Genomic DNA, 72,089 nt, shown 5'->3' with positions numbered 1-72,089 from the left:
AGGAGGCCAACTGGAGCTTGGAAGGGCTGAGATACTGGACGAGGCATTCCCAGATGATCTGGTGTTGATCTGAGAAGTGTGGTAACCTGACTATCCTGGATGGTCTGTGAGAAGACTCAGGGTTCAGCCTAGAAAGTGTCACAGGTTCCTCATAAAGTCGGACAGAACCTCTTATCAATCAATGAGCATAGAGGATTGAGAGAACGCCCGGATGCTGCGGGATGAGGTGGAAAAATATCTGGAAGTCAGGATGAATGACCTATGTGGAGATCACTAAGCCAACTATGAGCACCCAACATAGAGGGTGATAGAAACAGGCAGTCTCAACCTCTCCAGAAGGTTTGTGGTTTCCCAACCCTGCAAATGTGAAGGCACAGTACTACTAGAGTTTAATTCATGATGCAACACCAATAGGAGTTTTGGGCAAAGCTTCATTCACCTTTTGTAAGTTGGCCTGGATATGAACATCTGCCAAATGCTTAAATGTAAATGGATAATCAGGAAGATGGTGAGGGACACCTATACTGTTGCTAGGCTCCGATGACAGGATTACACAAACAGTAGCGACCATGATAGGTGGCACACCTATTCAGGAGGTTCAGGAGGTCATGGACACAGTAGAAGAGGGATTCCCTGCCCATAACGATGAGAGAGCAGTGAAGCAGTCATACTTACACATACTTGGGAAATGTCCAGGAGTTTAAAGGAACAGAATTGAAGGTGAAAGAGTCAAACTTGAGAATCTCTAGCAGTTAAAGATGTGAACTACAACACTGGGAGGATTGTTTTAACTCTTTGGGTCCACCTCCCATTCCTGCCCATCAACCCAAAACACACCCAAAGAGCTGACACTGACCAGCAGAGTTCATTTAGAGTAGGGGTGGCGAACAGTTGTCCTGGAGGTCCAGTGTCCAGCACACTATGGTGATTTTCCTGTTCTAACATACCAGCTAAACCTGCTAATTAACCTCTGAGGTGAATCAGGTGCCTTTGAGTAGGAACATGTGGGACTCTGCTGGTCCAGGACTGAAGTTCACTGCTCCTGATTTAGAGTTCGTCAGCATTGTCATAGCTTGGTTTTCTGGCAAGGAGGTAGGCTGTTCTTTAGGAAAACTGCTTTTCTTTGATGATAAAAGTTTCTAACGATTAAAGTATGTGAAAGTATCTAGACTGTACTTGCTTTCAAGAACTTTAACAAGACCTGTTGGCAGAGGAAGGCGAGAGGTTAGGCTGGTGAGCAGAGACTGCCAGCTCACTTGTACTTCCCAAAGGCTCCACATGAATATTAATGTACCCTGTCCTGACCCTTAAGATGGAACTTGCATTAGCAGCTCACAAGAGGTGGAACCAAAACAGAAGGCATGATAGGAGGGCCAACAAACTGGCCGTATAGGTGTCTTCTGATGAATGAAGGCCCTGGAGACACAGCAGTGCTGCTGGGGTGTCCACTCACTGTCCACTCTATTAGACACTCCTACCTTGTCGGTCCACCTTGTAGATGTAAAGTCAGAGATGACAGCTCATCTGCTGCTGCACAGTTCGTGTTGGTCATCCTCTAGTCCTTTATCAGTGGACACAGGACGCTGCCCACAGGACGCTGCCCACATGATGCTGGATGTTTTTGGTTGGTGGACTATTCTCAGTCCAGCAGTGACACTGAGGTATTTAAAAATCCAGCAGCACTGCTGTGTCTGATCCACTCACACCAGCACAACACACTAACACACCACCACGTCAGTGTTACTGCAGTGCTGAGAATGACCCACCACCCAAACAGTACCTGCCCTGTGAGGGTCCATGGGGGTCCTGACCACTGAAGAACAGGGTAACAGAGTATCAGAGAAACAGATGGACTACAGTCTGTAACTGTAGAACTACAGAGTGCAGCTATACAGTAAGTGGAGCTGATAAAGTGGACAGTGAGCGCAGAAACAAGGAGATGGTCAGAATGTTACAGCTGACCGGAGTGTATACAAAACACAAAATTTAAATAGTCTATAAAAGAATTGAAGTCCCCATTACTGCTACAGTTAAAGTCACAGTTACTGTTGCAGAGTTATAATAACAGAAATCACAGATGAGGTGGTTTACAGTTCAACACTGCTGCACGGTAATGAAGTACCTGATGCAGAACTGCTGAAAACTACAGATGAATAAGAGAAGTGACCTGTGGAAGCTCCTTCCTGCAGCGAGGCTGGAGCAGACTGCTGCTCACTGTGCTCCTTATGCCTACAGTGTTTTGTGGAGAATGTGGGAGGGATTCTTCATGATGACTGACACCTCCCCCGCATCCTCCACTCCACCACCTCCGTCTCCACTGGGTCCAGTTTGGTCCCCAGGACTGAGCTGTACGTTCTAATGATCTAGTTCAGTCTGTGAGTGTTCTTCACCTCAGCACACAGCAGCACAGAAAGTGGCAATGGATACCACAAAGTTCTCAGCAGCTGGTCTCTTACACCAAAAGACCTGAGCCTCCTCAGAAGGTACAGCTGTCTATCTCCCAGATGAACGGCCAGGTACGTGTGGGTGTTAACCACCTCAGTGTTCTCACCCTGCATGGCGACAGGAGCCAGAGGAGACCTTGTTTTGTGGAAGTCCAGCACGAGGATACAGTTTCTTTCCCTGTTCAGGTTTTCTGACCAGGAGTTGTGCCAACTCTCCTGATCGTCCACTCTGGCTCTGCTTCTCTTACTTCGATATGCATAGCTGAATTATTACTCAGCGTACTGTGTACTTTTGCCTTATGTGATGGTTTGATATAAGGGTCATGGGACTGTTCAGACCTAGTCCGTCGCTAATATCACCAGTAACATGTGCAGTGTCCTCCTCAAACACCGGTAAGCATCAGCAAAACAGGCTGTAAAGGCGTTTTTATTTCTCATCCTTTGATCTTTGATTCAAAATATCAACACAAACACAGCCTTTATTTTAAGCACAATGATCAAAAGAAAAATACATTCTCATAAAATGAATGTTTCTCAAATCTGTGTGCACAATAGGTGGCACATTTACATTTAATACTTTGTGCACCTCATTTGCAAAGATAACAGCTGTGATTCTGTCCTATAACACACAATGAGGCTATAGAACACATGGCAAAGGATCTGGAACCGTTCCTCCGTACAGCCTTTATTAAAACTCATTAAAGTACATTTAATAGAGTACATTAAAGTACATTACCCTCATTTTCACTGTAGCCAAGATAAAACAAGAACTGAAAAACATAAAATACTATAAAAAGTCATAATAATAACAACAACAATGATCATAATAATTATTATAATAATAGTAATACTAGTACTACATTTAACATATACATAACAAAGACTCGGCAACAATAAAACACATTAAAAGAATTATCAAAGTGAAACAGTAGCTAAAACACACCAAAGTCATATTAGAGGTTTTAGAGCCAAGCTTTAGAGATTCCTGTAATAAATTCCAGCTGAAAGCGGATTTTCCCAGTTCAGTAAAAGCTGATCCGATCACTGGAACGAGTCTGAGCATTCCTCGTGTTGGCGTACGCTCAGTAAGAGCACTGTATTCACTGCCGTGTGAGGAGAGGAACCCGAGTACCTGACATGGACACACTGATAACTCTGGCTGGAGCTTTGGCAGACCTGATGCCAAGTTTAGTCCCACCCAGCTGAAATTTACATTCATTTGCATTTATATCAGTTTTTTGTCTGTCTATCAATCTATCTACTGTGGGGAAGGCCAGAGCTGTTTCTTCTGCTGTTTCCATTCTATTCTATTTATTTATTACTTCATCTGATGTTCACATTGAGTTCTCCTGGACCAAGAATCATGAGAATGAGGCATCATTTTTGCTTAGAAATGGTCCAGGACAAATATCCAGGACAAACTGAATGCATGGAGAGACGGGAACAGGACTTCAGAACAATGAATGCAAGAAAAGCCTTTCAGAAATAAAAAATTAACCAAAAAACAAGCACCAGCAATCAATGACCCAGTCTCCTTTGCAGAGGAGTTGAACACTGTCTCTGCACGTTTTGATATCCTCAGCTGTTCTGGAGAACATGAAGAGCCGCTTAGGGCTCTAGCAAAAACAGACCCAGCATGCACTGCCCCTCTCTTCACACAACAGGATGTTCACCTGATGCTCTGAAGGTCCAAGACATGTAAAAAAGCAATAAAGCACCAGATGGCAAGCAAGAGTGCTTAAAGTCTGTGCTGTGGAGCTCTCACCTGTCCTCCATTTACTCTTTATGGAGTCCATCAGGACTGGGTCAGTACGAACCCTGTAGGAAACATACACGGTCATTCCTGTGCCCCCCCCAAAAAAAAACACCCCTCTGAACTAAATCATGACAGGCCAACTGCACTTCAATAAGGGTGAAGCGCCTGGAGAAACTGGTGCTGAACTCTATTCTTCCAGCTGTTAGACCACAGCTGGATTCTCACCAGTTTCTCACCTATATGGTTAAACGGGGAACAGTGGACGCTGTGGCATCTGGAGATACCAGGTCACTTTGCAAGAATTCTCTTCAGTGATTTCAGCTCCACCTTCAACACATTCCAGTGACATCAGATGATGAAAAACCCCCAGTATCTGAACGTCCCTCCACTCCTTATCTGCTGGCTGCACAGCTGTTAGGACAGGTAAGGTCCTGTGCTCAACACCACTATTAACACCAGAGCTTCACAAGACTGCATTCTAAGTCCATTTCTGTTTACCCTGTAAACTAACGACTTTAGAAGCCCCTCACCAGCGACCCCCTATCTAAGGTATTCAGACGCTGCTATACTTGGACTGTAACTCGGTCTCAGCTTACCAGTACTCCCTCTCCCATCTAACACAGTGGTGCACAAATGAATATCTACAGTAGAACATCTCAAAGACAGGAGATGACCATCAGCACATCAAACTCCCACTGCACTGTTCACCGCTCGGTTACCGTTACAATCATGGGGAAGATGTGGATGTGGTAGACTGTTTTAAGTGCCGTGGACTCTGGAATCGGAACAATGAAGCCAGCGTTGACCAATGTACATGAGATGTCAGCAGAGACTTTTCTGTCATTAGAAACCTGAGGGCTTTTATCAAAGCCCCTTCACTGCTCCTGCTCCTCCGTAGGATCATGACTGAGTCTATTATCCTGTACTGTTCCACCTGTTACTTTACAATGCGTGTCAAACTTTAACAAACTTTAAAACCATCGATCTCAAAAGAACCCGATAACCCACCGCACCGTTTCTGCACTTCACTCCCATCAGGCCAGAGATACAGAACACTCGTGTGTGAAGAAGCTGCTTTGCTGGACGTTTGTACTGTCGGCCGTATCAGCCCTCAACAAGCCTCCCCTCTGAAACAGATGCTGTAAAGCTGCTTCTAAAGCTGGCTGATATTCAGGCTCCATGTGTTTAAACACGCTTATTGATGGTATTTCTGTCTGTATTTTATGTTTGTTTTGATATACATTTGAATAAACGCTGTAATTTTCTAATGTCTGGTCACGTATGTACGAACAGCACAGGCTGTGAAAACAAATGTAAAGAATCTCCTCGGATCGTATCTGTAAACACTGTATAAGGTCCCCTTTTGAGGGAGGCGCATGCAGGGGCTCATGGGAGGTAACACTTTCCAGAATGCATTTTCAGCACGTGTGAGAGCTCCACCCACTTTTTTATTCAAGAAATTTCACGTTGGGCTTTTGAAGCACAAACCCTATTAGAAGATTAGTTCCTTTCTCTCTGCTCCAGAACAAAGACTCTTCAGTAAAACGGTCCCATTTACTCACTGGTTTGAATAACTGAAGCTTCTCTTGGTAATTGGCTCCTCACAGCCCTCAACGTGAACTGTGTAATGCAAATTAAAGGCTGACACCCTTTTGTACATTGTTCCAGTGTTTGCTTTGAAACAGTGTTTCAGTGAGTTTACGGTCTCTCTGTACCGTTAAAGAGCCATAGAACTAACGTTAAACTGATAACAGAGGAGTGTGGGGCTGTGGGAGTGAGAGTTCAGGAAGGAAGGCCTGACTCTCAAACTCTACTGTAAGAAATGGATTCGAATGCATGTAACTGGTCCAATCTTTATATGAAGTCTTGACCATCATACATTAAGGTAATGCATCTGTTATCAACACATGTGGGACAACAGAAACAGCGGTTCACTATATTAATTAACCAGTAACATCTGCATTAGTTACTGTGGTTACATATTAAGTGTTGATTAGCATTAACTAATGTATTTGTTTACAGTAAAACCAACAGACGGCACTGATGCTGACTGATGTGGTCTTCAAGGGCGATGGTAAGATCTTGGCCACGCAGGCAGATTTAAAGGCCTGCACTCTTCTCACACTGTTGCTTAACATCATTTACAGTTTGATTCACTTCAAGGCCGATGTGTCACGATGAAAGGCTGATTGGAAATATGACCACATATGACCACCTCACCAGGCCGATTAGGACACTTTACCTTTGTTACGTGATGTGAAGTGCACTCGCCGTAAAGGAATTAACAACATGAACGTCAAGCAACAGCGTGAAATGATCAGTCGCCGTCCAACCAACTGTTGAAGCATCTTAAGCAAGTCATGCTTTAAAAATAAATTGTCATTGGTCTTCCACTCAGCCTAGACGGCTAGCTTACTTCATATCAGCCTGATGGCCATATAACTCCGCAATGTAAAACACCTTCTAATCAGCCTGTGAGGTTATAAACCCCCCCTCCCCCCTCACTAAAAAAGAAAACAGCAAGCAAGTGAGTAAAATGCCAAAACGCATGAGACCCCAGTTCTGCTATGACCCAGTCTGCCAGGTCATGGCAGTGAGGAGCGAGCCCTGAGCATTTCCTGAGATGGTGGCTTGGTGACCCTCTTATACAGCACTGTGTCTCTGTGTGGTCAATCACAGACCAGCACATGATACAAGATATACACAACAACAGACAAAACACAGCAGCCCAAACTATTTCACTCATACAGTGATACGGTATCCTACACCCAGCGCGATTCACATGCATCTGTATCTGACTGTTCAGTCAATGGTGTACTCTATTCTATTGATCGATTTATCTGTCTGTCTGTCTGTCTGTCTGTCTGTCTGCCTGCCTGTCTGTCTGTCTGTCTGTCTGTTGTCTGTCTGTCTGCCTGCCTTCCATATTTATCTTAATCATTGTTTACAGAAACCTCACATCCACACACCCAAACACACATACTCACAACCCATCCCTAAACCTTACTGAGCGATCAGTAAAACTACGATTACAGCGAAACGACAGTGGAGCAGATTCTGGACTTCTGGGAAGGTACATTTAAATAGATTAATGACTGGACAATCCACAGTGTTTGGATTAACATGAGCTCCTCCCAGAGTGAGGATGTATAATCTCCATCAGAAGCTGTGAGAGGACACTCTCTGAAGACTGGACCACAAGAGAAGAGTGAGTGTTCTCCTCTTTCTGTAGACTGTTAGAGAAGAGTGAGTGTTCTCCTCTTTCTATAGACTATTAGAGAAGAGTGAGTGTTCTCCTCTTTCTGTAGACTGTTAGAGAAGAGTGAGTGTTCTCCTCTTTCTGTAGACTGTTAGTGAAGATTGAGTGTTCTCCTCTTTCTGTAGACTGTTAGTGAAGAGTGAGCGTTCTCCTCTTTCTGTAGACTGTTAGTGAAGAGTGAGTGTTCTCCTCTTTCTGTAGACTGTTAGTGAAGAGTGAGTGTTCTCCTCTTTCTGTAGACTGTTAGAGAAGATTGAGTGTTCTCCTCTTTCTGTAGACTGTTAGAGAAGAGTGAGTGTTCTCCTCTTTCTGTAGACTGTTAGTGAAGAGTGAGTGTTCTCCTCTTTCTGTAGACTGTTAGAGAAGATTGAGTGTTCTCCCCTTTCTGTAGACTGTTAGTGAAGAGTGAGTGTTCTCCTCTTTCTGTAGACTGTTAGTGAAGAGTGAGCGTTCTCCTCTTTCTGTAGACTGTTAGAGAAGAGTGAGCGTTCTCCTCTTTCTGTAGACTGTTAGTGAAGAGTGAGTGTTCTCCCCTTTCTGTAGACTGTTAGTGAAGAGTGAGTGTTCTCCTCTTTCTGTAGACTGTTAGTGAAGAGTGAGTGTTCTCCTCTTTCTGTAGACTGTTATTGAAGAGTGAGCGTTCTCCCCTTTCTGTGGACTGTTAGTGAAGAGTGAGCGTTCTCCCCTTTCTGTAGACTGTTAGTGAAGAGTGAGTGTTCTCCTCTTTCTGTAGACTGTTAGTGAAGAGTGAGTGTTCTCCCCTTTCTGTAGACTGTTAGTGAAGAGTGAGTGTTCTCCTCTTTCTGTAGACTGTTAGTGAAGAGTGAGCGTTCTCCTCTTTCTGTAGACTGTTAGTGAAGAGTGAGTGTTCTCCTCTTTCTGTAGACTGTTAGTGAAGAGTGAGTGTTCTCCTCTTTCTGTAGACTGTTAGAGAAGAGTGAGTGTTCTCCCCTTTCTGTAGACTGTTAGTGAAGAGTGAGTGTTCTCCTCTTTCTGTAGACTGTTAGTGAAGAGTGAGTGTTCTCCTCTTTCTGTAGACTGTTAGAGAAGAGTGAGTGTTCTCCTCTTTCTGTAGACTGTTAGTGAAGAGTGAGTGTTCTCCCCTTTCTGTAGACTGTTAGTGAAGAGTGAGCGTTCTCCTCTTTCTGTAGACTGTTAGAGAAGAGTGAGTGTTCTCCTCTTTCTGTAGACTGTTAGTGAAGAGTGAGTATTCTCCCCTTTCTGTAGACTGTTAGTGAAGAGTGAGTGTTCTCCTCTTTCTGTAGACTGTTAGTGAATAGTGAGTGTTCTCCCCTTTCTGTAGACTGTTAGTGAAGAGTGAGCGTTCTTTCTGGATGGCAAACCACCCAGAATATTTCCTGTGTCACGTGACTATAAGCAGATTTGCCAGAAGTACAATAATAAGTATCACTATGCAACACTGTATGATACCAAACGAAAGATTCCCGTTTACTCTGCCTATGAGTTTAAAAGGACAGAGGACTGCACAGTGCCAAGACCTAGAATCCAGTTCAGGAATGACTCACAGGTAAGAACGTCAGGACGTACATCATAGTTCCTTGCACAGTAGCTTTTGAATTTCTGAAATGAAGAATTGATTGAACAACTTTATATGCTTCACCGCTCAAGTTCACAGACTGAGTATTTCACGTCAGTGGAGGATTCCTGTCAGCTCAGCATTCTTAGGCATTACCTGCTAATACTTATATGATGGCCAACAATTGCACACACTGGCTAGCATCTTGCTGAGTGATGGGAAGGACCTGCCTGCAATGTAAAATGCCCAGGTTTAACTTGTTCTGGTGTGTTTCATTGCTTTTCTTATATATTGTAGCCCTGAACAGTTAAACTACCATCAATAGTAACATCTCAGGAGTCTTAGAGACCAAAATGACTCTCCCTCTCTGGGTGGGTGGGTGGATGGGTGGGTGTGGTGGTCTTCCACGAGCTCTCACACCTTCATGGGTCTCCTTCTCTCTCTGGGCTCTTCTACCTACTGAGGGAAGAGACAACTCTATGTAGGCTGGCAGAAACAAGACACAGGTGAACATCATCAGCTACTCAGCCCGCTGGTCCAGCCAGACCGGCTTCTCCATCCTGCATTCAACGCTCGGCCATGCCACCTTCTCCACAGAGACACTGCTAGCTAATCAATTCTAAACTAGTTTACCTCAGGCCAGTTAAGTGAATGTAGAACAGATCATCGTTCTGCTGATACCATTAGAAGAGCCGTTTAGACACTTTCAGCCGTTTTGTTCTGAAACTTCAGACAGTCTTTTAGCTGTGTGACCTCGTCTGTTGTCACAGCTTGGAGAAGATCAGGCCTCGGACGCTGACTACTTAAAATCAGGCTACACTAGAGGTCACCTGTATCCTGTCTGCCACACCGACTCTGAGGATGCTGCAAAGAGCACCTTCATCCTCACCAATGTAGCACCTCAGGAGGAGAAATTTAACGGCATATTCTGGGCTAAAGTGGAGGACGAAGTGAGAGAGACCCTGCGGAAAGACTGTCTGAACAAAGGGAGACAAGCCTATGTAGTAACCAGAGTTGTGCCGAGTAATGATAAAGATCCCAAGACGCTGAAGTACGAGGGCAAGGTGAACGTGCCGACTCACTTCTGGAATGCATACGGCTGCTGTAAGACTGATGCCAATAACAATTGTGATAATAATAAATATGAATTTGGTGGTTACATTATGCACAAAGACGCTGAGGCACCTGAAAAGTACGGAGACCAAAATATATTTGAAGACGAGCTTAAAAATGTATACAAAATAGACTGTAAAGTTAAGATGTTTTCAGATGCAAACTCTCAGCCACCTGCACCCAGCAGCAGCGGACAGCAGGCATGGTGGAAGAACTGGTGTTCATTAATTTAAGTGCTTTTCTGGGGGAGGGATATTTGGTAAACAGTTGAAAGCTGAAGCTGAGCTGATTTTTATTACAGAATGATTGTTATATTTGGTGTACTGGGTGTATTTGTGTGGGTTAATGAAGTGCGATGTTTCGTTCAGACTGGAAACGGGTTATAAATGTATTTACTGCCTGTATGAAGTAAAATACTAATCATAACAATAAAACCTGCAGCAAACTCACCTGCGTGTCTTTTATCAACACTCGTTCACTTCAGTTCATCTGTTCAGATTTACTGCACAGAGAAACGTGTTCATGCCGTCTGCTGACAGACGTTTAATTTGGGGGAATCGCGAGTGAAATTTAAAATATTTCATTTTTTATTATCATACACTTTAGTGATGAAGTGTCTAATGTGATGCACTGCTGTCACTCATAATATTATGAGATCATACACCTGAAAAATGGCACATCAGATAACAGTCACTGAATTCATGTTAAATTAATGCTGAAGCATCAACATTAACTTAATTGAATCAATGTTCTGATCGATTGTGGACTCAAAGATTTTTGTAGTGTCACAAGCACAAAACTTTAATAAGAAACAGAAAATCATCTCTGCTGTTACAACCACGGTTCCAGTGAAGTTGGGACGTTGTGTAAAACATCAATAAAAACAGAATACGATGATCTGCAAATCCTTTTCAACCGATATTCAACTGAATCCACTACAAAGACGAGATATTTAATGTTCAAACAGATAAACTTTATTGTTTTTTGCAAATATTCACTCATTTTGAATTTGATGCCTGCAACACGTTCCAGAGAAGTTGGTACAGGGGCAATAAAAGACTGGGAAAGTTGAGGAATGCTCAAAAACACCTGTTTGGAACATTCCACAGGTGAACAGGTTAACTGGAAACAGGTGAGTGTCATGATTGGGTATAAAGGGAGCATCCCTGAAAGGCTCAGTCGTTCACAAGCGAGGACGGGCGAGGTTCACCACTTAGTGATCAACTGCGTGAGCAAATAGTCCAACAGTTTAAGAACAACGTTTCTCAACGTGCAACTGCAGGAATTTAGGGATTTCATCATCTACAGTCCATAATATCATCAAAAGATTCAGAGAATCTAGAGAAATCTCTGCAGGTAAGCAGCAAGGCAGAAAACCAACACTGAATGCCCGTGACCTTCGACCCCTCAGGCGGCACTGCATTAAAAACCCACATCATTCTGTAACGGATATTCCCACATGGGCTCAGGAACACTTCGGAAAACCACTGTCAGTGAACTCGTCGCTCCGTCTACAAGTGCAGGTTAAAACTCTGCCATGCAAAGCGAAGCCACATATCAACACCACCCAGAAACGCCGCCGGCTTCTCTGGGCCGAGCTCATCTGAGATGGACTGACGCAGAGTGGAAAAGTGTCCTGTGGTCTGACGCGTCCACATTTCACACTGTTTCTGGAAATCATGGACGTCGTGTCCTCCGGGCCAAAGAGGAAAAGGACTGTCCGGATTGTTTTCAGCTCAAAGTTCAAAAGCCAGCATCTCTGATGGTGGGGGGGGGGGATGTTAGTGCCCATGGCAGGGGTAACCTGCACATCTGTGAAGGCCCCATTAATGCTGAAAGGTCCATACAGGTTTAGGAGCAACATCTGCTGCCATCCAAGCAGCGTCTTTTTCAGGGACGTCCTGCTTATTTCAGCAAGACGATGCCGAGCCACATTCTGCACATGTTACAACAGCGTGGCTTCGTAGTAAAAGAGTGCGGGTACTAGACTGGCCTGCCTGCAGTCCAGACGTCTCCCATTGAAAATGTGTGGCACATTATGAAGCTCAAAATACGACAGCGGAGACCCCGGACTGCTGAGCAGCTGAAGCTGGACATCAAGCAGGAATGGGAAAGAATTCCACCTACAAAGCTTCAACAATCAGTGTCCTCAGTTCCCAAACGCTTATTGAGTATTAAAGGAAAGGTGATGTAACACAGTGGGAAACACGCCCCTGTCCCAACTTCTCTGGAACGTGTTGCAGGCATCAAATTCAAAATGAGGGAATATTTACAAAAAACAATAAAGTTTATCCATTTGAACATTAAATATCTCGTCTTTGTAGTGGATTCAATTGAATATGGGTTGAAAAGGATTTGCAGATCATTGTATTCTGTTTTTATTTATGTTCTACACAAAGTCCCAACTTCATTGGAATTGGGGTTGTATGGCTAATGATTAATTTCCTACTCAGGATGCCTTTAAGGTGGCCAATTAAGCCTTAGCATGTTCTATTTGTAGTGTTATTTGTTGTTAAGCCACAATTCAGATGGTTGCTGTGTGGATCTCACAAATCACGTACAATTAAGAAATGCCTTTACAGGACTGATCTACATGGTCACCTTACAATATCATGAAGTAGATCATTAAATAGGCTCTGATACTCCTGCAGAGCTATGGATGCAGAGAACAATAAACACAGGTAAGCAGGAGGGGTAAGAACAAGACTATAGCAAGGATGTACAAGACCTTTACGATCATGGACAGCTCAGAAATTTGCATTCTCCTATTAACACAATAGATGTGATCCATTAATGTTGAGTATTGTTCATCAGCCACTCTTACTCCATTAATCATTGGACCATAGGATCTCTGCTTTTCATATAAAATCTGGCTGGCAGACTGGGTCATGGATGACCGGCACAAGAGTGATGCTCATGTAGATATTTGGGTTAGGTGGAATAGGTCTATTAGGCTTGATGTTTGCTGCTAAAATGTTTGTAATTTTATAAATGATATGTGGACAGTTGTCCTATGTCCTATCCTACTAGATATAATAAAAATATGGTCTAACACTCACATAGCCTTTCTGCAGTCACAGCTGGGATCAGTCTATTATAACCCTCTTCTGATGTGTTGTATTTCTTCAGATTCAGCTCATCCAGAACCTCCTCTGAGGTCAGGAGCATATAGGCTAGTGCTGAACACTGTCCAGGAGGGAGCCTCTTTTCTGAGTGTTTCTCTGAGTTTATAAACTCCTGAAGCTCTCTGGAGAGAGACTGGTCATTCATCTCAGACAGACAGAGGAACAGATTGATGGATCTGTCAGTTGAGATGTGAACGTGATCTCCTTTGATTAATCTTTTGATGTACTCTGTCGTTCTCTCTGAGCTGCTCTGTGGTGGTGTCAGTAGACCCTGCAGGAGTCTCTGATTGGACTCCAGTATGATACCCAGCAGAAAACGGAGGAAAAGATCCAGGTGTCCACTCTGACTCTCTACAGCTTTATCCATGGCTCCCATTAGCACTTCATCCACTGGAACATGGTTAGACCATTCTCTTTTTATTGGTTTAAAAATCTGCAGTTCCTTCATTTTTCTTGTTCTCGTAACAATGAATCACATAAACAGCAGCCAGGAACTCCTGAAGGCTCAGATGAACAAAGCAGTAGACCTTCCTCTGGTAAAGCACACATTCCTCCCTGAAGATCTCAGTGAAAATCCCAGAATACACTGAGGCCTCAGTGACATCAATGCTGCTCTCTCTCAGGTCCTCTTCACAGAACATCACATTGCCCTTGACATGAAATCTACATCCTGATTGGCTTTTCCTTCAGCCCAGTCCAGAATGAACTTCTGCACGGAGACTGTTTTTCCAATTCCAGCGATGCCTTTGGTCAGAACAGCTCTAAACTTCTGCTCTTCTGGTCTGTGATCTTCTTCTCTTTCTCTGTGTCTGAGACTGTCAGCCTCCACAGCTCTAATGTTCTCTTCTCGTGTTTCTCCTTCAGGACCTTGTAAAGGTTTAAAGATGTCTAAGCAGTTGATAGGAGAGTCTTGTAAGTGTCTCCTGGGTGTTTTCTCCATCTGTAGAACCTCATGTTCTTCATTCACTCCTACACTTTCTCCCTCTATGATGTAGAGCTGAGTGTAAACCCTGTTCAGGAGGGTTTTATTCTCTTCTGTTCTGATTCCCACCACCCAAATAGTACCTGCTCTGTGAGGGTCCATGGGGGTCCTGACCACTGAAGAACAGGGTAACAGAGTATCAGAGAAACAGATGGACTACAGTCTGTAACTGTAGAACTACAGAGTAGAACTATACGGTCAGTGGAGCTGATAAAGTGGACAGTGTGTGTGTGTGTGTGTGTGTGTGTGTGTGTGTGTGTGTGTGAGTGTGTGTGTACAAATCAGTGACTGTAGGAAGGAATGATTCAGAGAATTAAGGCTTTATTGCTGTTACAGAACTGTGATGTGTTTTAGGTCAGTATTGTAAATTGGGTCTTTGTGTTTTATTCCAGATTACGGGATTAAGGATTAAAGTGGGACTGCCTGTAGCGTTCTGGCTGCTGTGATCATCTCTCTGCTCATCTATTGCTGTTGTAAACATAGAGACTCCTGTCAAGGTGGTATTGTATAATATATAACAGCTTGATGAGGATGAGAGGGCCAAACTGTGAGGAGCCATCAGAGAGGCGAAGCGCACATGCCCAGACGATCCATGGACACTCAGGAAACACGGCATTCAGGCCTTCAGGCCCTCAGCAACTACAGGAAAACATCAGGGAATGTGCAGACCAGCTAGTGGGAGTTCTTACAAACATCTTCAATGTCTCGCTAAGCAGCAGCACCATTGCTCCAGCATGCTTCAAGGCCACCACCGCTGTCCCTGTGCAGAAGAAGTCTGCCTCAGTTCTGCCTCAGTGACTCTCGTCCTGTCACTCCACGCCCTGCCTCCTTCACTGGACCCTCTGCAGTTCACATATCACCGCTCTACAGATTATGTCATAGCCACCACTCTTCATCTGGCCCTCACTTATCTAGAGAAGAAGCACACTTATGTTAGGATGCTGTTCATAATCTCAGTGGACCCGCTGGACCTGAACGCCTCTCAAACACTTCTTATGATTCATGTCTGATGTTTTTGCACACTTTCTTTCTTTAGCAGTATTAGCTGCTACAGTACTCGGTCAACCAGACCTACTGCCTCAGTGACTGCAATACCCATAGACGCTGGGCTGCTACATTACAGTGTGCTGCATCCTGCTCTGCGCAGCTCTCAGGACCGTGCTCTGCCTGCCAGCAAGGAGGGCCTGGGTTTGATTCCTCGGCCGGGTGATCAGGGTCCTGTCTGTGTGGAGTCTGCATGTTCTCCCCGTGTCTGTGTGGGTTCCTCCGGGTTCTCCGGTTTCCTCCCACAGTCCAAAGACATGCAGTCAGGCCAGTTGGACATGCTCAATTGCCCCTGGGTGTGAGTGACTGTCTGTGTCTGTCTGCCCTGCGATGGACTGGCGACCTGTCCAGGGTGTATCCTGCCTTCCGCCCAATGACCACTCCAGCACCCCCCTGATAGGCTCCAGCACCCCCCCGCGACCATGAAGGAGAAGCAGCTTAGAAAATGTGTGTGTGTGTGTGTGTGTGTTGTGAAGTGGAGTAGAGGCTGTTTATATTGATATACACACGTCAGTTCCTACACAAATGGACTAGATCTTCTGCCTGTATCTGTTGAAGATCGGCCAACTGGGTGGAACGTCTCCCATCATCTCCAGAACTACACCCACACAATAATACTGCCATCTAGAGCTGAACTGAAGAACTACACCCACACAATAATACTGCCATCTACTGCTGAACTGAAGAACTATACCCACACATTAATACTGCCATCTACTGCTGAACTGAAGAACTACACCCACACATTAATACTGCCATCTAGAACTGAACTAAAGAACTACACCCACACAATAATACTGCCAACTAGAGCTGAACTAAAGAACTACACCCACACAATAATACTGCCATCTAGTACTGAACTAAAGAACTACACCCACACAATAATACTGCCATCTACTGCTGAACTGAAGAACTACACCCACACATTAATACTGCCATCTAGAACTGAACTAAAGAACTACACCCACACAATAATACTGCCAACTAGAGCTGAACTAAAGAACTACACCCACACAATAATACTGCCATCTAGAACTGAACTAAAGAACTACACCCACACAATAATACTGCCATCTAGAGCTGAACTAAAGAACTACACCCACACAATAATACTGCCATCTAGAACTGAACTAAAGAACTACACACACACATTAATACTGCCATCTAGAGCTGAACTAAAGAACTACACCCACACAATAATACTGCCATCTAGAGCTGAACTAAAGAACTACACCCACACGGAAAGCTTTATTACATATCACAGCACAGTAATTAATAATGTTGTCTGACCGAGTGTGCACCCCTGGTCACAACATGGGCGTGAGTATTTAACCATGCTGTGTTGAGAGTTATGTGTGTTTATGTGGGTATAGAAGTGTGTAATAACACTTTGGGCTGCCGGTGGGTGCTGGACATTTAAGGGGTTAAGTTTCTGTTGTGTTCTGCCAGAGTTTTGATTAGAATTTGGTCCTTTTCCTTGAGTTTGGACTGAGGAACTGACCACAGCACAAAGCACACAGCCCTGGATTGGGTGTAGTCAGAGACCATTAGTGAGTCAGAGTCTTTGTCAGGACTGCGTAAGTGGGTTTAAGAATGAGGGCCGAGTTCTCCTGTTTGGATATTTTATCCTTATCCGTTTCTCAGTCTGAGAGTGCTCCCCACCTTTTTATTCATTCAGGATGTACACGTTGATTCGTTTGTTTGTGAGATTTTTAATGGAACATTCGTTTTTTTTTCTCTCTGGTCCAGAACGAAGACTGTCCAGTAAAACAGTCCCAGTGGATTTGCTCACTGGTGTGAATGACTGAAGCTTCTCTTCATAATCAGCTCCTCACAGCCCTCAATGCGAAGCACAGAATGCAAAGCAGAGGCTGATATCCTGAAAGATGAATGCACGGCTGTTCCAGTGGCTGCACTAAGACAGTGTTTCAGTTAATGTCCTGTTAAACTGATAGTGGACGAGTGTGGGGGCAGAAAGGCCGGACACTCAAACCCTACTGGGAGAAATGCATCTGTGAACATTTAATGCACTCGGTTTGTTAGTCTTATTACACACATTAAGAAGCTCTCAGCATGCAGTGAGCAGAACCTTCATGAGGCAGCCTGTGAATGTGGGCCGGTTCTGGGACAGACACAGCACGTCAGGCCCACAGTCAGCCCTGAAACTGCTGACCAGAGAATGTTTCTAACTGTACTTCACAGTTATACGTGGGTGTTTGAGGAATTCTGCCCTGACTGGTTGATATGATGAAATCTTTAAGACAGTCCATTTTAAAAAGCTGCATGGAGCCCAAAGTGGCCCACAGTGAAAAGGACACATGTGCTGAAACAGATATGGGCCAGCTGCTGTAAAGACTGCCGGTGCTGACGTGAGAATAATGGATGTGTTCATTATTAAGACAGGCTTGTGGGTGCATGGTTCCAGGTGTCGGCCGAATACGTGACGGTACACTGTAAAAACCCAGCCTCAGTGTTCTGGCCTGTGATTTTATCTGTTATTTGGAGACTAAAGTTGGGTTGAAACATTAGTTTAATCTTAGTCTGCAGTTTAATTCAGATTCACTTTAACTTTGTAAAAATGTGGCTTCTTAAAATTTCAGTATCAAATGTTAATAAATAGATCAATTAAACTTCACAGTAAAACATCTTTTTCACGGAGAGAGCCACATCCCAGCCCCTTAAACCAGCACCGCCAGAACTGACCCACCGCTCAGAAGAGTAATAAAATAAAGAAATGAAGGAAAAGTACTGAAACTGTGCCAGAGGGCCGCCTGCTCTGCTATCAGAGGGCCAACAGCTGTCCGCTTACTCTCTGAGTACCTTTAGCTCCCTCTCTTCCCACCAACCCCAAGCTTTCTTTCTGGTTCTTGTGAGGACATGCACGTTCACCAGCTGCTGTGGAGGACAGATGTTAATCAGCTGAAGGACGCAAAGAATGGATCACGGACGAGACGGTATGTTTGATGAGCTCCTCCCACTGTGTGGACATATAACCTTGTCTGAAGCCGTGAACGTTCTCCTCTGGTTCTCTCTGAAGATGAAGCTGTTGGTTTCAGTGCTGATGCTCCTCACTCTGGGAGCTGTGGGGGAGGTGGTGAAGAACTTTAAAAACCATGATTGTAAAAAGTTCTTTCTGGGTGAGGAGCCACCAGAGTTTGAAATGGGAAAGGGCTCAGAGGGTCGCTATGTGCGGATCTGTCAGAGATACAGTAATGAGTATCATTATGCGACTCTGTATGACACCACTGAGAAGATTCCCGTGTTTTCTGCATATCGGTATGAAAAGGGACTGGACTGTGACGTAGACAGACCTGTCAAAACATGGATGATCGAACCTCAGGTAAGACATACAGAACATGATTCAGCCTAAAGCTTCACCCACTCGCCACCCTGTGGAACAGAGTATTAGAGATACTGACCAACTCCACACACATTGTCTGACCATTTATACGTGGAGTTAGAGCCGTGGTAAAGGTATGAGCTTCTACTCATTCGGTCATAAGATACATTAACCTTGTTGTTCCAGCACTAAATGTGAAGAATTGAACTTCAGGCACTGACCACATCTCAAGCGGTCAGCTTCATCGGGGCTAAGGGGAGGGAGGTGGCTGTGGTAGCTGAGTGTGAAACGCGGGTTTTACCTGTAGGTTTTAAACAGATTTTGAATTCTTCTCATATAAATGTGTGAAGGGTCACAAACATTCAGGTCCTTTATTTCTGAAACAGAGAGAGCAAATTTCACTGATCAAACTGGATTTCATGACTTTATCTAACCTGTGTTACAGCTTGAAGAGGAAGGAGGGAGTCCTGCTATGGCACTGCAAGGCTCAATGACAACAAAGGGTCTTCAGGCCTAGAACCATGACTATAATCTCTCCAAGCATGATAGAGGTCACCTCTATCCGGTCTGCCACACTCCCACCCAAGTAGCTGCGGAGAACACCTTCACCCTCACCAACGCTGCACCTCAGAAATGTGACTTCAACAGGAACTGGTACGATGAAGTGGAGAGCAAAGTGACCCCAGTCCTGAATGAATGTGTGAATAAAGGAACAGCATGTGTAGTAACAGGAGTAAAGGAGTAAACGAGTAAAGGAAAGGAGCAAACACTGAAGGGCGAGGTCGCTTCTGGACTGCGTCCTGCTGTTGTACAGCTCTAGCTGTTTGTAATTTAAAGGCTATGTTATGAGCTCTAAAGATCAACGCTGAAGATCTTGAAGTGAGTGAGTTTCATGACGAGCTGAGTGAATTATATGGAGAACAGTTTTCAGTGAAAGACGTGTTTAATGATGGATGTATAACCCCAGACCCATCACCTGGGAAAAGGCAAGATTCTCTAGATAAACAATAATTACTCTTTCAAATTCAGCCAGTCCAGGAACACAGGCCGTGTAGTTACCAACACACTTTTAAAGTGGCCAAGGAAATCCAGGTTTTTATTCTTTAAACAATGTTTGTTTTTCTTGTTCCAATAAACAGTTTATTGGACTGGTCTGTGGGACACGGTAAAATCTATATTCGCTGTGTGTGGAACATGATGCTGACTGTCGTTATTCAGACCATATTCACTCTGATTCTGAGAAAAACTGCACAGGGACTGAATCTTTGACGTCTCAGGAGAGTTTGGGCCAGATTGGCTGAACATTTTTTAACTGCACCTTTCACCCACAAAATGACCGTCAGCTGCCCTTTCACCTGCGCAGATTACAGAGTAGCAAAGCAAAGCAGATTTATTTGTAGCGCTTTTTACGACAGATGTTGTCACAAAGCAGCTTCACAGAATTCCAGAAAAGACAAAGCAGCTTCACAGAATTCCAGAAAAGACCAAGCAGCTTCACAGAATTCCAGAAAAGACAAAGCAGCTACACAAAATTCCAGAAAAGACAAAGCAGCTTCACAGAATTCCAGAAAAGACAAAGCAGCTACACAAAATTCCAGAAAAGACCAAGCAGCTTCACAGAATTCCAGAAAAGACAAAGCAGCTACACAAAATTCCAGAAAAGACAAAGCAGCTTCACAGAATTCCAGAAAAGACCAAGCAGCTTCACAGAATTCCAGAAAAGACAAAGCAGCTTCACAGAATTCCAGAAAAGACCAAGCAGCTTCACAGGATTCCAGAAAAGACAAAGCAGCTACACAAAATTCCAGAAAAGACAAAGCAGCTTCACAGAATTCCAGAAAAGACAAAGCAGCTTCACAGAATTCCAGAAAAGACAAAGCAGCTTCATAGAATTCCAGAAAAGACAAAGCAGCATCACAGAATTCCAGAAAAGACAAAGCAGCATCACAGAATTCCAGAAAAGACAAAGCAGCGTCACAGAATTCCAGAAAAGACAAAGCTGTTTCACAGAATTCCAGAAAAGACAAAGCAGCTACACAAAATTCCAGAAAAGACAAAGCAGCTTCACAGAATTCCAGAAAAGACAAGAGTTTTAACAGGAAGTGTAAAAGCTAGTAACAGCTGGGAGTCCATGAGAACATCAGTGTAGGGTGGGCAGCTCGTCCAAGGCAGGTGGCGGCAGCTGGGCGTGGGCAGCTGGTCTGAAGTGGGCAGCAGGAGGGCTCGGCAGTCGGTCGTCCTGCAGGGCATCATGGGCACAGCTATAATAATGCGCTGTATTTAGTGGTGTTGGAGCGCTGCAGATCCTCCTCCTCTCCTGTAGGGGTCGGTGTCCGTCTCAGACTGCGGTCTACAGCGGAAGCGCAGAGCGGAGCGGCGGGCTGTGTTTGTGTCTGAGCGGCTTTGTTTACTCGGTTTATCGGTGATTTGTAGTGTTAATTAGTGAGCTGTAGTGTAAAGTAGTGAGCTGTAGTGTAAAGTCGTGAGCTGTACTGTTAATTAGTGATCTGTAGTGTAAAGTCGTGAGCTGTAGTGTTAATTAGTGATCTGTAGTGTAAAGTCGTGAGCTGTAGTGAGGTCATCTGAGTTAATCTGAGCTCTCAGGGCGAGTTTAGCGTGTTCGATTCCCCGGATTCAGCGTTTAGTCCTCGGCGAGGAGCTGAACTGACTGACCTGCTCCGGGTTCGCCTCGCTGTGAGTAACCGGCCAGTACTGTAGATTATACTGTACATTGTACTGTATATTATACTGTAGACTGTACTATAGATTATACCGTAGACTATGCTGTACACTATACTGTAGATTATACTGTAGATTAGGGAGTTATACTGTAGATTATACTGTAGATTGGGGAGTTATACTGTAGATTAGGGGGTTATACTGTAGATTATACTGTAGATTAGGGGGTTGTACTGTAGATTAGAGGGTTATATTGTAGATTGGGGAGTTATACTGTAGATTATACTGTAGATTAGGGGGTTGTACTGTAGATTAGGGGGTTGTACTGTAGATTAGGGGGTTATATTGTAGATTGGGGGGTTATACTGTAGATTAGGGGGTTATACTGTAGATTATACTGTAGATTAGGGGGTTGTACTGTAGATTAGAGGGTTATATTGTAGATTGGGGAGTTATACTGTAGATTATACTGTAGATTAGGGGGTTGTACTGTAGATTAGGGGGTTGTACTGTAGATTAGGGGGTTATATTGTAGATTGGGGAGTTATACTGTAGATTGGGTAGTTATACTGTAGATTATACTGTAGATTAGGGAGTTATACTGTAGATTATACTGTAGATTAGGGTGTTATACTGTAGATTATACTGTAGATTAGGGAGTTATACTGTAGATTAGGGAGTTATACTGTAGATTAAACTGTAGATTAGGGAGTTATACTGTAGATTATACTGTAGATTAGGGTGTTATACTGTAGATTGGGGAGTTATACTGTAGATTATACTGTAGAGTAGGGAGTTATACTGTAGATTGGGTAGTTATACTGTAGATTATACTGTAGATTAGGGAGTTATACTGTAGATTATACTGTAGATTGGGGAGTTATACTGTAGATTAGGGAGTTATACTGTAGATTATACTGTAGATTGGGGAGTTATACTGTAGATTATACTGTAGATTGGGGAGTTATACTGTAGATTATACTGTAGATTAGGGTGTTATACTGTAGATTGGGGAGTTATACTGTAGATTATACTGTAGAGTAGGGAGTTATACTGTAGATTGGGTAGTTATACTGTAGATTATACTGTAGATTAGGGGGTTGTACTGTAGATAAGGGGGTTATATTGTAGATTGGGGAGTTATACTGTAGATTGTACTGTAGATTAGGGAGTTATACTGTAGATTATACTGTAGATTAGGGGGTTGTACTGTAGATTGGGGAGTTATACTTTAGATTATACTGTAGATTAGGGGGTTATATTGTAGATTGGGGAGTTATACTGTAGATTAGGGGGTTATACTGTAGATTATACTGTAGTTTAGGGGGTTGTACTGTAGATTAGAGGGTTATATTGTAGATTGGGGAGTTATACTGTAGATTATACTGTAGATTAGGGGGTTGTACTGTAGATTAGGGGGTTATATTGTAGATTGGGGAGTTATACTGTAGATTATACTGTAGATTAGGGGGTTGTACTGTAGATTAGGGGGTTATACTGTAGATTGGGGAGTTATACTGTAGATTATACTGTAGATTGGGGAGTTATACTGTAGATTATACTGTAGATTGGGGAGTTATACTGTAGATTGGGGAGTTATACTGTAGATTATGGAGTTATACTGTAATTAGGGAGTTATACTGTAGATTATACTGTAGATTAGGGAGTTATACTGTAGATTATACTGTAGATTAGGGAGTTATGCTGTAGATTAGGGAGTTATGCTGTAGATCAGTGATTTATGTAGTTTGGTGAGTCGTACTGTAGTTTTATATCAAGTTATATTGATCTATAGTGCAGTTTAGTGAGTTATGTGTTTAAGCCTCAGTTTGATGGATAAATAATCCACACAATTTGTGTTTATGATCACTGGTTTATACTGTATTTATTGTGTTTCATGGTCAATGGTGTAAAGATGAGTCTGGCTCTGGGCCGAGAGCAGCGCTGCACTGCTGGAAACCGCCTCTCCAAACTACTGGATCAGGAGGAAGAAGATGACTTCTACAAAACCACCTACGGAGGGTTTAACGACGTGAGTATAAATATATTAACACTGAGAGAGTTTATAAACCACCTACGGAGGGTTTAACGACGTGAGTATTAATATAATAACACAGAGAGAGAGTTTATAAACCACCTACGGAGGGTTTAATGACGTGAGTATTAATATAATAACACAGACAGAGAGTTTATAAACCACCTACGGAGGGTTTAACGATGTGAGTATTAATATAATAACACAGAGAGTTTATAAACCACCTACGGAGGGTTTAACGACGTGAGTATTAATATAATAACACTGAGAGAGTTTATAAACCACCTACGGAGGGTTTAACGACGTGAGTATTAATATAATAACACTGAGAGAGAGTTTATAAACCACCTACGGAGGGTTTAACGACGTGAGTATTAATATAATAACACAGAGAGAGTTTATAAACCACCTATGGAGGGTTTAACGACGTGAGTATTAATATATTAACACACAGAGAGAGAGTTTATAAACCACCTACGGAGGGTTTAACGACGTGAGTATTAATATAATAACACACAGAGAGAGAGTTTATAAAGCACCTACGGAGGGTTTAACGACGTGAGTATTAATATAATAACACTGAGAGAGAGTTTATAAAGCACCTACGGAGGGTTTAATGACGTATTAATATAATAACACAGAGAGAGTTTATAAACCATCTACGGAGGGTTTAACGACGTGAGTATTAATATAATAACACTGAGAGTTTATAAACCACCTACGGAGGGTTTAACGACGTGAGTATTAATATAATAACACAGAGTTTATAAACCACCTACGGAGGGTTTAACGACGTGAGTATTAATATAATAACACTGAGAGAGAGTTTATAAAGCACCTACGGAGGGTTTAACGACGTGAGTATTAATATAATAACACTGAGAGAGTTTATAAACCACCTACGGAGGGTTTAACGACGTGAGTATTAATATAATAACACTGAGAGAGAGTTTATAAAGCACCTACGAGGTTTTAACGACGTGAGTATTAATATAATAACACTGAGAGTGAGTTTATAAAGCACCTACGGAGGGTTTAACGACGTGAGTATTAATATAATAACACTGAGAGAGAGTTTATAAACCACCTACGGAGGGTTTAACGACGTGAGTATTAATATAATAACACACAGAGAGAGAGTTTATAAACCACCTACGGAGGGTTTAACGACGTGAGTATTAATATAATAACACCGAGAGAGAGTTTATAAACCACCTACGGAGGGTTTAACGACGTGAGTATTAATATAATAACAAAGAGAGAGTTTATAAACCACCTATGAAGGGTTTAACGACGTGAGTATTAATATAATAACAAAGAGAGAGTTTATAAACCACCTACGGAAGGTTTAACGACGTGAGTATTAATATAATAACACAGAGAGTTTATAAACCACCTACGGAGGGTTTAACGACGTGAGTATTAATATAATAACACTGAGAGAGCGTTTATAAAGCACCTACGGAGGGTTTAACGACGTGAGTATTAATATAATAACACAGAGAGAGAGTTTATAAACCACCTACGGAGGGTTTAACGGCATACGTGAATGTATTGACGAGGATTGTATGGACGAATCTTGTCCAGTACTGTCTTATAGAGGACCTACTGATGATAATGGATGTATTGACCAGTCTTGTTCAATGCAATGTGTGCTTGTAGGAGTCTGGAGATGATGAGTACCGAGGTGACCACTCAGACACGGAAGACGAAGTGGACAGTGACTTCGACATCGATGAGGGAGACGAGCCAGACAGTAATGAGGAGGAGGACGCCCCCCGCAGGAAGAGCCGCGTCGTTACAAAGGCTTATAAAGTAAGAATAACACAAACTTCACTACCCGCAGCTCGTATTACTGAAACCATATTACCAGGAGTCGTATTACAGAAACATCCCACCGCCGATATCTGTCTCCATGACGACGTCAGTCTGGACTGAGTTTAGGTCAGTAGCTATTCCAGAGTACCAGCTCCTCCCTTCATCATCTCATCATTAACTCCAGATCAGAAAACAGCGTCACACAGACATCCTCACTAGACTAAACCTCCTAAATCCTGTCCTAACTTCAGGAAGACCCCCAGCAGGGTCCTAACTTTAGGATGAACCCCAGCAGGGTCCTGACTTTAGGATGAACCCTAGCAGGGTCCTAACTTTAGGATGAACCCCAGCAGGGTCCTAACTTTAGGATGAACCCCAGCAGGGTTCTAACTTTAGGATGAACCCCAGCAGGGTCCTGACTTTAGGATGAACCCCAGCAGGGTCCTGACTTTAGGATGAACCCCAGCAGGGTCCTGACTTTAGGATGAACCCCAGCAGGGTCCTAACTTTAGGATGAACCCCAGCAGGGTCCTAACTTTAGGATGAACCCCAGCAGGGTCCTGACTTTAGGATGAACCCCAGCAGGGTCCTGACTTTAGGATGAACCCCAGCAGGGTCCTGACTTTAGGATGAACCCCAGCAGGGTCCTGACTTTAGGATGAATCCCAGCAGGGTCCTAAATTTAGGATGAACCCCAGCAGGGTCCTAACTTTAGGATGAACCCCAGCAGGGTCCTAACTTTAGGATGAACCCCAGCAGGGCCCTGACTTTAGGATGAACCCCAGCAGGGCCCTGACTTTAGGATGAACCCCAGCAGGGTCCTAACTTTAGGATGAACCCCAGCAGGGTCCTAACTTTAGGATGAACCCCAGCAGGGCCCTGACTTTAGGATGAACCCCAGCAGGGTCCTAACTTTAGGATGAACCCCAGCAGGGTCCTGACTTTAGGATGAACCCCAGCAGGGTCCTGACTTTAGGATGAACCCCAGCAGGGTCCTGACTTTAGGATGAACCCCAGCAGGGTCCTAACTTTAGGGTGAACCCCAGCAGGGTCCTAACTTTAGGGTGAACCCCAGCAGGGTCCTAACTTTAGGATGAACCCCAGCAGGGTCCTGACTTTAGGATGAACCCCAGCAGGGTCCTGACTTTAGGATGAACCCCAGCAGGGTCCTAACTTTAGGATGAACCCCAGCAGGGTCCTGACTTTAGGATGAACCCCAGCAGGGTCCTGACTTTAGGATGAACCCCAGCAGGGTCCTGACTTTAGGATGAACCCCAGCAGGATCCTGACTTTAGGATGAACCCCAGCAGGGTCCTGACTTTAGGATGAACCCCAGCAGGGTCCTGACTTTAGGATGAACCCCAGCAGGGTCCTGACTTTAGGATGAATCCCAGCAGGGTCCTAAATTTAGGATGAACCCCAGCAGGGTCCTAACTTTAGGATGAACCCCAGCAGGGTCCTAACTTTAGGATGAACCCCAGCAGGGCCCTGACTTTAGGATGAACCCCAGCAGGGTCCTAACTTTAGGATGAACCCCAGCAGGGTCCTAACTTTAGGATGAACCCCAGCAGGGCCCTGACTTTAGGATGAACCCCAGCAGGGTCCTAACTTTAGGATGAACCCCAGCAGGGTCCTGACTTTAGGATGAACCCCAGCAGGGTCCTAACTTTAGGATGAACCCCAGCAGGGTCCTAACTTTAGGATGAACCCCAGCAGGGTCCTAACTTTAGGATGAACCCCAGCAGGGTCCTGACTTTAGGATGAACCCCAGCAGGGTCCTAACTTTAGGATGAACCCCAGCAGGGTCCTGACTCCTGTTTAAGGCCCGTTTCTCTGGTTCTGAGGTGGCTGAGTCAGGCAGCGTAGTTCACTACCAGCATAATGAGCTCCATTTATTCCTACTGTAAAACGCGGCTTTCACTGGGAGATGTTTTCTCTTCTAACTCTGCGTTTTAAACATCTCAGACGCTGCCGACTCGAACTCCACCGCCCCTCTGATCACCTTCCTGTGTTAATGTAGATAATGGAGTATTACAGTATTACAGGAGGTGAATAATGAGGAGGAGGAGCTGAACGTGTGCCTGTTTATTAGGAGGAGAAACGTCAGCGCGCTTGGCTAAAGCGCTTGGGAAATTTTAATTGTAGTACATTAACAATTCCACTAATGGTTGAACCTGATCTGGTCTCCGAAGTCAGTCAATTCCCAATTCTCATTTTAACCTCAGTCAGACAGTCTGTTCCTTAGCTGTGTGTGTGTGTGTGTGTGTGCAGGAGCCAGTGAAAGCGGTAAAGCCGAAAGTGAAGCGTCCGTCTGAAGAACCAAAGAGAACAGAGAGACCCAAAGCCGAAAAACGTTCTCACCAGGACCTGCAGGAGTACGGAGAGTGTGAGTCTGAGTCTTGCGCCCTGAGTCTTGCGCCCTGAGTCTTGCGCCCTGAGTCTTGCGCCCTGAGTCTTGCGCCCTGAGTCTCGCGCCCTGAGTCTCGCGCCCTGAGTCTCGCGCCCTGAGTCTCGCGCCCTGAGTCTCGCGCCCGTGGACTGGAGTAAACTGGGGTGGAGAACGGGGGTCCCGGAGGGATTGGGTTCCAGGACAGCTTGGTGATTTTCCTTCTTTTAACACACCAGCTGATGCTGAGCTGAATCAGGTGTGCAGTGGAGTTGGCCACCTGAAATAAACAGGAGCTGAAAGCTTATTCATTAGGCATCAAGGAATCAGCTGTAATACACAGTGGTGATCTGCCCCTAAAGGTGATCACTGCTGTTAAAAAGCCCCCTTGCTGTACCGTCAGGCCCCTTCCTGTACCGTCAAACCTCCTACTGTACAGTCATACCCCCTCCTGCACCGCCTAAACCCCCTCCTTCACCGCCTAAACCCCCTCCTGCACCGCCTAAACCCCCTCCTTCACCGCCTAAACCCCCTCCTGCACTGCCTAAGCCCCCTCCGTCACCGCCTAAACCCCCTCCGTCACCACCTAAACCCCCTCCTCCACCGCCTAAACCCCTCCTGTACCCTTAAGCTTGAAGAGCTTGAAGTGAACGTTGATTAAAACACTGGTGCAGAACGTCTGTAGTCAGTCACGCTGTACAGTAGCTGCTGTTCATCTGTTGGCTTCGTTAAAGAAATCATGTGAAAATGAAACGTCGCCGCTCACCAGACTGTTTTCACATTTATTGGGTATTTAACCTCAGTTCACTTCAGCATGTAGACAGTCAGGTTTATAGCCAAACGGACAGACTATAGAATATTATGTGTCAGTAAAGAGAATAAGAGTTTACCATCAGGTCAGATGTCTTAACACAGACCCTGCAGATCTCAGTTCTGATAATAAACTCAAATCAGAGTTTTCAGATTTCTCCGCTGTCAGCCCCTCGTCCTGAAATAAACACTGTGCGACACATGAAACACATCATTACTGTAATAGTCCAGCTACAGTGTTACTGTATCTACGTTATCTAACGCCGTTCCGTTTCCGTCTGATTTTAGTGTTAAGTGGACTGACCCACACCCAGACTGAGCTTAACGCTTTCACTGGGATTCATCGTTTCTGTAGCTGGAAGTATGAAAAATGTTCACATTTCTTAAGTATGCCTTACTTCCTCTCTGCAGTGCGCAAGTCGGTGCGCAAGTCCACCAGCGAGCACACAAGGAAGACCTTCGAGCGTCTGCAGGAGCGCCAGATGGAGGCGCCACGCCGCAGGAAAACCAACACCGAGCGCATTCTGAGTCAGGAGGAGCTGCTGAAGGAGGCTCAGATTACAGCTCAGATTAACCTGCAGTCTCTAGGTACATTACCATACACACACACAGTCTCTGTATGAGCACAGAGCTGATCCTGAGTCAGATCACAGCTCAGATTAACCTGTAGTCTCTCTGTATATACACACAGAGCTGATCCTGAGTCAGATCACAGCTCAGATTAACCTACATTCTCTATATACACACAGAGCTGATCCTGAGTCAGATCACAGCTCAGATTAACCTGTAGTCTCTCTATATATACACACAGAGCTGATCCTGAGTCAGATCACAGCTCAGATTAACCTGTCGTCTCTCTGTATATACACACAGAGCTGATCCTGAGTCAGATCACAGCTCAGATTAACCTAGTCTCTCTCTCTCTCTCTCTCTCTCTATATATATATCTCTAGGTACATTACCATACACACACACAGTCTCTGTATGAGCACAGAGCTGATCCTGAGTCAGATCACAGCGCAGATTAACCTGTAGTCTCTCTGTATATGCACACAGAGCTGATCCTGAGTCAGATCACAGCTGAGATTAACCTGCAGTCTCTCTATATATACACACAGAGCTGATCCTGTATCAGATCACAGCTGAGATTAACCTTTAGTCTCTCTATATATACACACAGAGCTGATCCTGAGTCAGATCACAGCTGAGATTAACCTGTAGTCTCTCTATATATACACACAGCTGATCCTGAGTCAAGTCACGGCTCAGATTAACCTGTAGTCTGTCTCTATATACACACAAAGCTGATCCTGAGTCAGATCACAGCTCAGATTAACCTGTAGTCTCTCTATATATACACACAGAGCTGATCCTGAGTCAGATCACAGCTGAGATTAACCTGCAGTCTCTCTATATATACACACAGAGCTGATCCTGAGTCAGATCACAGCTCAGATTAACCTACAGTCTCTCTATATAAACGCACAGAGCTGATTCTAAGTCAGATCACAGCCCAGATTAACCCGTAGTCTCTCTATTTATACATACAGAGCTTATCCTGAGTCAGATCACAGCTCAGATTAACCTGCAGTCTCTATATTCAATTCAATTCAATTCAATTCAAGTTTATTTATATAGCGCTTTTTACAACAAGGTTGTCACAAAGCAGCTTTACAGAAAAACAGGTCCACGCCTCTTATGAGCATCACCACAGTGAAGCCAATTTTGTGGTGACTACAGTGGTAAGGAAAAACTCCCTTTAAGAGGAAGAAACCTTAGAAGGGACCAAGGCTCAGTCCGAGGAACCCAACCCCCGTGGGTCGACCCGCACAGAAGAAACAGAACAGAAACAAGAACAACAGTACAAAGAGAGTGCAAAAAGATGGCTGGAACGCTGGAACCACGAATGGGGCACCTACAGACAGGCCAACGGTGCATCTCGACACATGTGAGAGAGATAGAGAGAGAGAATGGAGTGGGAGGGAAGAAAGATAGGTTAGAAGGGTTGTGTTAATCTCTGTTGAGCGGGACAGGGCCGATTCCAGAGTGCTGCAAACACGAATCGGCACCTCCAGACAGGCCGACCGAACATCTCGACGCATGCGAGAGAGACAGAGAGAGAGAACAGAGTGGGAGGGAAGAAAAAGAGGTTAGAATGGTTTTATACTTTGCTGAAGAGCGGGGCACGCCTGTGAAAAAGCACAGGGACCCTGGATGGACACCTCCAGACAGCAGCTCAGGACATGAGGGGAAAAAGAGAGAGATAATGATTAGAACAGGGTTTGTGTTTGGTGTGTGAGCTGTAAGAGAAATCGTTAAAGGGAGACCAACAGTACAGACTAAGTTTGTGTGCACAGGACAATAGTAGAATAGCTGCAGGCTACAGCTTGAGAGAACCGCTAAGATAAATTTATCTAAAAGCTTGTTCAAAAAGAAATGTTTTGAGTCTGGATTTAAAGACTGAGAGTGTGTCTGAGTCCCGTATATTAATAGGGAGATTATTCCAAAGTTGCGGAGCTTTATAAGAGAAAGCTTTACCTAATGCGTTGTTTTTTCTAATACGCGGGACTGATAATAAGCCGGCCTCTTGCGAGCGGAGTGTACGTGGCGGGTTATAAGGGATAAGGAGTTCCGCCAGATATTGCGGGGCCAGCCCTTTAAGAGATTTATACGTCAAAAGGAGTATTTTATAGTCTATACGGAATTTAACAGGTAACCAATGTAGGGATGAGAGGATTGGTGTAATATGATCAAATTTTCTAGCTCTGGTGAGCACCCTAGCAGCTGCATTTTGAACCAGCTGGAGCTTGTTCAAAGATTTACATGAACTTCCAGCCAACAAAGCATTGCAGTAGTCCAGTCTAGAGGTTATGAATGCATGCACCAGCTTCTCAACATCTGCATGAGAGAGTATGTTGCGGAGTTTAGCTATATTACGTAGATGGAAGAATGCGGTTTTAACTATGCTGCATATATGCACATCGAATGAAAGAACTGAGTCAAAAATGACTCCTAAGTTTCGCACCGTTTTACCTGGTATGATTAGGTGACCATCTATTTCTACTACAATATTATCGATTTTATCAAGTTTGGGACCTAGTAGGAGGACCTCAGTTTTATCTGAATTTAGTAGGAGAAAATTAAGTGTCATCCACTTTCTTATTTCTCTAATACAGTCAGTTATTTGGTTTAGACAGAGGTCCTCATTGGGTTTAGCTGATATGTAAAGTTGGGTGTCATCTGCATAACAGTGAAAGTTAATACCGTGCCTACGGATTATTTTACCCAGCGGTAGCATGTAGAGTGTAAAGAGTATTGGGCCCAGAATTGACCCTTGTGGGACACCATATTTAACTCTAGACTGATAAGAGCATTTATTCTTTAAATGAACACACTGGTAGCGATCACTAAGATAGGATTTGAACCAGGTGAGGGCGCATCCTTTAATTCCTATAAGATTTTCTAATCTATTGAGCAAAATAGCGTGATCTATAGTGTCAAAGGCAGCACTGAGATCAAGGAGCACAAGAATGGCAGTGCTGCCCCTATCGAGTGCAGAAAGTAGGTCATTTGTTACTCTTAGCAAGGCGGTTTCTGTGCTGTGATTTTGTCTGAATCCTGATTGGAAAATTTCATGAATGCTATTGTTTTGTAAATAAGAGCACAGCTGCTTAAACACTATTTTTTCAAGAATTTTGGCTATGAAGGGGAGATTGGAAATCGGTCTATAATTAGCCAGCTCACAGGGATCCAGATTTGGCTTTTTTATGATGGGCTTAATGACTGCCAATTTGAGAGAATTAGGTACATAGCCCAAGCTGAGAGATGAATTGACTATATCTAGTAATGAGTTCCCAACCTTAGGCAGTGCCTGTTTAAATAGCTGTGTAGGTACAGGATCTAATAAGCATGACGTCGATTTTAATGAGCTAATTATATTAAGCAAATCCTTTTCTATAACTGGGATAAAATTCTCTAGGTGTGGCTCAGAGCTGGAGCAGCATTCATCTATGTCTATAGGTATGTTATGTGAGTGACACTGAATTTCTAGTCTAATATTATTAATTTTATCATCTAAGAACTTCATGAAATCGTTACTATTAATGGTGTCAGGGATAACGGAGCTAGTTTGTTTTTGATTTTTAGTAAGTTTAGCCACAGTACTGAACAGAAATCTCGGGTTGTCTCTGTTTTTTTCAATGAGAGCTGAGATGTACTGTGATTTAGTTTTAATTAGCGCTTTTTTATAGTTCGTCATACTATGCTGCCACTCAAGTCGGAAGGATTCTAGTTTAGTGAGTCGCCATTTACGTTCAAAGTTACGAGCTGTTTGTTTTAATGTGCGCGTGTGGTCATTATACCACGGGGCTAGCTTTTTATCCCTGATCGGTTTTATTTTCATCGGCGCAACACTATCTAGGTTAAAGCGGAGCACAGATTGAAAATGTTCAGTTATGCGTTCGAGATCTATTTCATTAGATGGAGAGGAGCTGTTTAAGTCTGGGAGGTTATTTATAAACGAATTGCTGTTGAGGTTGTTATTTTACGCTTGTTACTGTAGCGGGGAGGCTGAAGGATTTCTTGACTAAGAACAACTTCAAACATGATTAAATAATGGTCGGATATTGAGTCATTTTGTGAAAAACTGACTATATTCTCTGCTTCAATACCCATTGTCAGAACTAAGTCTAATGTATGGCTACATCGGTGAGTGGGGCCTATAATATTTTGATTGAGGCCTAGAGCATCTATAATTGATTTAAAAGCAATTTTTAGTGGGTCCTGATCCTTTTCAAAATGAATATTGAAGTCGCCTGCAATAACGATCCTATCAGAGCAAAGAGTTACTGCTGCTAAAAAATCAGCAAATTCACTAATAAACTCTGAATATGGTCCAGGAGGACGATACACTGTTATCAGTAGAAACGAATGCTGAGTTTTGGAAGCAGGAGACGGACCTGCTACTTTAAGACTAAGAACTTCGAACGACTTAGTATCAAACCCTGAGTTCTGAGTTACACCTAGAACTAAATCATATATTGTGGCTACCCCACCACCACGACCGGACCTGCGTGGGTGACTATAATAGCTAAAGCCTGGGGGAGTGGATTCATTTAGAGCAATGTATTCGTCAGGTTTAACCCAGGTTTCACAGAGACATAGTGCAGTAAGCTGATTATCAGTAATAATTTCATTTACAATAACTGATTTAGGTGCTAGCGATCTTATATTTAGAAGCCCTATTTTAATACGGACGTTGCTAGTACTCTGAGAGACGGATACGTTTGTTTTAATTCTAATTAGATTGTTAAAACAGATTTTCTGATTATTCCGATTTCGCGTTACACGGGGGACAGACACAGTCTCAATCTTAGAAGGTTTAATTACACTGTTCTGAGAAAGTGACACAGAAATATTATTTCCAGTAGTGTAATCAGAAAAGTGGTAGGGTAAATAATTAGAGCAGTATTTCTCACTAAATGGACTATTATTAAGCCCACTAACCTGCCCGGTATGACTGAATACAGGCAGTCAGTCCCGGCGTAGCACCGCCTCAATGTTTCCAGAGAGGACGGTGGATCCCAGGGGACTGGGATGAAGCCCGTCGCGGTGGAAGAGGGACGGTCGCTCCCGAAAGCTCTCCCAGTTGTCCACGAAGTCCACGCCGATGGTAGGGCACCACTCCCGCAGCCAGCAGTGGAGTGCGTAGAGGCGGCTGAACTTCAGGCTCCCGCGGCGGTAGGTGGGCAGGGGTCCGGAGACGATGATCCTGGCGTCGGTCCGCTGGCGAGCGGTGTCCAGAAGTCTCCGGTAGTGCTCCTTCAGGACCTCACTGCGCCGGGCGGACGTGTCGTTCGTCCCCACATGGACTACAACGGTGCCAGGATCCCCACGGTGCCAGAGCACCGCAGGAAGCCGCCGGGCGACGTCCAGGACACGAGCACCTGGAAAACATGCCACCGTTGCATTAGTTTTAGCCTTAGCTTTAGCCTTTGACACCTTTAAATAGCGAACAATAGAATCCCCAACAATGAGAACACACGCACAGCTGATCCTGAGTCAGATCACAGCTCAGATTAACATACAGTCTCTCTATATGTACACACAGAGCTGATCCTGAGTCAGATCACAGCCCAGATTAACCTGGAGTCTCTCTGTTTATACACACAGAGCTGATCCTGAGTCAGATCACAGCTCAGATTAACCTACAGTCTCTATATACACACAGAGCTGATCCAGAGTCAGATCACAGCTCAGATTAACCTACAGTCTCTATATACACACAGAGCTGATCCTGAGTCAGATCACAGCTCAGATTAACCTGTAGTCTCTCTATATGCACACAGAGCTGATCCTGAGTCAGATCACAGCTCAGATTAACCTACAGTCTCTATATACACACAGAGCTGATCCTGAGTCAGATCACAGCTCAGATTAACCTACAGTCTCTATATACACACAGAGCTGATCCTGAGTCAGATCACAGCTCAGATTAACCTGTAGTCTCTCTATATACACACAGAGCTGATCCTGAGTCAGATCACAGCTCAGATTAACATGTAGTCTCTCTATATATACACACAGAGCTGATCCTGAGTCAGATCACAGCTGAGATTAACCTGCAGTCGCTCTATATATACACACAGAGCTGATCCTGAGTCAGATCACAGCTCAGATTAACCTGCAGTCTCTCTATATATACACACAGAGCTGATCCTGAGTCAGATCACAGCTCAGATTAACCTACAGTCTCTATATACACACAGAGCTGATCCTGAGTCAGATCACAGCTCAGATTAACCTACAGTCTCTATATACACACAGAGCTGATCCTGAGTCAGATCACAGCTCAGATTAACCTGTAGTCTCTCTATATGCACACAGAGCTGATCCTGAGTCAGATCACAGCTCAGATTAACCTACAGTCTCTATATACACACAGAGCTGATCCTGAGTCAGATCACAGCTCAGATTAACCTACAGTCTCTATATACACACAGAGCTGATCCTGAGTCAGATCACAGCTCAGATTAACCTGTAGTCTCTCTATATACACACAGAGCTGATCCTGAGTCAGATCACAGCTCAGATTAACATGTAGTCTCTCTATATATACACACAGAGCTGATCCTGAGTCAGATCACAGCTGAGATTAACCTGCAGTCTCTCTATATATACACACAGAGCTGATCCTGAGTCAGATCACAGCTGAGATTAACCTGCAGTCTCTCTATATATACACACAGAGCTGATCCTGAGTCAGATCACAGCTGAGATTAACCTGCAGTCTCTCTATATATACACACAGAGCTGATCCTGAGTCAGATCACAGCTCAGATTAACCTACAGTCTCTCTATATAAACGCACAGAGCTGATTCTGAGTCAGATCACAGCCCAGATTAACCTGTAGTCTCTCTATTTATACATACAGAGCTTATCCTGAGTCAGATCACAGCTCAGATTAACCTGCAGTCTCTCTATATATACACACAGAGCTGATCCTGAGTCAGATCACAGCTCAGATTAACATGTAGTCTCTCTATATATACACACAGAGCTGATCCTGAGTCAGATCACAGCTGAGATTAACCTGCAGTCTCTCTATATATACACACAGAGCTGATCCTGAGTCAGATCACAGCTCAGATTAACCTAGTCTCTCTATATATACACACAGAGCTGATCCTGAGTCAGATCACAGCTGAGATTAACCTGCAGTCTCTCTATATATACACACAGAGCTGATCCTAAGTCAGATCACAGCTGAGATTAACCTGTAGTCTCTCTATATATACACACAGAGCTGATCCTGTATCAGATCACAGCTGAGATTAACCTTTAGTCTCTCTATATATACACACAGAGCTGATCCTGAGTCAGATCACAGCTGAGATTAACCTGTAGTCTCTCTATATATACACACAGCTGATCCTGAGTCAGATCACAGCTCAGATTAACCTACAGTCTCTATATACACACAGAGCTGATCCTGAGTCAGATCACAGCTCAGATTAACCTACAGTCTCTATATACACACAGAGCTGATCCTGAGTCAGATCACAGCCCAGATTAACCTACAGTCTCTATATACACACAGAGCTGATCCTGAGTCAGATCACAGCTCAGATTAACATGTAGTCTCTCTATATATACACACAGAGCTGATCCTGAGTCAGATCACAGCTGAGATTAACCTGCAGTCTCTCTATATATACACACAGAGCTGATCCTGAGTCAGATCACAGCTCAGATTAACCTAGTCTCTCTATATATACACACAGAGCTGATCCTAAGTCAGATCACAGCTGAGATTAACCTGTAGTCTCTCTATATAGACACACAGAGCTGATCCTGTATCAGATCACAGCTGAGATTAACCTTTAGTCTCTCTATATATACACACAGAGCTGATCCTGAGTCAGATCACAGCTGAGATTAACCTGTAGTCTCTCTATATATACACACAGCTGATCCTGAGTCAGATCACAGCTCAGATTAACCTGTAGTCTGTCTGTATATACACACAAAGCTGATCCTGAGTCAGATCACAGCTCAGATTAACCTGTAGTCTCTCTATATATACACACAGAGCTGATCCTGAGTCAGATCACAGCTCAGATTGACCATCATTCTCTATATACACACAGAGCTGATCCTGAGTCAGATCACAGCTCAGATTAACCTGTAGTCTCTCTATATGTATACCCACAGAGCTGATCCTGAGTCAGATCACAGCTCAGATTAACCTGTAGTCTCTCTATATATACACACAGCTGATCCTGAGTCAGATCACAGCTCAGATTAACCTGTAGTCTCACTGTATATACACACAGAGCTGATCCTGAGTCAGATCACAGCTCAGATTAACCTGTAGTCTCTCTATATTCACACACAGAGCTGATCCTGAGTCAGATCACAGCTCAGATTAACCTACATTCTCTATATACACACAGAGCTGATCCGGAGTCAGATCACAGCTCAGATTAACCTGTAGTCTCTCTATATATACACACAGAGCTGATCCTGAGTCAGATCACAGCTGAGATTAACCTGTAGTCTCTCTATATATACACACAGCTGATCCTGAGTCAAGTCACGGCTCAGATTAACCTGTAGTCTGTCTCTATATACACACAAAGCTGATCCTGAGTCAGATCACAGCTCAGATTAACCTACATTCTCTATATACACACAGAGCTGATCCTGAGTCAGATCACAGCTCAGATTAACCTGTAGTCTCTCTATATATACACACAGAGCTGATCCTGAGTCAGATCACAGCGCAGATTAACCTGTCGTCTCTCTGTATATACACACAGAGCTGATCCTGAGTCAGATCACAGCTCAGATTAACATGTAGTCTCTCTATATATACACACAGAGCTGATCCTGAGTCAGATCACAGCTGAGATTAACCTGCAGTCTCTCTATATATACACACAGAGCTGATCCTGAGTCTGATCACAGCTCAGATTAACCTGTTGTCTCTCTATATATACCCACAGAGCTGATCCTGAGTCAGATCACAGCTCAGATTAACCTGTAGTCTCTCTATATATATACACACAGCTGATCCTGAGTCAGATCACAGCTCAGATTAACCTGTAGTCTCTCTGTATATACACACAAAGCTGATCCTGAGTCAGATCACAGCTCAGATTAACCTACATTCTCTATATACACACAGAGCTGATCCTGAGTCAGATCACAGCTCAGATTAACCTGTAGTCTCTCTATATATACCCACAGAGCTGATCCTGAGTCAGATCACAGCTCAGATTAACCTGTAGTCTCTCTGTATATACACACAGAGCTGATCCTGAGTCAGATCACAGCTCAGATTAACCTACATTCTCTATATACACACAGAGCTGATCCTGAGTCAGATCACAGCTCAGATTAACCTGTAGTCTCTCTATATATACACACAGAGCTGATCCTGAGTCAGATCACGGCGCAGATTAACCTGTCGTCTCTCTGTATATATACACACAGCTGATCCTGAGTCAGATCACAGCTCAGATTAACCTGTAGTCTCTCTATATATACACACAGAGCTGATCCTGAGTCAGATCACAGCTCAGATTAACCTACAGTCTCTATATATATATATATATAGACACACAGATCTGATCCTGAGTCAGATCACAGCCCAGATTAACCTGTAGTCTCTCTATATATACCCACAGAGCTGATCCTGAGTCAGATCACAGCTCAGATTAACCTGTAGTCTCTCTATATATACACACAGCTGATCCTGAGTCAGATCACAGCTCAGATTAACCTGTAGTCTCTCTGTATATACACACAAAGCTGATCCTGAGTCAGATCACAGCTCAGATTAACCTACGTTCTCTATATAAAAACAGAGCTGATCCTGAGTCAGATCACAGCTCAGATTAACCTGTAGTCTCTCTATATATACCCACAGAGCTGATCCTGAGTCAGATCACAGCTCAGATTAACCTGTAGTCTCTCTGTATATACACACAGAGCTGATCCTGAGTCAGATCACAGCTCAGATTAACCTACATTCTCTATATACACACAGAGCTGATCCTGAGTCAGATCACAGCTCAGATTAACCTGTAGTCTCTCTATATATACACACAGAGCTGATCCTGAGTCAGATCACAGCGCAGATTAACCTGTCGTCTCTCTGTATATACACACAGAGCTGATCCTGAGTCAGATCACAGCTCAGATTAACATGTAGTCTCTCTATATATACACACAGAGCTGATCCTGAGTCAGATCACAGCTGAGATTAACCTGCAGTCTCTCTATATATACACACAGAGCTGATCCTGAGTCAGATCACAGCTGAGATTAACCTGTAGTCTCTCTATATATACACACAGAGCTGATCCTGAGTCAGATCACAGCTGAGATTAACCTGCAGTCTCTCTATATATACACACAGAGCTGATCCTGAGTCTGATCACAGCTCAGATTAACCTGTTGTCTCTCTATATATACCCACAGAGCTGATCCTGAGTCAGATCACAGCTCAGATTAACCTGTAGTCTCTCTATATATACACACAGCTGATCCTGAGTCAGATCACAGCTCAGATTAACCTGTAGTCTCTCTGTATATACACACAAAGCTGATCCTGAGTCAGATCACAGCTCAGATTAACCTACATTCTCTATATACACACAGAGCTGATCCTGAGTCAGATCACAGCTCAGATTAACCTGTAGTCTCTCTATATATACCCACAGAGCTGATCCTGAGTCAGATCACAGCTCAGATTAACCTGTAGTCTCTCTATATATACACACAGAGCTGATCCTGAGTCAGATCACAGCGCAGATTAACCTGTCGTCTCTCTGTATATACACACAGAGCTGATCCTGAGTCAGATCACAGCTCAGATTAACCTGCAGTCTCTCTATATCTACACACAGAGCTGATCCTGAGTCAGATCACAGCTCAGATTAACCTGTAGTCTCTCTATATATACACACAGAGCTGATCCTGAGTCAGATCACAGCTGAGATTAACCTGCAGTCTCTCTATATATACACACAGAGCTGATCCTGAGTCAGATCACAGCTGAGATTAACCTGCAGTCTCTCTATATATACACACAGAGCTGATCCTGAGTCAGATCACAGCTGAGATTAACCTGCAGTCTCTCTATATATACACACAGAGCTGATCCTGAGTCAGATCACAGCTCAGATTAACCTAGTCTCTCTCTCTTTATATATATATATACACACACAGAGCTGATCCTGAGTCAGATTACAGCTCAGATTAACCTGCAGTCTCTAGGTACATTACCATACACCCACAGTCTCTGTATGAGCACAGAGCTGATCCTGAGTCAGATCACAGCTCAGATTAACCTGTAGTCTCTCTGTATATACACACAGAGCTTATCCTGAGTCAGATCACAGCTGAGATTAACCTGCAGTCTTTCTATATATACACACAGAGCTGATCCTGAGTCAGATCACAGCTGAGATTAACCTGTAGTCTCTCTATATATACACACAGCTGATCCTGAGTCAGATCACAGCTCAGATTAACCTGTAGTCTGTCTGTATATACACACAAAGCTGATCCTCAGTCAGATCACAGCTCAGATTAACCTGTAGTCTCTCTATATACACACAGCTGAGCCTGAGTCAGATCACAGCTCAGATTAACCTGTAGTCTCTCTATATATACCCACAGAGCTGATCCTGAGTCAGATCACAGCTCAGATTAACCTGTAGTCTCTCTATTTATACACACAGAGCTGTTCCTGAGTCAGATCACAGCCCAGATTAACCTGTAGTCTCTCTATTTATACACACAGAGCTGATCCTTAGTCAGGTCACAGCTCAGATTAACCTACAGTCTCTATATACACACATTGCTGATCCTGAGTCAGATCACAGCTCAGATTAACCTACAGTCTCTATATACACACAGAGCTGATCCTGAGTCAGATCACAGCTCAGATTAACCTACATTCTCTATATACACACAGAGCTGATCCTGAGTCAGATCACAGCTCAGATTAACCTTTAGTCTCTCTATATACACACAGAGCTGATCCTGAGTCTGATCACAGCTCAGATTAACCTGTAGTCTCTCTATATACACACAGAGCTGATCCTGAGTCAGATCACAGCCCAGATTAACCTACAGACTCTATATACACACAGAGCTGATCCTGAGTCAGATCACAGCTCAGATTAACATGTAGTCTCTCTATATATACACACAGAGCTGATCCTGAGTCAGATCACAGCTCAGATTAACCTGCAGTCTCTCTATATATACACACAGAGCTGATCCTGAGTCAGATCACAGCTCAGATTAACCTGTAGTCTCTCTATATATACACGCAGAGCTTATCCTGAGTCAGATCACAGCTCAGATTAACCTACAGTCTCTATATACACACAGAGCTGATCCTGAGTCAGATCACAGCTCAGATTAACCTGCAGTCTCTCTATATATACACACAGAGCTGATCCTGAGTCAGATCACAGCTGAGATTAACCTGTAGTCTCTCTATATATACACACAGAGCTGATCCTGAGTCAGATCACAGCCCAGATTAACCTACATTCTCTATATACACGCAGAGCTGATCCTGAGTCAGATCACAGCTCAGATTAACATGTACTCTCTCTATATATACACACAGAGCTGATCCTGAGTCAGATCACAGCTCAGATTAACTTGTAGTCTCTCTGTTTATACACACAGAGCTGATCCTGAGTCAGATCACAGCTGAGATTAACCTATAGTCTCTCTACATATATACACACAGAGCTTATCCTGAGTCAGATCACAGCCCAGATTAACCTGTAGTCTCTCTATATATACACACAGAGCTGATCCTGAGTCAGATCACAGCTCAGATTAACATACAGTCTTCTAAAAGGGGGACCGGTGGGTGTGTGCCAGCTATTGGGGTATCACACTGCTCAGCCTCCCTGGGAAAGGTGCTAGAAAAGATACTTTGACCGATAGTTGAACATCAGATTGAGGAGGAAGAATGCAGATTCCGTCCAGGCTGTGGAACAATGGACCAGCTTTTCACACTGTCATGGATTGTTGAGGGGGCATGGGAGTTTGCCAACCCAGTCTACATGTGTTTTGTGGACTTGGAGAAGGCTTATGACCGTGTTCCCTGAGATATCTTGTGGGAGGTCCTCCGGGAGTATGGGGTGCCGGGGCTACTACTCCGGGCCACCACTGTGAAGAACAGTCTGGACTTAAGGTGGAGTTTTGTAATTGTGTGTTTAGAAGCTCTGTTTGATGTTTGTGTGTGTGTGTGTGTATTGTAGAGAATTACGAGCGTCTGGAGGCTGATAAGAAGAAGCATGTCCAGAAGAAGAGAAGGTTTGAGGGGCCCACGATCCGCTATCACTCCGTACTGATGCCTGTCACTACAGACGCTCTGCTGAAGGAGGAGAACGTGGATGTGGAGGGGTACGCGCTCTAAATACGTCAGACAGGACAGGGTCTTCAGACAAATATTGAGACGTTCAGAAGAACCTTAACGAGCGCACACGTTCTCTTTAAGTCTTAATTATTTTTGTAAGCAAGCAATTACCTTTACAGTCATAATAACAATACCAATAATAGTTATTATTAGAGTTGGGGAGCAAGAACACAGTATCACAGTACTTCAGGACGTTTTCACAATGCATATCCATTTTTTCTGACATCTGATGAGTTTAAACAGTGAAAAAAGAACCAGTGGTGCCATTAAAAACAAACCATGTAAATACAGTGATTCTCATTTAGTGAGCTGCACCAAACTGCACTACTTCACCTCTTTGTAATCAAACATGCAGTAAGTCTGTGTTCTTTAACTGCTGATATTCACCATATAGTCAAAGGTTTACTCTGGCATATTTCATCACAATTAATATTGTTATGGTGCCTTACCCTAATAATAAAATAGTAATAATAGTATAATAATAGTCCTGATGGGGATACAGCGGTTCAGTGGGCCCACAGTTTGGTATGCATCACCTTTTTTGGGCCACTGTAGAGACCACCACACACTGGACGCGCTGCTGCACTGTTGTATGGACTTACAATAATAACAATAATTTCTAACACTGTCTGTTTAGATGTAACAGACGTTAGCAGGCTGTTAGCTTCCTTAAGGAAGTCATTAAGACCTTCTTTAAGGTAACGCGATTCAGATGATCCTCTGTGTTTGTGTTTAGGTTTCTTCCTTTCCTGTCTTTAATATTTTATGTGTTAGTGTCCCAAACGCTGATAAAGGTGATGCTCTTCTCCTGTAGGCTGGATCAGGACATGCCCCAGTCTACTTCTTCCACCGGCGCAGCGGGGACAGGGTCTCTGTGTGCTCGCAGTTTCGTCACCTTCAGCGACGATGAGGCGTTTGAGGCCGCCTTCCCCCCGTCCGCCCGCTCTGGCCCCGCCCTCCCTGTGCAGGAGGTGTGTCCTGTTACCCACAAGGCCGCGCTGTACCGCGACCCCGTGACGGACATCCCATATGCCGACTCCCGTGCATTCAGGATCATCCGCGAGGCGTACCGGAAATACATCGCAGCTCACGGGTTCCCCAGCAGTGACTCGACTGAGTCAGCAGGGGGCAGCGGTGCAGCAGCAAAGAGCCTCAGGCCTAAAGGACTGGTCAAACAGGGGCTAATCACAGCCTGAACACACCAACCACTGACACCATAGAGCCAGGAGGGGGCAGCATTGCAGCCTCAGGCCTAAAGGACTGGTCAAACAGGGGCTAATCACAGCCTGGACACACCAACCACTGACACCATAGAGCCAGCAGGGGGCAGCAGTGCAGCCTCAGGCTTAACCTGAGGGAATCAGCAGGCGGACCACCGTGGTCACCCTGAGGGAATTTAGTCTAGGTTTATAGATTAATGATGGCTAGTTATGTTAGCTACATTTGCTTGCAGCTGCGGTGCTGAAGCCACATTAGCCTCGTAGCTGCAGTGCTAAAGCCACATTAGCCTTGTAGCTGCAGTGCTAAAGCCACATTAGGTTGTAGCTGCAGTGCTAAAGCCACATTAGCCTCGTAGCTGCAGTGCTAAAGCCACATTAGCTCATAGGTGCGGTGCTGAAGCCTCAGGATGGAGTGTGTTTAGCTGCTGTGAGTGTTTCAGGTTGTGCTGACTGACTGAACGCTGGTGTTTTTACTGTCTGTTTACCGAGTTCAGCTGTTTGATAATAAAGTGTTTACAGATGTTTGGAGTAAACAGGCTGTGTTTTCTTGGTTCATCCTTCACTGATGACTCCTTCATAACGCTAGTATGGCTTTAGATCTATATTTTACTGGAGAACGACCCAGCAGTGGGAGAACGACCCAGCAGTGGGAGAACGACCCAGCAGTGAGAGAACGACCCAGCAGTGGGGGAGCGACCCAGCAGTGGGAGAACGACCCAGCAGTGGGAGAGCGACCCAGCAGTGGCAGAGCGACCCAGCAGTGGCAGAGCGACCCAGCAGTGGGAGAGCGACCCAGCAGTGGCAGAGCGACCCAGCAGTGGGAGAGCGACCCAGCAGTGGGAGAGCGACCCAGCAGTGGCAGAGCGACCCAGCAGTGGGAGAGCGACCCAGCAGTGGGAGACTGGGTCGTGGTGAAAACCATGGGACAGATCTAGGTGGCTGGAACATGGGTAGGTATTCTTACCAACTCAGCTGCAGTTGGTGTAACTGAAAGAGGCTCTTGGATCCACCCCACTCACTGAAGGTACGCTGCTCAAGCACAGCACTGAGAGTGAAGTCCCTGAATGGCGAAAGTCTGCGGAACAAGGCGAAGTAACGAGCTAGTGAGTGCCACTACCCTTTCCCTCCTAACCACCAGCGCCATGTCTGCTCTACACCGCGTACAGCTGCATGCAGACCAGAGGGCCAAATGAAGAGAAATGCAAAGAAAGCTGGGGTACATCACTAACATTCCCCTAAAGACCAGCCGCACCTGCGCAAATGTAAGAGAGAACGATGAATGACACAGGAGGTTCGGTCGCTGCGTCCTACAGTGTCTGATAACAAAGAAGAGTTTACTCACAGTAATGTTCACTAAAACTGCGTTTCTTGAAGTGAGGGGACTCCGCTAACCAACAGCCAAGACTCACATGACTTTTTTCAGGTAAGTGAATTGGGATTCAGTTGTTTAACTACAGGTACAGGTGCGGTCATCTAGCTGGTGCCTGTATTTAGTTCATACATAGAAACTCGCACACAAAGCTCAATGCACTCGCAGATGGCAGTGACTGAGCTGAAAGGAGGATGCAGTGAGAGAGAGACCCACTCATAGGAAGCAAAGAGCTGAGAGATACCAGTTTAACCTTTATAACCATAACCGTATAAAACTCTTACTGGACCTTGCATGAACCTGCATGTTTGTGTTTGGATCCTATCAGAAAAAGGAGCAGCCTCTCAGTATAATGAAGCTTCAAACTGGCAAAGGCCATTAATGGCTCTGATTGCTGGATGAGTCAATGTTTGCCCCAATCCCAAATTCAGCCTGAATGCTGATCTATCAATTCGCTAAATTTAGCAGGGAGATTTGACAATGACACTGACTTTAGTAGGAGCCCAGTGTTCGCCTGGATGGAGAGACCATCCATCAAAATACTGGTGTTCTTTAACATGTAGAAACAGGTTGGCAAATATCCTTTGCCTAAAGGATTCAACCGACATCACTAACACTGCGTCAAGCATTTGGTCAGAAATCTGTGTCGGCTTGAGTGTCATCCTGCTTTCTCTTCACAGCAGACTAACCGTTCGAGGCATAGCCTGAGGGAACAGCATGGAGTCCTAAAGGGTGAGGATCCTCTGCTTGGTAGAGCCGCAGTCTCATACGGTTTCTGTGCACATGTTAAACTGAGGTACCTGTTGGTTTTAATGATTCTTCTAATAAAGTCTCAGCCAATTTGAAAGACCCCCCTCAGCCACCAGAGGGAATTATTGCTGCCAGTGTCTCTGCTGCTCTGCTAACACTGTAATCTGTGATCAGTCACTCTTTACAGAACTAACTGTGTTTCCTGTTTTTGCTGAGTTGAACAGCTGCACATCCTGTGCGTCTGATGCCGTTCTTCGTCTGCCTGATCGGGTGCGACTGCTTGCCAGCCTTCTGGACCACTTTACCACCATGGAGCTTCAGACTGTACAGCGCTGTGCAAACCTCACCCTCATGAACTGACCCTCCTGGTGATGCTACCTAAACTCAAACTATCTAATTAATCATTGCTCCACCTATTTTCCCCCTTTTTGTATTAGAATATTTTTCTGTAAAGCTGCTTTGTGACAACGCCTGTTGTAAAAAGCACTACATAAATAAACTTTGACTTGGCTAGACTTGGCTGTGTGATTCAAATGCCTACTGGCAGCTGCACGTTATCTAGGTAGATTAGACCACTTCATTAAGTGAGTGCCTCCACAAGATATTCAAGCTCTGCACCAGTAATAACAAACCCCTCGCAAGCCGGAAAGATATTTGGGGTGATTTTTCCTGGTTTACAGTAGAGAGAAGGAAACCTCAGCACTTTCAGTCTTAGAAAACCACATGAATGCCTCTCCTAAAGCGGTATGGGTCGTGTGGAAGGATGTGAATGATATAAAAGAAGCTCTGCAAAATCATGTTGCATTAGAGAAAGGAGATGTCCATCAGGTTGAGGTTAAGTCTCTACTTATTTTTCCAGTGCCTCAAGCGCCATGTGAGACCTTTCCCAATACACCTCAAGCAGTACAAAAGACCTTCACGGAAACCCTGGCTAGGGTTCTTCTCATCTCTATTCATAGTTTATGGACAAAATTAGTCAGTCAGTGGGTTCGGTGATATTTCTCTTCATTGTTATGTTGGTGTGGAGACTATTTGTGCTGGTGCCTGTAAAACTCGCTGTATGGCTGGTCCCAGCAATGAGAACATGGCCCTTGTTTATCCTTATTTGTACTCCAAAACTGATTGGCCTTTGATTACAACCAGGACCTTCTAACATGGCTCCAGTGTTCAAGCAGTGTTGGCCCATGCGTTTGTATGATGTTGTAGGGAAATGTGGGAAATGTTTTAGATCCTGATCATAAGCTGAACTGTATCTTTACATTAATCAGGCATTTAGCTTCAATGAAACAGCATTAAATTTCTGCCTGGCAACAAAGAAATCTGCAGAAACACGCTGATGTTTAACCTCTTAAAGGAACATGCAGAGTCAGCGAGAAGGGAAATAGGAAACATGCTTTTGCCTCTGTGGTTAATGATTGTTCTTCTAGGGGTAGGGCTTCTAGCAGCAGACCCTCTAGGAGTAGAGCTTCTAGCAGCAGACCCTCTAGGAGTAGAGCTTCTAGCAGCAGAACCTCTAGGAGTAGAGCTTCTAGCAGCAGAACCTCTAGGAGTAGAGCTTCTAGCAGGAGAACCTCTAGGAGTAGAGCTTCTAGCAGCAGAACCTCTAGGAGTAGAGCTTCTAGCAGCAGAGCCTCTAGGAGTAGAGCTTCTAGCAGGAGAACCTCTAGGAGTAGAGCTTCTAGCAGGAGAACCTCTAGGAGTAGAGCTTCTAGCAGCAGAACCTCTAGGAGTAGAGCTTCTAGCAGTAGAGCTTCTAGCAGTAGAGCTTCTCAGCAGAACCTCTAGGAGTAGAGCTTCTAGCAGCAGAACCTCTAGGAGTAGAGCTTCTAGCAGTAGAGCCTCTAGGAGTAGAGCTTCTAGCAGCAGAACCTCTAGGAGTAGAGCTTCTAGCAGGAGAACCTCTAGGAGTAGAGCTTCTAGCAGTAGAGCCTCTAGGAGTAGAGCTTCTAGCAGCAGAACCTCTAGCAGTAGAGCTTCTAGCAGCAGAACCTCTAGGAGTAGAGCTTCTAGCAGGAGAACCTCTAGGAGTAGAGCTTCTAGCAGTAGAGCCTCTAGGAGTAGAGCTTCTAGCAGCAGAACCTCTAGCAGTAGAGCTTCTAGCAGCAGAACCTCTAGGAGTAGAGCTTCTAGCAGCAGAACCTCTAGGAGTAGAGCTTCTAGCAGCAGAGCCTCTAGGAGTAGAGCTTCTAGCAGGAGAACCTCTAGGAGTAGAGCTTCTAGCAGGAGAACCTCTAGGAGTAGAGCTTCTAGCAGGAGAACCTCTAGGAGTAGAGCTTCTAGCAGGAGAACCTCTAGGAGTAGAGCTTCTAGCAGCAGAACCTCTAGGAGTAGAGCTTCTAGCAGTAGAGCCTCTAGGAGTACAGCTTCTAGCAGTAGAGCTTCTAGCAGTAGAGCTTCTCAGGGGAACCTCTAGGAGTAGAGCTTCTAGCAGCAGAACCTCTAGGAGTAGAGCTTCTAGCAGTAGAGCCTCTAGGAGTAGAGCTTCTAGCAGTAGAGCTTCTAGCAGTAGAGCTTCTAGGAGTAGAGCTTCTAGCAGTAGAGCTTCTAGGAGTAAAGCTTCTGTGCTGAACTGAAAGTTCTCCTCTGATCATATTCTCATATTTGGTGAGGTTCCATGCAGGTACATGATTCCTTCATCAAGGTACAAACAGTCTAAACGTTCCCTCAAAGGTCCAACAGAGGTTTTAAGGTCCAGTTGTGTACCTTAAATACACTTTTCTAGACATAAAGTAGATTGTTTCTTCTTATAACCTAATGTTTTAAAACAGCAGTAGAGTAAAAGCCTGGAGGCGAGGCAGGGTGGGTGGAGTCAGTACAGCTTAGAACAGATAATTTCAGTAGATTATGGTTCAGTTATGTTCCCTGACTAAAGGCACTAAGATGGAGCCTTGAGGGAACCACCCTAGTGACAGTGTCGTACCTTTTCTCTAAGAGTGTACTCTGTAACCAGTCATTAGCTTTATACTATCTGTTAGATACATTCCTGTGCTGTTCCGTGTCCCTGTGCTGTTCCATGTCCCTGTGCTGTTCTATGTCCTTCTGTTGTTCTGTGTCCTTGTGCTGTTCTGTGTCCTTGTGTTCTGTGTCCCTGTGCTGTTCTGTGTCCCTGTGTTGTTCTGTGTGCCTGTGCTGTTCTGTGTACCCGTGCTGTTCCATGTCCCTGTGTTTTTCTGTGTTCCTGTGCTGTTCTGTGTCCTTGTGTTGTTCTGTGTCCCTGTGCTGTTCTGTGTACCCGTGCTGTTCTGTGTCCCTGTGCTGTTCTGTGTTCCTTTGCTGTTCTGTGTTCCTTTGCTGTTCTGTGTGCCCGTGCTGTTCTGTGTACCCGTGCTGTTCTGTGTTTCTGTGCTGTTCTGTGTACCCATGCTGTTCTGTGTTCCTGTGCTTTTCTGTGTTCCTGTGTTGTTCGGTGTTCCTGTGCTGTTCTGTGTTCCTGTGCTGTTCTGTGTTCCTGTGCTGTTCTTTGTTCCTGTGCTGTTCTGTGTTCCTGTGCTTTTCTTTGTTCCTGTGCTGTTCGGTGTTCCTGTGCTTTTCTGTGTTCCTGTGCTTTTCTGTGTTCCTGTGCTTTTCTGTGTTCCTGTGCTTTTCTATGTTCCTGTGCTGTTCTGTGCTCCTGTGCTGTTCGGTGTTCCTGTGCTGTTCGGTGTCCCTGTGTTGTTCGGTGTCCCTGTGTTGTTCTGTGTCCCTGTGCTGTTCTGTGTTCCTGTGTTGTTCGGTGTCCCTGTGTTGTTCGGTGTTCCTGTGCTCTTCTGTGTTCCTGTGCTCTTCTGTGTTCCTGTGCTGTTCGGTGTTTCTGTGCTGTTCGTTGTTCCTGTGTTGTTCGGTGTTCCTGTGCTGTTCTGTGTTCCTGTGCTCTTCTGTGTTCCTGTGTTGTTCGGTGTTCCTGTGCTGTTCGGTGTTCCTGTGCTGTTCGGTGTTCCTGTGCTGTTCGGTGTCCCTGTGCTGTTCGGTGTCCCTGTGCTGTTCTGTGTTCCTGTGTTGTTCGGTGTCCCTGTGTTGTTCGGTGTTCCTGTGCTGTTCTGTGTTCCTGTGTTGTTCGGTGTTCCTGTGCTGTTCGGTGTTCCTGTGCTGTTCGGTGTTCCTGTGTTGTTCTGTGTCCCTGTGCTGTTCTGTGTCCCTGTGTTGTTCTGTGTCCCTGTGTTGTTCGGTGTTCCTGTGCTGTTCGGTGTTCCTGTGCTGTTCGGTGTTCCTGTTGTGGACAAAACCAGTCCTGGTTGTTCGTTGATGCAAAACAAATGAGACGAGTAGATCAGACTGAAGTGAAACAAACGGTTTTATTACAGAATTCTGGAGAGGTTACAAACAGAGAACATGCATCATGTATCTCCCAAGTAAGCTCTGACCCCTTCTCATCTGACTCCCTTCTTATAGTCGCATGACCGCTCCTTCCTTACCCCAGCCTCCAATGTGTGCGTTAGGCCATCTCACCAATCCACATCATAAAAGTTTAAGGATGCGCTCGAGACGTGAGCGCGTCTGCAAGGTCAGCTTAAGGTATTCCCTGTGTTTACCAATTCCCCCCCGTTTTCCAGACAATGGCTCTGCTTATCTGACATCCTTGTGTATTCCACCATTAGTCAGCACACAGCCTTATGTGCTGACTCTTAGCTCTTAGAATTGTACAATATAACCATTAACATTTCAATGCTAAACATAAGCTTTCTTTAATACATCTTAAAAAGTAATATGAACAATACTAAGGCTAATAATTCCACAATTCCCCCTTTTGACCTTTCACCCGAAAGGTCAACATTCAGACATAGCATCGTAACCTCTATATGTTGAGTTCTGACCTGCGCAGTGAATGACAAATCAAATATCCATGCTGTGGAGCTGCCTAGGGTGTAGTCTAATTGTATTCCCCCATATCTACTAATACAACGGTCTTTGTTCGTAGTTGATAGTCTATACACCTCATATTCCCCCCTTCGTGGCTATACAGGGTCTCGAAAAACAAAAGATGAACATGAGTGCGATTACACATATAACACATTACATTTTCTTAACAACTGCACATTGTCTGGAGTGTGAGAGCGAAAAAACCTGTCAGGCAGCCAACTTTCCTGAAATATCCATCAAACAATTTGGACAGGACAAATTCTCTCACGGTTCTCCTGCCACAAGCAACCTCCTTTATGGAACTCCAGTCCAACGTTAAAAGAAAAATTCAATATGTATGAAGTTGACTTAAGCTAATACATATGGAACCCCAAAAATAAACAAATTAAAATAATGTTCGTTAGCGGGCTAGTCGACCTATCGGACCCGATAACAAACCTAAAACCCATTTCCCTAACTCGTAAAAAGAAAAGAAAAGACAAGACATCTGAGGTCCCAACATACTCAAGCAAAGACATATAAACACATCAGTGTATCAGACTGAAACTCTTCCACATGTCGACTCCCCAAGTGGTGTTGATGGTGTTGGGTGTAGACCTTCTTGTTCAGAGTCTCTCAGTCCATTTTTATCGTCCATCCGTGAAGGTTTGCACCCCTTCAACGCATCCCGATTTCCAAACACTCAAACTCCCCCCTTTCTTTCTAAAAGGGAAAGAAAACAACAGCGAGTCTTTGGCAAAAACAACAGACACATCATATGCGAATCACAACTCCACAAGATAATGCCAGATCCACTAAGAATGAATATAAAATGATTAAATATTCAAAAAGAATATTCCTCCACCAGTTCACCTTCTTCCACCTCATCCTCGTCTTCGTCATTAATGTTAATGGGAGTGCTGCTACCCAATTTAAACCTGTCTGCTGACAGATTTTAGCAATGCGATTTTTCAAACTAGCATTCATTTTTTCACAATTCCCTTGACTTTATGGGTGGTAAACTACTCCAAGACGTTGTCTAATCCCCAATTTTGCAAAATCATTCTTACTATCTTATCCACAAACTCTTTCCCATGATCTGAGGAGATCTGGAAGTCCCTATCTACCTATGACTTCTTTACACAAAATTTAGGTACTGATAAAGCTACTACCACTAATAAATATCTTTTCCCTTCAACTGGTTTTATCATGCCAACAAAAATCCACAACAACTCATGCATAGGACCCCTTGGAGTCGGAATGTGACCAGGAGGAACTATCATACCCTTCTGAACATTATTTCTCCAACAGATTGTGCACCTACCTATGACATAATCAATCTGCTGAAGTAAGCTTGGTGCCCAAAACCCAGACGCCTTTGTGATTTCACTTCTAACTTCCCCTCTTGCATGATAAGCTAACCCATGTGCTTCATCAGAGCATGCAACAGCTGGAGGTATCAATGATAGCTGAGATAGTTAGAGCTGAACCTGACTCAGCTATTGTTGTGATGATAGCTGATTTAGCAGAGACTGACTCTATTTGACCAAAGCCTGCTTCTTCTCCTTCTTCTTGTCATCCCCACCTGGTTGGCTATATGATCTGTATTCACACCTTTTGCCATACCAAGGCCAACCACCTCTGCCAGTTTGCTCCTCACTGGTAGCGGCAACCTCTTCTGTATTTTGGCTCACAAAATGGACTGTTCCATTTGATTCAAATCCGGATTATTTCCTGTAACATTTCTCCACACTTGAAGGGCTCTTGAAACATAAGCTCTCGGGTTTTCTTCCAGTCCCAGTGGCTCAATCAGAATATTATCAGGATGCGCATTTGTCGGAAATGGATCACTCAATGCTCTCTACATTCGTCCTCAAACTGCAGAAAACAGCTCTGGATCATTCACAGCAGTCCCCACATATCAATTTAGTCCAGCTTTCTGTAGAATCTCGTCCATGGCTGGAACCCCTAGGAGATTAGCTAAAAGTCTCCTGATACCTCCTATGGCAGGCTGTGTTCCCACCATAAACTCTTCTGCACAACATCAACCAGATTTACATTTGACACCTTAGTTTGCTTTTTTGTCTTTTTAACAGTTCCCTTATTAACCCTTACTGTTAATTACAAATTTCTTTATTCATCAATAAATGAACACACACTGAAGATTTATAAACAGTGCTAGCTAGAATTAAATGCACTTACATCTAAATACTAATTTCTAAGTTTGTGAAAGAGTTTGTGGATAAAACAGACGCCTCTTAGTCCCCCACAGATGTCTTCAATGGAGCTCAGGTTACGTAATGCACTGGTTCTCCGCCCACAGTCATCTGGCTCTCTCCTGCTCACTCAAACAAAAGAGTTAATCCCAATCCATTCTTTTAACAATGCACACATTTATACACTTATCTGTCAGCACAGTGGTTATTTACTTCCTCAACTATTCTGTCCTTACTTGGGAGCTCATCTCATTTATATATATATTTTATCGACGTCTCTGAAAAGAGGTTCATAGATTTTACTTAACTCTTAGATCTTAGGTCTACGATATAATCAAAGGTCCTCTTTTGTCTCCCAAAGAAGACTCATTGTTGTTTATAACCATATAAAGGTAAAACAAAACATAGGACTCCTCATCTATACGACTTTTCCTCCTCACATTAATAATATTCAAATTTTATAAACATTACTCACTTTAACTAGTGATTAATTTAGTTTAATTAAGTTTAATTGTCCTCCATATAAGAGACTCATAAATCTATTTATTTATTTATTTTAATTTTTCAGCAAAGTCCCCTACAAAGGCTCCTTAAGTTTTAACTAAATAAAGCAAATATCATTCCTTGTCAATCCTCAACTCTCATAGTTACTCTATAGACACACAGCAGGTCAGAGAACATAAACGCTTCACCCCCAGAAAGAGAAGAGGGAGGGGTGGCGCTCAGACACACACACAGACCCAAATCTGCACACACACACACACACACACACACACACACACACACACACACAGACCCATATCTGCACACACACACGTCTTACTCAGAAAAGGAGGGGCTGACACACAGACGAAGTCCAGCTTCGTGTACACACACACACACACACACACACACACACACACACACACACACACACACACACACACACACACAGAGAGAGAGAGAGAGAGAGAGAGAGAGAAAAAGAGAGAGAGAGAGAGACCAACCCCCCTTTCTCTTCTTTTTTTCTCTAAGAACAAAAAACTATACAACACACACAGAACGAGCTCAGCATTTTCCTTAAAGTCGACTCATTCATACATTACTATAGCATGCTTTCACCGCTATTCACTTTTCTTTAACTTTATCTACCCAATTCCCGGGGTGTTCCCCAAATTTTATCAAGCCAAATCCGACTATTTCTCAAAGCCAATTTTCACACAGTGACTAATCTACAGATATCTTACCGTTTAAGAAGCTATAGGCCTAATAATTGTTCTACCCATGCCAAGGCGTTACTTGTGAAGTGAGTACCATCATCTGAGTGAATTCTTTTGGGAAACACGTGTTGGGGAGTCCAGTGATTGATCAACATTTTACGGACTGATCTTTCCTCATAGTGGGGAACGCTTCCATCCAATCCAAAAATACGTCCACGAGCATTAACAGATACCTGTACTTCCTGACTGTCTGAATCATATCTGTGTAATCTATCTGAATGTGTTCCCCTGGGCCATTGGGCTTAGGGAATTTTCCTACCCCTGGTTTGCAAGTTTTACCCACATTATTTACATTACATACTTCACATTCTTTTACATCTTTTTACATTTTTTTTTATTCTGGGCTAGCCTGGTCCTGGACTTGCCTGAGCTTTTCTCCTGTCGGAATTGGTTCCCATGGTTCACCTTCCTTCAATACCATCTTCCAACTTCGTTCTTTTATAACCTGCTGCTTCCTTTGCTGCCTTGTCTGCTGCCTCATTACCTCTTTCCACCAATGAGTCCCCTTTCTGATGTCCCTTGCACTTTATGATGGCACCTGTTTTGGTAGTTGTATCGCTTTCTCTAGTGCTAAGAACTCTTCCTTGTGTTTTATGGGTTCGCCCGCACTGGTGAGATAACCTGTCTCCTTTCATGGTGTAGTCTGGTCTAGCAAGGTCAGCCGCATGCACTAGTTCCTGCTTTAGTTCAATGAACGCCTGCTCTAGCTCAGGTGTCCATGTCAAAATGCCTGGCGTTAGGTTATCGTAGGAGGGTGGGGATACTTGGGGATACTTACCATTCTATCCAGGTTGCCATTATATGTGCACTTCAACCTTCTGACCTTAGCTATTTCCTGTTCTGCATCTGATAACCTCTTCCTGCCTTTTCATGTTCTGCCTTAGCCTCGTCTAATTCCTTTATTGCTCTAGCTGTAAAATCATTTAATGCCTGTCCCAAAGAAATCTGGTCATGGGGAGACAGTTCTTTATCCAACATCCATTTTCTCAACAGTTTCTCCGTTTCTGCCTTCACTTTTTCCCACTTTTTTTGGGTCTATCTCTAAGTCATCAACCGCTTTAGCCAAAATGATTATCTGTCTCTCCAATGTTTTCCATTGCCAATTCCCCACTCCAATTGTATTATCCAATTCTTTTCTAAATCTCTTTTACTGTATTCAGCCATGTTGATCAAAAACTGGTACTCACCAAGACATCTTCGAAGTTTTACTTGCTTGACTCACAATGCTGAGTTATCACCTGCTGCATGTGAGGAACTTCAAACTTATCACGAATGGGCGCTTTAGAGGACCACCCTCAGGGATTCCAACCTGCTGCTTTAGAGGACCACCCTCAGGGATTCCAACCTGCTGCTTTAGAGGACCACCCTCAGGGATTCCAACCTGCTGCTTTAGAGGACCACCCTCAGGGATTCCAACCTGCTGCTTTAGAGGACTTGAACCTCAGGGACTCCAACCTGGTACTTTAGAGGACTTGAACCTCAGGGACTCCAACCCGGTACTTTAGAGGACTTGAACCTCAGGGACTCCAACCTGGTACTTTAGAGGACTTGAACCTCAGGGACTCCAACCCTGTTTTAGGGAGAGCCAATCCCAAGGGCTTTCAACCCAGTCCTTATCCCATTCACTCGTCAGATGATGGGAGGGGTTGACCAATTCCCAGCAAAAACACAGACCCAATACCTTATTACCTTATATCACTCAGTATCACTTTACCATTTACCCAAAAACGTTTTCTTTCTTTAATACATCTTAAAAAGTAATATGAACAATACTAAGGCTAATAATTCCACACTGTGCTGTTCTGTGTTCCTGTGCTGTTCTGTGTTCCTGTGCTGTTCTGTGTTCCTGTGCTGTTCTGTGTTCCTGTGCTGTATGTAAATGGGGTTCTAGTAGCCAGATGGTCTGTGTAGAGCAGGTCAGTGGAAAGTTTCAGTTCTCTGCGTCTTCCTGTGAAACACTGTGACTCACAGAGGGTTAAACTCAGTTTGACCGTGTAGAGTCTCCGCCCAGCTCTGCCACGACAGCACAGAACCGGAGACTATAAAGCCCTGCCCAGTAGCAGAGCTCCCTCACAAGCCGATGAAACCTGATTCAACTACTACAAGTAACACAGCATCCGTTAGCACTTCCTCTACACACGTAGAACAGCAAGAGAGGGCTGGGGTGGGAGAACCCCAGAATCCTGGTGATCTAGCACCGACAGGTTTAAGGATTAGTGATGCAGGCCGTCATGTAGAGCCGGTCCACTGTGGGAACAATGGTCAACACCAGGGAGATCTGCAGGACCCCCATCCCAGCCCTCCATCTGGGAGAACTGGAAAAACGGTGAGTGAGCACTTTAGCCTTATCAGAGTCCTTTTTACTGCGAGGCTCTTTATCATGAGAGAGATTAAAAAAGAGATAACAGAAAAAAAACAGGAGTAAAGGAGAAAAAGAGGAAGATAAAAATGAAAAACAAATGAGAGGAAGAGAGAAAAGAGACACAACATAGAGAAATGTGTGTGTGTGTGTGTATGTGTGTGTGTGTGTGTGTGTGTGTGTGTGTGTGTGTGTTGTCGGGGGAATTATTATTCTGAAAGCTGATGTTTGGATCACAGGATTCCAGGAAGCGCACTTCCTCTTTCCCACCAGCAGAAGACGGAAGACAAGAGCACCATTCACCGTGAGTAGAACATGAACCTTAAACTGGGCGGGTCAGGTGGGCTGGTGGTCTGGGGTTTGTGGAGGGGCTGGTGGTGGTTCTGTTCCAGTGTGGCATCACTGGTTGAAGGAGGGAGAACAGTAGAACTTAGATCTACGACTAAACTCAGGAGAAAAATAGATAACTATCCAAATATTTGTATCCATGTTTTACACATTCCATCTCAGAGCTTATTATAAACCAACCGAGTATAATAATAATAATAACTAATTAAAAACCGCCCAAAAACACTTGATAAGATGATAAAGGAAAATGTTTAAGTGTAGTTGTTGAGGCAGTAAGTGTTTCTGAGCCTCCTGCACTTTTTCAGGTTAAATATACTTTACAGTAACCAGGGTTAATAAGCTGCTAACAGACCATTAAGAGCTGTGAACCTTCAGCTGAGCGAATGTTTATAAATGTCTGTGTCGTGGTAAAATGAACCAGTCAGACACAGAAAGCCTTTGAGAGAACTTTATTGAGTACACCAAGGGCGCACTGTCCCAGGCGCACTGCCCCAAAGAAGAATACATTCTGTTTATACAGGTTCCTCAGCCCAGCACGATCCCCTACATGGTTAAGTGGTTGTTTATTGGTTAATGTGTCTCCGAGCTACATTATTTAGTTGCTTCTAAGCCCTCCGTCTACTTCCTTGCCTGGTTTCACAACACGTATTCAGTCTGTGGCGCTAACCCCCTCCCTGGTGAGGTGTGTCGCGCCTTCCTCCACATCTTCCAACACTTAAGCTTCAATATATCAGTGCCTTCACAGTCTGGAAGCTGATGTGTTTGTTCATGTTTATAAATGATGCACAACAAAATGTAGACAGATCATCACAGTTCATTACTGAGAGGAATAAAAACGAGTGAAAAAAGAGAGAAAGATAAAGACGCGTCTCTTTAACAGTGGCAGTAGCTCCACATCGAGTCCAGTATTTATGGCTGAGTAATCAGATCAGTCCACTGTGAGGAAGAGCGTTGACTGGACCCTGGATGGAGAAGATGTGGAGATGGTGGACAGCTTCTCCTACAAAACACAACAAAGACCCAGCAGAACAAACCAAACTGAAGACCTGATTCGGGACACATGCTGAGAAGAACCAGTTCAGTGGGAAAGACCGGTGTGATCGGAAGAGCGGAGCGTAAAAGAGGACAAACAGCTACGAGATTGATGGAGACAGTCAGAGGACTCGTGAAGCAGCTGTGTCGGAAGCCTGAAGACCCAGACGGAAGACAGAGCGTTCTGGAGGAACACCTTCCATACGGTCACCAGGAGTCGGAAAGGACTTCACAGCACTTATTAATAATGATAATAATAAATACGTCAGTAAATCATTCGGTTCTAATTCGTATGATGAGTCTCATTAGCAGACGTGTTTATTCTGTAGCTGTGAACTGAAGTGAAGTGGAAATGATACACAACAGTTTCTGCTCTGCTCATTTCAGTTCACACTGCCAGACTGAAGTGGCACCAATCAGGTTTTTGGCCTTAATGTGACTCTTCAGACCAGATGCGAGTCTGATTCGTGGCAGTGAATGCTAAGATCGGATTTCAGGATTTGAGCGGCGAGGCTTGTGATGTGAACGCAGCCGAAAGCACTGTGAATATGCTCTGGAGTTTCATCCGATTTCTCTGTCTGAAAACGTGATGATCTGAAATCAACGAGCTCAGAAACGACAGCAGCTCAGCGCTCATGAACTGATGGGATCACAGCTATAAATGATCTGTTAGTGCGTTATTAAAGACAGATATTATCCCCATGTTTTTAAGGGACATGAGCGTAAATCTCACATGATCACTAACTGCTCCACCGGCATTTAGCTGGTTTGTGAACGTGTTTTCAGCAAGAAATACGAACGTGTTTTTAAAAAAACTGTGAAATTTCAACATTTGTTATGTTGTAACTGCACAATTCCAATTAAATATGTGGTTTAACTGATTTTCACATCGTTACATTCCACTTTCATTACGTTTCACACAGTGTCCTTCAAACCATCATAGGGTGTTTATGTCACATAAAAGCGCCTTTATGAAGCATTATAGGACTCAAAGGAAGTGTTGTTGAATGCTGTTGTGATCTCCAGGGTAAAACATCAACGGTTGGATAGCCAGCATGCAGTGGATTATTTGCGGTGAGTAATAAAGATAAATAACGTTAACATTTACACTTCATCATCATAACAACGCCGTACTACAGCTTTATTAATACGGCTCTGTACTCTTTTACAGGAAGGAATGGCTGGAGATTAGGAAAGTGCCCAAAGTCAACAAAAAAAAATGGGTTTATTATTGTAGAGATAAAAATGTTATAAAATACTTAGGCCTAACTAAGAGTATAGAGTCTGTCAGAAAAATACTAGATAGAAATAATAATAACAGTCCTAACTCCAATCTTTGTGATGACCGTTATATCAGAGGTATCATTCTTAACGTAATAGAACAGGTAGAAGTACCTGATAAAAACAAACAATATGCTCTTGCATTCTTAACAGACTCAGATCAAAGATTACAGTGGAAAATTACTCCAGAGATCCCAGATCAAGACAATCATCTGCATAGTGAGGATTTTATACTTAAAGAAATAATAGAAAGGTTAGAAAGTGGAGGGTTTACTAAAAACAGTCATCTTTATATATATTCTCTAAACAGTCCCTGCATAGGCAGAAAACATGACCACCCCTGCATCTTTCTGTTATACTGTTTATCCTGCGTTCTGTTTAAACGGTATGAAATTCAAACATACATCGGTTTCTCAATATATTATGGCTTTGCAGGACCCATCAGTGGCCTTTTAGCTAATAACAAAGACCATCAACAAGTCAAACAAGCTATAAAAGAAAGTGAGAAGTCCAGCCCTCGATACAAATTTAGTCTGAAAAACACAAAGAAGTTTAACGTTTGTAATTGTGTTAAAAATGCCATTGAAGGTGAAGACCAGACAGCACTCTTACAAAGACTAGATACATTTAAACCAGGGGTCTACAAGTCTTTTAACACATTAGATGGCTGGAAAAATGAGCTTAATGAAATACTAATCACTGAAGAAAAGAAATTTGAGGAGCTGCTGAGAGAAATAGCTGATGAAGATCGTTATGAACGTATCCGTCAAGCTTTTAGATCTGGCTTTGAGGAATGGTGGAATGCTAGTGTAGGTCTAGCATTACTGAGTGAACATATAAACAGAACAGCTCTTCAGTTCTTCATTCAGGACAGCCAGGACCTTCTGCCACAGCTTTTAACAGAAGGTAGTACCAGTCTGCCGCAGGCCAGCTTTCTAAAGTTTATTGAAGTCCCTCTTCCTGAATTTAGCTGAAAATGGATAAGAATTGAACGCTATTGAAACACGCTGCAATAAAAAACCCAAAACCCAGCTGTGTGCCTGAGCCTCATCTTCCCCTCACTCTGCAACACAGACATGCCTAAACATCAGTGTGAACTACTGCGGATGTTCATGTCTAACTCATTTCTGCACGGACTGCACTCTATAAGCCTGTAATAAAGGGGTAATAATATGGTAATGTCATGGTAACAATAACTAGTCAGGGTAACGTAAAGGAAACAAATCCTAAACACCCGTCAATAAAATGTTTCACATTTCTAGAAATACGGTGTTCAGCTCTCGCAGCATCAGGCCAGGACGGTCACTGGGTAACAGGCTGCTGAACTCACCCCTGAGGGATGGGGGAGATCAGCTGAGGGCGAAATGAACTGCAGTGGAAAGACGGCAGCAGATGATCAGGAGGGGTCTTTAAGGTTTCACATCACCCTGAAGTCTGTTTAGAGTCTGTTCTTGGTTCATGGTCTAATTAGTGTAGATTGAAGTCTAGTTACAGTTTTTTTCTGTTGTTTAATGTAAAAAAATGAAAAGCTGGTGTTGAGCAGGCCGATCACGTGCGGCCAGTAACACAGCAGGACCAGCGAGCCATCCCCACCACAGGCTGAGCTCCAGCATCCCAGGTTTTAATGTTCATGCCAAGCTTTATTCATGGAAAGTTGGAGATCATATAAACACTGTGAGGAGGTCTTCAGTAGGTGGTCTCTAAAAACTCTTCTAGGGACATGAACTTTGTGCCATAATGAAAATCTTCGTAGAGTGTTATTAGCGCTCCTTACTGCTTGGCTGTTGACTACTGTGATGGTTTGGTAAGGAAGGAGTTGTGGGAAACAGCACTTCAAACAAATGCTCTTTTACTGAACACAGCAGCCGCCGATGCTGCCGCCCAGCTCTGCTGAACAGCCGAAATAGCAGGCAGGTCGTCCGTCAACAGCCAATCAGACCTCCCTGTTAGACACCAACACTGCACCACAAAACACCCACAAAAAATCCCCACTTACCAACTCAGGATAACACAGAACAGCACATATACCACCCATCAAACATTTCAGAGCAGCTGATGCCAGAGCTTCACAGACGGTTGGAAGAGCCAGAAGGGCTGCCAGAGAGCAAAGAAGCTGGTAGAACCCAAATAGGATCACTCGCTCTTCCCTGGACCAGACTAACCTTCACCTCATGAAAGGGTCTTCAATAAAATCTAGATAACAATGAAAACTCACGTGATATGAAGGTTCTTTCTCACACATGTATTTTACAAACATGGTTCTTTAACTAACGGTTCTTCTATGTGTTCTAAATACCAACACCAAAGAAAAAAGGGGTTCTGAAGAATAAAAATACAGTTCATAGGTTCAGTTTGCCTCTTTTAACTTTAAGTAGAGTAAAAGCCTGGAGGCGAGGTGGGGTGTGTGGAGCCAGTACAGCTTAGAACAGATCATTTCAGTGGATTATGGTTCAGTTATGATCCCTGACTAAAGGTACTGAGATGGAGCCTTGAGGGTTCCACCCCAGTGGCCAGAGGGGAACCGACCCAGAGAGTCTAGAACCTTTCTTTCTGAGAATGCATGACTGACATCTGTTCCTTGTGACTTACATCTGGAGTCCAATCAAGACTGATGGAGAAGTATTTTGCTAACTGGATATGTCTCACAATGGTGCGTGATGTTTCTGCAGAGATGATCTGAATGAGCTCGTTTTGTGTCTGATGACTGAGGTGGTGTGTGTGAGAACTTTCATCTGTTACTTTGGCCATTTCTCCATTACAGGCTCATATGTTGCCATAAGCTCGACTGTCAGGCTCATAAAGACGGCCAGAAGCCGGTGAGAGTGTGATTGAGAGTAAGCGTTTGAGAACATCTCACCACTTTTTCCTTTCTGCCTCTAGTAAGGTCAACTCCTGGTGATCTATTGCCATGCCCTTCTTTAGCCGTGTGTCCAGTTCTCTCCTCTAAGCATGCACTGTTTATGGTCTTGGCTACACTCATGACCCCTCGAACTGCTGCTGATGTTAGACCAATCACTGTGGCCCTCTGCAGTCAGCTTTACACTCACCGGCCACTTCATTAGGTACACCTTGCTAGTAAAAGGCTAGACCCCCTTTTGCCTTCAGAACTGTCTTAATTCTTCGTGGCAGACTTTCAACAAGGTGTTGGAAACGTTCCTCAGAGATTCTGGTTGGTTATTTGAGTTCCTGCTGCCTTTCTATCATCAGGAACCAGTCTGCCCATTCTCCTCTGACCTCTCACATCAACAAGGCATTTTCGTCCACACAACTGACCGCTCACTGGATATTTCCTCTTTTTCGGACCGTTCTCTGTGAACCCTAGAGATGGTTGAGCGTGAAAATCCCAGTAGATCAGCAGTTTCTGAAATACTCAGACCAGCCCGTCTGGCACCAACAACCACGCCACGTTCAAAGTCCCTTAAATCTGATGCTCGGCCTGCACTTCAGCAAGTTGACTTGACCACCTCTACATGCCTAAATGCAGTGAGCTGCGGCCGTGTGATTGGCTGATCAGCTATTTGTGTTACCAAGCAACTGAACAATGATCAATGAAGTGGCTGGTGAGTGTATTTCCTTCATAATAAAAGCTTGATTTTGAAAGGACGTCTCTGCTCAGTTTCCACATGATCAGCATCTAAACTGTGTGCTGGCCACAGAGCAGGATCAGTTGGAGGACCACATGTGTCTCTACAGTGTCACTTGCTGATGGCCTTCAGTGACGGGACTGGCTCTGCCTTCAGAAGCGGTGCTTGTGTGAGGTTGAGTTGTAACTGTACCTGATCTGGTAGTTGATGGTGGTTGGTCAGGGCTGGTTGCTGTTGCAGAGTCTACAGACCTGCTGGTTGGTGGTTGATGTTGTGTGCTTGATCTGCTGGTGGATGGTTGATCATCTGAATCTTCCTCCTGGCCTTGAGCTCCTCCTTGCATGTGTCTAAGCATTGACTCTGCATTCAGAAATACAAGACAAAGTACTCAGGGATTCTATACTGAAATACAGTTTTGAACCATGGTACAGAAATACTGCCTACATTAATATTAATATTAATACTATAGATTTATCTAGGCCTGTGTGTAAATCACTGGTACATGACAAAATTCTAAACTCTATTTTACCTCTATAGACACACATGGGGCACAATATAAAAATTCCGTACATAATTTGAAAACTATGAATATGAAGGGGGAAAATCTACATTAAATCTACATTAAAATCTACTGTAAGATTGAATTTTTCACCAGCAGATGTCGCCCTTCACCTATGAACCTCTTGGAAACTCGAGAAACGCCTGTCTTCTTTGTCGTGCCACATCACATTCAGCTGCAAGGTTTGTTCAGAGTTCACGTTACCAAGAACCGTTTTCCATTCATCAGCTCGTTGCTTTGAGAACGTGTCACCTGTCGCGCTCCACACTCGTGGGTTCATAATACATCAACACCTAATGAACCTCCTGAAAATACAGCATGCTGAGTAAACTTGGCCGATGACATATGTAAGAGTAGCGGTCGAAAAAGGGCTGAAAAACTAATTCAATTAATTCAATTAAACTAATTAAAGTTGAGTATGAACTTTTCCTGACAGAGTGGAAAAGTGAGTGGACAATTTAAAGGAATAAAACGGTAACACTTTACAATACGGTTCCTTAATTAATGCTTAAGTACTCATTAACTAAGCTCTAGGTAATAAAGAATTACGATCATAGTTCTTCATTAATTACTCTTCACTATAATAAACTGTTATGTTCGTTCAAGTGTAATTAATTAATAACCAGTCTTCAACTATTGTATTAATTACAAGTTTAATCTCCCCTTAAATAATGCTTTAATACTTAATAACTTAAGAATAAGTAATCAAACATTAGCGTAATGGTTTTCCATCTAGTACTCCTCATTATAATGATCTGTAGTGCTTTTGAAAGCGTATTAATTGAGTAACCAATCATGGACTATTGTGGTAACTACATGTTTAAGGTTTTCTTAAGTAATTATTAACTACAAAGAAATTAAATCCACAAACAGTGAGAATGAATGAGAAACAGTTGCAGCAGATACCTTTTTAAGATAATGATATTTTAGTGTACATGCCTTCACCATTCAAGTATATTTCCACTATTAATACATATCGCTGCTTTTGGAAGAAAGACTTGTATATGCAGTTTTATTGTTCTTCAGTTTCCAGCATTAATGGAAAATACCTGAATTTCTGTACATTGTGTGTAAATTTCATGGCAAATGGACCAACTTAAATAACCCAAAATCTTCTCTTGTAAAGTCATCATTTTGTTCTGACAACAGCAATATATTGGTTTTGATGTACCATTATGGTGAGATAATATGTGGATAGCACTAAACGTTTACAAACTGAAGCACTGAATACACAAAATTATTCTAACTATACTTCTTCACCTGCCAGGGAACGAGAGAAAATCTCACATGGTTCTATATATAGGCTTGCCTCTCTTATTTGTTTAATGTCCAGGTGGACCATAAGCAGGGCAAGAGAACAGATCGTACTAAATAGATTATGTGATGCTCATAAAATGCAAGTTTTAGTTAAAGAGAGTTTAGTGTTGTGTAGTGTAATAGCTCTTCTCTCCATTTCTTAAAGTCACCAGTTAGGTTGTGATTGGTTACTGGTCTTTCCAAGTGTCACCTGGGAAAAAACTAAAATACACACACACACACACACACACACACACACACTACACCAAACATGTTTACAAGTACTTGGTGCCCAGTCTTCAACAGGTATATTCGTTTCTTACACTGCTCTTACTTAGTCATTAATGAAGTATAAATTACTCGTATGTCGCTATTACTTATTATTCTTTGTGACCCCACAAGTAAAGTGAAAAGTGAATGATCTTAAACACACTATTAAGTACTTAGTAACTACTTAAGAACTAACAGTAACTGATTGCTGATTATCAATACTAAAGTGTTAATTGCTAGTACTTATGAGGGAAGGTGAAAATCCCTATTTACATATACAATCAATTATTTGGGAATCAATTCATTGTGTTAATAAACAATATAAGAACATTTCCCCCTACTTTTCAGAATAAAAGAGCTCTGATTTCTGTTTATTCACAACAGTGTAGCAAACACAACTGCAATCATATGAGCATGATTTAGAACTACTACATTTCACAGAACTTGGTGTAGTTCGAACAGTAACACAACATTTAATTTTGAACATTACACAACAAATATCTCTTCCAGACTGCATACTAATCCTGTAAACAAGAACTTTCAGTACTCAAAGTGCATAAACTGTGTATTACATCCACATAATTCCTGCCCTATGAAGAAAACTAAAAATACAGAAAATGTGTTGATAGTGCATATTCTATTTACATGTAACTGACTGATACATCTAAATCAGGCAAATTCACCTTTTTTTAGCACACTCTTAATCACAGGCAAAATATCTGATATTTATTTGCACTTTGCAATTTTTTGGCTAGCAAACTATTTTTAATCCATCAGTGACACTGACTCAAAAAACCTCAGCAACATTTTGTGTTACATCACTCATTACATTATAACACACAATCTACACTGAGAAAGTGCCACCACCAAATAATATCTCCCTAGTGGTCGTCCCTTTCCATTAATGGACAGGTTAAATAATGGCCATTTTGAGTAACAATAGATAGGCTATCCAAATTCCAAATGATTTGTCTATACAGGAAAACACCGCCGTATGTCTTGTAACAAACGTCCAATAGGACCATCAGAGTGGTTCTTTCCCAGCCAGTATGTCCACTCGATAACTGAAAGATGCTCCTTCAACAGTTTTTCAGTTCGGTTTCCCCGAAGTCTCCAGATTTGGCCTTTATAGATAGCCCAGGCTCTTTCTAAATGTTGCGTGTGGCCACCACTCAGAGGGTCAACAAACATCTCCTGTGGTTGACGCTGAAATGCATATACCCTGCATTATCAAGTGCCCCCATACACGCCCTCCATTGATCACTGATAATTGTTGACCCTCTACGAACATGCCTTCTGATTATTGGGAGCAAGTGACGTCGTGATCTTTTTTCCACCAGTCTGAGAATGGGCCTTCTCCTGTCCTCTCTCACACCCAGTAATCCAAAAACCCACTTTCTTCTTTTCCAGGTGCACCCAAATCTACCACGACCATACTGTCAAAAAAACACACTGCAATTATTACAATATTTTCAACATTAGTTCTTATATACATGCAGCTCAAGTTTAATACTTTATCAGCATCTCTGAGTTTGACGTGTTTACTGTATAGGCACACAACTACCATGCATTTCATAATATGTTGACATGTCCACTTAATAAATTGAAAGCAATTCACAATAAAAAAACTTAAATAAGTCTAATACTGAGCCAAAAGATAATAATACTTACAGAAAAAGATTAAAATCTGACTATGATTAAGATGTGGATGATCACTGTAGTTTATCTGCACTGCCTTACTGCCTTAGCTGTAGACCACCAAAGAGGTTCTTTTGTTGTCCCACAAAATTTCTTAAATGAATACTCCAAAGTTTTAACCTCACCTATATGTACTGTATCTATATAAGGTGAACAAAGTACAGTATTTCTGGACTTGAGTATTTCTACTTAAAAAAGTACAAAAATACTTGGTTTCAATAACATAACTGGATAACCAAAATAATATTGCAAAATATCAACAATGACTCAAATTACTGAACTACATCAACAAACAAGTACTATAATACTTTTAATCAAGTAGAAATATAGGTAGAATATTTACACTTTTACTAACAAAAAAAAAATTATAAATACAGTATCTCACAAAAGTGAGTACACCCCTCACATTTCTGCAATTATTTTATTATATCTTTTCATGGGACGACACTATAGAAATGAAACTTGGATATAACTTAACACATCAATGTCTAAATAACTGGCAGCACAAGTGAGTACAGGTCACAATGAACATGTTCAAATTGTGCCTAATTGTGTCGTCGTCCCTCCCTGGTGTCATGTGACACATTAAGAGTTACAGGGTTCCAGGTGTGAATGGGGAGCAGGGCTGTTAAATTTGGTGTTTTGGGTACAAATCGCTCACACTGACCACTGGATATTCAACATGGCACCTCATGGCAAAGAATCTCTGAAGATGTGAGAAATAGAGTTGTTGCTCTCCACAAAGACGCCTAGGCTATAAGAAGACTGCTAACACCCTGAAGCTGAGCTATAGCACAGTGGCCAAGGTCATACAGCGGTTTTCCAGGACAGGTTCCACTCGGAACAGGCCTCGCCAGGGTTGACCAAATAAGTTGAGTCCACATGTTCAGCATTATATCTAAAGGATGACCTCAAAAAATAGATGCATGAGTGCTGCCAACATTGCTTCCAACTTCCAACTGTGCAGTGCAAGGGGTTCCTAAGAACACCTGCACTAGAACTTAATCTGCATCACAGTTCTCACCACTATGCTTGGGCAGAGACTTAATGTTTGATACTGCACATGCCAGTAGCAACAACAGCTCAGAAACAACTGACTATGAATAGCTGAGTACAACTTCCATGAGCACTTGGACTTAATGAATGGTGAAGCACAGACACAGACACAAAAAGGTTATCTTTATTGTATTCATATAGGTTTCACGTCTCCTTGCATGTATAACAAAATTGTGGCATTATACACCCCTGATCTATGTGTTTCAAGGCAATAGGTTTTACAGAATTTTCTAAGCATAGGTAAACATACGGTATGATAAGAGATGTAGGTTAGGTTGAAAACTTTGAAGTATTCCTTTAAAGTTTGTGCCAGGCTGAACAGCTCACTGTAACACACACCCTATGGGACCCAAACATCAGTTAAAACACATAAAGCCAGATCTGAACTTGGAGCTATTATTACCAAGATCTAATATAAATCAGTGTTAAACAGCTGATCTTACCTTACGTTTATGACAGAAGTTACTTTCATCTATTATCACAAATTCTCTCTGTCCTCCCAGTCGCTGCCCTGTGCTTCTCCTCTTTCTTTTTACTGCACTTCTGCAGACCATTCGCAGGTTTTTACTCATTTTCGATAGTGTGCGTGTGCTTCCAGAAACACGATCTTGTATCAAATCGATTTGCCGCAGCCGTAACCCTTGTGCAAACCTATAAACAAATAGTGTAACTAATGAAAGGCACCACTTTTAGCTAGTTTCTGCTTAAATCTTATAGAGTGAGTGACTGAGTGCCACCCAATCAGTGACTGAATGAGCTTGTGCGTGAGTTACAAGTCAGGTTTATGAGGTTCTTTGCACTTAATAAAAATAGCAACATATCAGAAATGTATTGTAACATTTTTGTCTTATGTGTCAAGAGAAAGACCTTTTTGTTATTCTAGTTTTCTTTCAAACATTTATTAAAAAAGAACAATCAAAGCAAAATGTGTAAGTGTTTTTGTTGTTTGTTAACATGAGTAGTAAAAAAAAATGTGTATATAGGCAAAGACCTCATATGCCTCTAGGTATTTATGGATCGGTTTACTGGACAAGGATTAAGCATAGTCCTAGACCACAAAGCTTTCAGTTAAAAACTGCGACATGAACGCTTACATTTGCACACTTATAGCATAAAAATAGCATCAAATAATGACCAACCAGATTCCAGTTTTTAACCTGTTGTATATGTAAATGCACATCCAATGATACAACCATATTTATAACAAAGATTCTGAAAATACTGAACTCTGAAATGCAAAGAACTAGCTGTTGACATAGCTGTAGGTAAATTTAATCCAGTTTGGTAGACTTCTCTTGCTCCTCTCAAACATGGATCCTGATCTGACTGACTTCTTGACCGTTTTCCCTCTGTGGGTCTTATGCCGACACTCCCTGGGAACGAAATGCCAGAGAGAGTATGTTAAAATAGATAACGCTGCCATTCTGAGGTACTATTCGCTGAACACTGAAACTTTCAGGTTACGCCACCACAGATAAACAGATCTTCTCATTCATCAATAAAGTAACATTTACACATCCTCTAGCTAGGTTTTGTTCAAATTGGCCATATAGAGCTGTAAAATGTATTTAACGAAAGTTGCACTACTGAATGTATTCATTATTTTAGGGAATAACGTTATGGGTTTTCAAGCTAACAGTGTTAAAACAGCATTAATATTAAACCACGTTAAATGCGAAGCTGAAGCTTTTTGTTCGCCTGCTTCTAACCCCAATTTCCAGTTCCACCTTAAAAGGAGCAGCAGTTACATTCTGGCGCCCGTAATGGCTGTCCTCTAACTGCTGCACCGCTTAAGGTGGTACGGAAAATTCGGGTGAGAAGCCGACAGTGTAGGACCGGTTTCGGCCTTATTGTTAGCAAAGCAGCCCACAGAAGTAGGCGAGCTGTTATTTTTCAAATATCGATAAAGAATAATTACATGCAGCTACAACTCACCACTGTGCTCCGTCACGCAGCTCCAGTCTCGGCTTTATTTGCATTTTTCGCTTGCAAAGTCTGCACTTTATTCTTCTTTTCAAAAGTCTTTTTTCCTGGAGCCGTTTTATTAGTCTTGCCGTCCTTTTTTTCGTTGGCCTGCCATCACAAAGGTCAAGCATTTTTCTTGCCAAATCCATTCCCTGAACTTTTTACCATATGCTCAATTTCTGCTCAGTAAAAAAACCGGCGCGAAGCTGCTCGTTGGAGTCATGTGACAAAATCGCCCAGCCTTAGCGCGCCTGCTCTAAACATACGCAGCTATATTTTAAATGAGACCCCGAAACATGATAAGAGCGCTTCGAGGTGTCCAGCTGTCTGGAGTAGCTCCCATCTTGGCCTCTGTGGTCACATTCGATAACACTCTTAATCCGACTTCAGCGCACTTTCTAGAAGTGACTGAGCCTGGAATCGAGCCTACGCGGGGGGCGCTGATCCCGTGCAGGTTCCCGGAGTCAGGAGGAGAGAGCGGCATGGAGGGCGAGCGGAAAAGCAAAAGAATTGACGAGCGGAAACGAAAAGCCATCGATGAAAACTCTGCTGGTAGGTAGCGTTAAGAAACTTGTAGCTAGCTAATATGAGGACAACACAGGCTGTTATGCTGGCTGACATGAAATATTTAGGTAACTAGTTAACCTAGTTAACCGAGGTAGCTTAGCTTAGCTAGCGTTAACTAGTTAGCTAGATAAGTTAACGCTAGCTACGTTATCCAGTTAGCTAACTAACTATCTAGCTATGTTATCCAAATAAATGGGAAAAACAACTTATAACCACCCCTACCAAGTTATCATAATTCAAATTATGCAGTTACAGGTTAGACATTTTAGCATGAATATTGATAGTGACAACTTATCTAACTATGTAACCTAAGTAAACAGCTAACTAGGTTAACTGTTAACGGTAGCAGGCTTAGTTTAGAGTCTAGCTCATGTTTAGCTCATTTTTATAATGTGATATCTAATATAACTAGCTAGCATGCTTTCTCTTCAAGCTTCTTACATTCAACTGAAGTTAGCTAAAGAATTGTGTTAAATATGTAAGTTGTGGAATTATTTTGGTCCACCTATAATCATGGTTAAGAGTTTAAAGGTGTAATGAGATACTGGATTTTATCTCAGTACAGTTTGTTGTAGCAAATAGCCAACATAACATTGCTGTATTGAGACATCACTATAAATAGTGTCCCCTTCATGGTATTTAGTCTTTTCTTTCTCACAGCAGCATCTGAAGATCCTCAGCCATTGAATTCGGCATTGTCACCACAAAGCTTTCAGCACTCAAACCCTCCTGCTGCTGGTCCAGTCTTAGAAAATCCAGGTCTGGGAAAAAAATTCAAGGCTTCCACCCAAGGTATGTGACATAATGCATTACTTATTAGGACCATGATAACAAGGATTTTGAAACCATATACTGATTGGTAAATTACATTGATGAAGCCCTGTAAAATAAAATAACATTTCATCCATATTTCGGGCACCCCTATGCGTCTGCCTTCTGGACCAGTTCAACCTACATGCCACTCATGATCATGGTTCAGAGATTTACATCTGATTTTCACTGTGATGCGCTCCACTGGTAAACAAGGCCTGATTCACATAGATTTATTGATCACTGTTACATTGATAGGCCTCTAACATTGTTTTTTCATTGGTTAATCTAAATAGTTCTGTCCAGTGACACGCAGTGTTGCCCAGAGGAGGATGGGTTCCTGTCAAGGTTTCTTCCCATTGCACTTAGGAAGTTTTTCTTACCACTGTTGCTCTTGGCAAAGGTCAATGGGTCTTGGACCCATATTTCCTGTAAAGATGCTGTGTGACAGCACCTGTTGTAAAAAGCGCTTTATAAACTTTGCCTTGATTTGATTGTAAAGTTACTTGGCAAAAACATTTTAAGAAAATCAGTAATGATTAGTTTCTGCTCACAGTTGCTCTTTTGTCTCCATTCATTAAGTAATTTGTATTCTATCTTTGAAGGAGCAGCCCCAACACTTCAGGCTGCTTTAAGGAGAGCAAATGAAGAAAATGCTGCTCTAAAGGTGAAGGTGAAAGGTCTTGAGGAGAAGGTCACATTATTAGAGGATGACAAGCAGTTTCTTCGACAAAGCCTGAGTGAAGGTGAGTAAAATATACTTTAAAAAAAAAAAGTTTCAATATATGCATACTTATAGGGCAGCAGTGTTGTAGGAAGTAGGTTGATCTGACACGTCAAGATTTTTCACAAATTTGTATCACAGAAGTAAATCTTATTTTATTCTAGGACTTCTATCTTATCTTACAGCATTTTGTTAGGAACTAACCAACTTAACTGCTGTAAAAAGTGAAGTCAAAACTGAAGTGCTATAAATTGGAAGTTAAGAATAATTGTGAGAATAATTGTGAGAGCCCCCCCCCCCACAAAAAACACCTTTGGGGTTGTTGTAAAGTTAGGCTGGTATTTAGTACAGATCTAACGATTCTGAGACCAAATCTGCAGTACAATTGCCCACAATACAAACTGCAATAGAAAAAGATGGAATTGCAATACATTCCAATAACGCCCAAAAACAAACAAGCAAAAAAAAATAAATTAAAAATGCCTCAAAAATGGAGGTCTGAACTGACCTGTGGCTTTGGGAAATCGTTACACCCCTAGTGTTTAGGATTCTTCTGTAAGACTGTTTTCATACCTGGAGTTATATTCAAAAATGTGAATTTATGAGCTGTTATTCTGTAATAGCC

The 72,089-nt window shown here is 43.2% G+C and overlaps 2 protein-coding genes across 2 annotated transcripts; both read left to right on the top strand.

The window, feature by feature from the left end:
- Positions 1-20,936: 20,936 nt before the first annotated feature.
- vps72a (vacuolar protein sorting 72 homolog a) lies at positions 20,937-44,039 on the top strand. The gene is made up of 7 exons (XM_037542825.1): positions 20,937-21,294; positions 23,195-23,311; positions 24,977-25,129; positions 27,404-27,518; positions 28,740-28,916; positions 42,129-42,273; positions 43,101-44,039. Exons 2-7 carry the CDS (start codon positions 23,195-23,197, stop codon positions 43,480-43,482), a joined length of 1,089 nt encoding a protein of 362 aa, XP_037398722.1. The 5' UTR covers positions 20,937-21,294; the 3' UTR covers positions 43,483-44,039.
- Positions 44,040-55,974: 11,935 nt separating this feature from the next.
- Positions 55,975-59,966, top strand: LOC108415758. Its single transcript, XM_017688803.2, has 4 exons — positions 55,975-56,241; positions 56,514-56,578; positions 58,681-58,728; positions 58,826-59,966. Exons 1-4 carry the CDS (start codon positions 55,996-55,998, stop codon positions 59,907-59,909), a joined length of 1,443 nt encoding a protein of 480 aa, XP_017544292.2. The 5' UTR covers positions 55,975-55,995; the 3' UTR covers positions 59,910-59,966.
- The last annotated feature ends 12,123 nt before the right edge of the window (positions 59,967-72,089 follow it).

Source organism: Pygocentrus nattereri, chromosome 11, assembly GCF_015220715.1.
Source record: "Pygocentrus nattereri isolate fPygNat1 chromosome 11, fPygNat1.pri, whole genome shotgun sequence".
Classification (NCBI taxonomy): Eukaryota; Metazoa; Chordata; class Actinopteri; order Characiformes; family Serrasalmidae; genus Pygocentrus; species Pygocentrus nattereri.
This window is presented reverse-complemented; position numbering and strand designations above follow the sequence as displayed.

Excerpts from the sequence above, each read along its gene's own strand:
- vps72a (XM_037542825.1), top strand. The coding sequence starts at position 23,195 with ATGAGTCTGGCTCTGGGCCGAGAGCAGCGCTGCACTGCTGGAAACCGC. Across the intron at positions 23,312-24,976 it reads CCTACGGAGGGTTTAACGAC|GAGTCTGGAGATGATGAGTA; the intron begins GTGAGTATAAAT and ends GTGTGCTTGTAG. Across the intron at positions 28,917-42,128 it reads GATTAACCTGCAGTCTCTAG|AGAATTACGAGCGTCTGGAG; the intron begins GTACATTACCAT and ends TGTGTATTGTAG.
- LOC108415758 (XM_017688803.2), top strand. The coding sequence starts at position 55,996 with ATGAAACCTGATTCAACTACTACAAGTAACACAGCATCCGTTAGCACT. Across the intron at positions 56,579-58,680 it reads AGACAAGAGCACCATTCACC|GGTAAAACATCAACGGTTGG; the intron begins GTGAGTAGAACA and ends TGTGATCTCCAG. Across the intron at positions 58,729-58,825 it reads CATGCAGTGGATTATTTGCG|GAAGGAATGGCTGGAGATTA; the intron begins GTGAGTAATAAA and ends ACTCTTTTACAG.